Source organism: Telmatherina bonti (genome assembly GCF_933228915.1).
Source record: "Telmatherina bonti genome assembly, chromosome: 3".
NCBI lineage: Eukaryota > Metazoa > Chordata > Actinopteri > Atheriniformes > Telmatherinidae > Telmatherina > Telmatherina bonti.
The window spans coordinates 28,710,977-28,773,143 of record NC_136621.1 but is presented as its reverse complement, the minus strand read 5'-3'; the positions used below and the strand labels follow the sequence as shown (position 1 = coordinate 28,773,143).

The following is a 62,167-nucleotide window of genomic DNA, read 5'->3' as shown; positions in this document are numbered from 1 at the left end:
AAAATAACTGTTAATCTACAGTAAATGGAAGATTTAAGTATTGGGACTATCTTTTTTTAATACTTGCATCCTCATTCTGTCAGTGGCTCATAAGTTGCAGATGCTTTTGCAGGATGTCTGGAGTCCTACTGTGTCTAAATGAACTTATATATATTCTGTATAAGTTCTACCAGTTAACAATCTGTCAGAGCGAGGAAAAACACACACACATACACACATAAGGCCAAAGCAAAGGCAAGCAGAAATGCAAGGTAAGATTATGTCAAGGTTTAGAGCTGATCATGAAAGCATTTAAATAGCATTTAGCTAAAAAATAGCTTGCATTATGAGAAAAGAGGAGAACTTTGGAACCAACAACACATTGGCTGCTCTGCCAAAGTAATCCGGGACAAAGGCTCTTGGTCAGAAAACAAGCCAACAGTCACTATGAATGAGATCCAGCATTCATTTAAAGGAATACAACCTGGAGTGGGGTGCTTCGGTAAAAGCCTTTAGTGCAGCACTCCAGCAATCATACTTTCACTGTGAAGCACAAACTATTCCTGACTAAAAGGCACATGATTGCCTGAAGAGAATTTGTCAAAAGGTTCACACATCAATCCCTGGCAATCCTGTGAACTGATCTAAGTTTGAATTATTTGGCTCATGGTGTTCATGTATGTTGGCCATTTTGTGTTCAGGAAATCCTGGTGGTGGCGACGTATTATATGGGGAGGGGAATACTGGTTTGAGTGAAAATTTTCCCAGAAATCTAAGTCTTATATTTCAATAACACATCACCATCATCACTACAAACACGGCCAAGAAAACAAAAAGTGCCATCAATCCTGCAGGTTTTTAAAGTTTACTTGCTTCAACATACCTGACTTTAAGGAAATGGATTCAAAAACCTTTGAAGTTCTGCACAATGACTCATTCTTTTGAGTCAGGTGTGTTGAAGCAGGGACACATTGAAAACATGCAGGACACCAGCCCAACATGTCTGAATTTGGTGATCCCTGTTTCAGATGTTTCCTGCTCCAGCACATCTGATTCAGATTAGCTGAACCGCTTGTCAAAATCTTTGAATGCTTGCTAATTAGCCATACGGTCAGGTGTGCTTAAGTATGGAAACATCAAAACCATGCAGGGTAAGGGTCCCCAAGGACTAGGAAGGAGAAACACTTCTTCATGACACATAGTACGCCAGTGTTTCTTAATTCCGGTCCTCATGCCCCCCTGCCCTGCATGTTTTATAGGCAACCCTACTTTTAACACACCTGAATGAAATGAAGGGCTCATTACCAGGCTGCAAAGAACTTGATGAGGAAGTTCAATAATCTGACTCAGGCGCTTTGGAGGAGGATGTCTGAAACAGGCAGGGGGGCCTGAGGACTGAAATTGAGAAACGTTGCTGTATGCTAATGAGAAAAAGGTATTAAGTTTAGAAAACTTGAGCAGAAATCTTGAAAACTTTGGTAGACTTTGCAGGCGCCCCATTCATCAGGTCTACTCAGTTTGGTCCTACAAAGGCCAGTCCTGCAGGTTTTTCAATGTGTCTCAGCGTCAGTAAATGTGACTCAGATTAACGAGTCATTGTGCTGTTGGATCCATTTCATTTGAGTCACAGGTGTTGAAGCAGAGAACACTGAAAACCTGCAGGACCACGGCCCTTGTAGGACTAAACCCAGTAGCTCAGATATACCTGATTTGAACTAGTGTTCAGTGTATTCTGTGTAGTGGAGATGATTACAAAAGGAACTCTCAGAGGCCCCCTCAAACACACCAGTACAGATAGGCAAAACAACAATTATCCGTTGTTTTTATTATCTATTCAAATATTAATTTTAGTCTCGTCATTTTCTCTGACCTGTCTCTTTTCCAACACGCTACTGTAAATAACTTCTAAATCAGCACAACACATACATATCTGTTCTTACTGTAGGGAAGGGGAACAGCATCATGAATAATGCAGTACAGCTCAAGTGTAAATTGAGACAAAGCCTCTCTTAAAAATATCTTCAAATATCAAAAGGCACATAAAATCAGTTCATATTCAGAAATGATCCCTGAATGATCAAGCTGGAGAAAATACACACAAATGCTATTCATTGCCAGTTGTTAAATCTGTTCAAATGTGTACTCTGCAAATTAGTTTTCTGTATGTAGAACAAGATAACTGTATGTGCAAGGCTTTGAATATTCTGCGTAAAGAAAATAACTTTATTGAAAATTTGCCATACATCATCTTGATATCTGTGATGGTTTTAGAAATTCCATTTTAGGTCAGATATATACATTTATTGCATGTGATTTGAAACCTATAAAACAACACTGCACACATTAAAGAGATGATAGCTTATGAAGCATAGCTGCATGCAAATCAGACAGTTTGAGCTGTGTTCAGAAGTAAGAAAACAACAAAAACCAATAAACAAATGAGTATTTTATATATGTTAAACTGTAAATGCATTCATTTGCATGTGTGTTGTGTATGAGGCAACATGAGAAACACTCAAATGAGTCAAATATGTGAGCATGTTCTACCTATTTACTTCTGGAAACATTTTTAAATGACCATTTTAAGTTAAATTATATTTAGCTGGATTTATTTATATCTTGTTTTATGGAGAATATAAATGCACCGGTGAGTAGTTGCCACTACATTTTGAAACAGAGGATAGCACAATGCTCAAATCCCTGAAAAGTAAATAAAATAAAATAAAAATAAAAATAATAAAATGAAGACAAAAAAAAAAAAAATCATTCTTTGAACATATAAGACGAAGGAAATTCAAATGTGTGTGCATGTGTGATCTTCGAGTATGTCAGTGCTCTTTTCCCAGGTTATACGCTGTACACAGTATGAGAGCTCAGTAACCTACAGGATCGGTCAACTGCAGTTTCCTGCAGCCCCCCCCCCCCCAGCCCCTCTTTCAGAAGACCAGTCTACTAATGGTATTGAAGCCACCTCCCCCTCCTCCTCCACCAGATGGGCCACAGCTCCCTGGTGGGTTATTGTCATCTGAACCGTTGGGCCTGAAAGAGCACGAGGACGATGGCGGCTGAAGAGCCTGGGTCCGAGCATTTAACTCTTGTTCCTGTTTATTGCAAAGAGGGAAAGACAACATTTCCAAGTTAGATTAAGTGTAACTGGAGAGAAACCTACGTGTAAATGCTGTCCATTAATACTAAATTAAAAAACGATTTTGTTGTTAAGAGTTCATCAGAATCTTGATGTGACCGGAGCGCCCTCTAGAGGAGATTTACTATAGCTACTTGTACAAGTGCAGTGGGGTGTCATCATAACACAGTACAGCTCAGTGACTCGTGAAATTAGACCTGCCATCTTTTAACAGGACAGTTCAGATTTGACTTCCGAGTGCAAAAGAATAAACAAATAAAATAATGATATATTCTGTGGATATTAGCCGTCAATAAAAGTACGGTCTACTTCTCTTCACCACTTCTAACCAAAGTAAATCCCGTTAACAACTTCTCACCTGGCATGGTCAAATGTGTGTAAATCATGAAAAAATAAGCAGTTCTTCAAGAACCTTGAGACAGCTAAACATAGCTGACAATCAGTTTTCACTTACTGGGACCATTTGGAAACCCTGACAGTTGTTATTGGGGGGAGGAGTTTGTTTCATGTGTTACCTGTAGATACAGCTTGTTGTCCTTGATAATAGCATCTAGTAGCTCTTTTTGTAGAGGAGGCTCAGCACTCTGTCTCATCTCATTTGCCATCGGCCCTCCATTCAGGTTTTGCCCCGGTAGCTCCTGTTTCCTGTACATAAGCACGTAAGCTGTGTCCTTCGGGAAGCGATTAGTAATGTTTTGCACCAATTTAAAAGATGTGTATGTCACTCTGCTGTCATTGAACAGCAGCCATTCCCTTGCCTCCTGGCCACTATTAGGTGACGTGTCCCCTTGCTCAGGTGGAGCTGACAGAGCAGAGCAGGTGCAGACGCTACAATCAGCTTTTCCATTCCCCAAATCATCACTGATGGGAGAGTGTTTGGCTGGATGCTGGGTTCCATCTGCTCCATTGATGTTATGGCCATAAGTGTAATAGTGGCCACTCTCGGATGATATCCCAGAATGCATCACCAAACTGCTGAGGACGTAGGGCACGGACTGCACCGGCATCTCTCCTGTGCCGTTTCCCACCTCTGCTTTATCTATCCTTGCCTTCCTGTCTTCTTCTTCGTCATCTCCTTGTGATGGTTTGAGCTTCTTGGCCAGATTTTCACTACTTTCAAGAGAATCCACTTGTAAAGGAGAAGAGGTAGCAGAGGACCACTGTGAAGGCATTGAAGGGGCATGAACAGGAAGTCCCAAGACTGTTGGGATGGTGACATTGTCGAGGATCTTCCTTCGGATGTGGGATTTGGCATCATATGAGAACCGCAGCAGGGTGAGGATCAAGTACTCAGGTGCAGATACAATTTTCATGGTCCTTTCTGCCCGCTGGAGGGAACTACACTTCTCACAGAAGTAGGCATTGTCTTCATCCAGGATCTCTGGAGCCAGGAAATAGTTCACCAGGTCAGGCACAGAAAGAGGCGGCTCATTTGTTACTGGCTCATAATGGACACTGCTTGCTGAAGCGTTGGCCAAAACGTGCTCAGGAGCTTCACTCCCTCCGTTGACAGATCTCTGACAAAGAACTTTTGGCTCCTCTGAGGACCCCTGTGGTTTAGGATTGTTATGAGATGAGGCAGACGGACAAAAGGCCAAAGAGAGGTCTGTAAAAGGCTCTTCTTTCTCAGATATGCAGTTGCACTGCATACAGCGAATGCCAGTGATTAGCTTTCCACCAAACATCCTTTCTATTAAGGTCCTTCCATCATTCCCAGGTTTGGTTTCTGCCTGGGTCAAATCTGAATCCTTGTGTTCCTCGGGGTCTGTTGGGTCTTTGCTGTTCATGTCAGCCAGGGAGACAGCGCTTGGCTTAGCTGATTGCAGGACCTGAAGAGTTTTCTCCTCTTCATGTAACCTGGACATCAGGAGAAAGTTGAAATAGAGATAAAATGCAAGTTTTACTTGGTGTTGATGGTGTACTTTAAGAACACTGTGCCTTTAAGAAAGCACGGCTTAAAATTTACTCACTAAATACTTACAATTATTCAGTTTGTACATTGTCTGGCATACAGTGATGCACATTTGGAAAACAAAACAAGTAAACTGATGCTAGCGTTATTTGTTTGGCATCGTGAAAACAGAAAATATTTCGCTCATTGACAAGCTTATTGTCAGAGTTATTTAGAAGAACAACAGTACCTGTCTAAAAGGAATCTGAGGTACTCTGAACAATCCTGCTGCGAGCCCGTATTGAACCACAGAGGCCGAGATGCTTCTAAGAAGTTTCTGGGAGCATATGCTGCCCTCTGTAGGACACATAAAACACACACACACACCTCAAGAACAGTCATGCTCTGTTATCATTCAGCAGCAACCATATTCAGGGCAACACTGACCTGCGTGTGTGCAAGGAAAGCAAAGAGGAGCTGAAGCTTTTTCATGAGTGTGTTGGAGCCATTTAGATGTAATGATAAGACATGCCTCCTGAAACTGAGAAAAGGACCTGGTGTTTAATTCTTAAGTCTCTCTCAAGGCAAAAACACATCTCTACATGTGTCCACATGACTCACTCTGTAGCCATGAAGAGGGTCTGGATGATGCTGTTCATGTAGCAGGTGTTCCCAAGGTTGACCAAGCCGGTCTTGCCAGTCTCAGACTTCCCAGTTTGCTTCATCAACCCAGAAGCAAATGAATTGGACTGAGATGTCCAGGCACTCTGATTTAGCACCAATTTTATTTTGTCTTCTGCAGGTTTTGGGAGATCCTGAAAAGACAATGGCAGGTAAAAAATCCTGAAATGCTTTAAGCATCGATTAAAGCTCTTGATTGTTAAGAGTAATTTCTAATTATCTGAACAAATCGGAAAAAAAAACGTAACAGGTAAAATATGAACCCAAATTCCTCTCTTACCTTGATGGCTTCCAGTATGTGGTCATAGAGGTCAGGGAAGCCAGAGTACTGGTACATCATGCAGTGTATAAGCTCAGTAAACTGCAGCAAGAAAGCTTTACTGGTGGGGAGTCCGTCTGTTCTTAGGGACCGAACTAATTCCACTACATGTGGAACAACCTGACAAAGATGAGGATAAAGAGAATTTAAAAAAATATAGAGATGTACAGAAAAGCCAATAATTATCATGTAAAAATGTAACACAGTCAGCTAGAAGGTGGAAACACACCAGGACCCCCCCCCCCCAAAAGGAGAGTTCAATCTCATTTGCTGAGCATTTTCGAAACTACTCATGTTTTTCATATTTTAATGAAATCGGCCAACTTCAGGGCCATTGCTCAGCGTTTAAGAGCTTCACACATCATTAGTGAGAGTGGCGCAGAGCCTGGGCTTCTGGGAAAAGCAGTCTGTGTGTCTCTGCAGTAAATTAAGCCAGAAGAGATGAAAATGAGAAAACCAATAAAGGTGACCATATGAGAAGGAAATGAGCTGTGTTGAGATCTCTTACCAAATGGAAGGCCTCAGGAGAGTGCTGGAAGCTCAGCAGCATATGGGAAAGAACAGCCAACGCCCCCTGTCGTACAATGGGGTACCACAGGCGACTGAATACCTGTGAGTAAGTAACAAGAAAACACAAACAGGGCAATGTAAATGCTTCAATAATTCATGTTAATGTTGTACAAGCCAAAGAAGTTAAAGCCCAATTCTTGCTGCATTTTAAATATTCCTGTGCTACTCCATCACCTCTCCCCACACGGTCTCTGCTGAACCAAATTCAAGATTAACATTACAAACCAGTTCAATTTTAAGTAGCGTGACATCAATGAGGATAGTGAACTTCTGAACTGCAGCCAGTCCTTTCAGTAGAGCGATGACCCAAGTATCGACATGCTGAGCCAAAGGCCAAGACAGCCAGTCTATCATCCTGGACAGACAAAACAATTGTGTGTTTAGTGCTGCAGGTCACATATATCTTGAAATATTCCAACAGGTATTTGCATGCTGATGGAAAAGTCAGTCTGTAGCTTATATACTTAATTGATGCAGGAAACATTAACGGAGCATTTTATCTTGATTGACATTACAAACCAATTTAAATGCTCTAAGACTGCCTTTCATTTTAAATGAGAAGTGTGGAAACTAACCTGCAGAGAGCTTTTGTCATGCTTGCATCTTTGACGTTCTGGTCTGTGGTGAGGCTCTTAATGAGCACTGTGATCATCTGGACGGGGATATGCTGGACCAGACTGGCCAGTGCGATTGATGGGTCAAAGGAAGGATCTGTAAATGTAAAAACATTGAGAACTAAAGCTTTTAATTGATGTTTTGGTGCTCAAAGAATGAAAAACAAACATGAATTTTAAGTCAGTCTGCTTGAGGTGTGAAATGTGCACACAGCTGACAAAATGACTTGAAACTTTTTGAAATAAAGTGGAACATTCATTCATTCATTTTCTGAACTGCTTAATCCAATTCAGGGTCGCGGGGAAGCTGGAGCCTATCCCAGCTGGCTTTGGGCGACAGGCAGGGTACACCCTGGACAGCTCGCCAGTCCATCGCAGGGCCACACAGAGAGACGAACAACCACTCACGCTCACACTCATTCCTAGGGGCAATTTAGAGTGACCAATTAACCTAACATGCATGTCTTTGGATGGTGGGAGGAAGCCGGAGTACCCGGAGAGAACCCACGCATACACGGGGAGAGAACATGCAGACTCCACACAGAAAGGCCACTGACCAAACCCCTCCCCAGCCAAGGATCGAACCAGGGACCCTCTTGCTGTGAGGCCGAAGTGGAACATTAAAACTAATAAAGGCAATCAATCAATCAATCAATAAATAAATAAGGCAAAAAAAACATGCATCATTTAGAGCAGTATATACAACAACAAAATGCCTGAAATTCAAATTTGTTTATCTCGAACAAGTTGTCAGGAACTTTTCCAGCTTTCTAAATCTTGTCCTTTGCCAAGGACGAACACCTCCGTCTTCAGCATGAAAAAAAAAAAAGCTTTCTTATTAAGCAGTCTTACCTGTGGAGGAGATGATGGCAAACACCTCCTGCAGTGAGGGCAGCAGCGTGGCCGGGTCAGCTTTCCATATGTTTTGCAACAGTGTGCTAACCTTAGTCACCTGTCCGACATACTCTCTCAGTTCCCGCTCTTGACTGGCAAAACAGTGGAAGTAACTGATGGTCCTCACCAGCTGCTGGCAGAATAAAATTCCCGACTTATCTCTTGGAATGCACTGCATGAAGTCTGACAACAAAGTGCTCAGCCGGGCACACAGAACAGGTTCGGGACGTCCGCACACCATCCTCAAAACTTCCACCTGGATCACGCTGAAGATCTCCAGCACAGACGGGCAGCTGATGAGTAGCCGCAGGCAACAGTGAATGTAGTCTATAATGGCTGGATCTCTGTGGTCCAGCTGCCCATAGCCCTGCTGAAGCAGGCTTAGGACAAAGTCTTTATTAAAGAAATGCTCAAATTCTGGCCGGTGGTAACGTGCGTATGCTTCAAGAACCTGGAAACCGATCTGCTTCGGAAAGGCATCTTCACCGAGTAAGATGAGGCGGGTGGTGAGTGTAAACAGGGCCTGACATTGCTCCGCTGTCACCTCTTTCTCCGCTGCTTCCACTACCTTCTTCACTATGGCTCTCTTCACTGCGACAGAGTGATTGGAGCTGATGAGGCCCTCCAAAATCTTGTCCATGTTGTTGAGCTACGAAAAGCAGTAGAGAAAATAATCAGTTGCTAAAAACCTGTAAAACTTCTACCTTCATATTAATTAAAATAACAATCAAACACCACTTATTGCTTTATCACAGCTTGCCTGTATTGTTTTAGTTAAATGTAACACATAAAATTAGCATTGAGCCATTCTTAAATCATTTACTTTCAAGGAAAACCTTTTAATGTTAAAGAGTATGCAACATATCAACAATAAAAGAAAATTGCTTAATAGGAGATAAGGCAGAATAAGTTTTAGGATCCTGTTATTGTATGTGAAAGCTCATTTTTTGCATTTTCTGGGGACTCTGAAGATAATGAGATCAGCATTTGTGTCATTAGCAACTTTATTTGCTCTCTTGATGAGAACAACTTAAATAATTTTCTTTGAAAATTAAACCCCAATGACACACAAAGCAGAGGCCTTTGTATCTGTATATCAAGTTCTGTACATGGTAACCACCGAGTACACACACTGTCAGCGCTCAAAAGTGGATCATGTGCACTTTCCTTTCATGTTCTGCTGCTGGAATGTAGCGCTGCAATGTGACTGGTGAGGTGAAAATTATGCATTACAAAATGACAAGTGAGCACTTCACCATGACAGAAACATACAATTTAGAGGCAGCTTCTACTGGCAAATATTCAGAACTTAAGCCTGAAAACGTGTGTGCATGTATGCTAAAACAAAGATGCTAAGAAACTGTTTTAAGAACCAGATCAAATTTGGTCAGAAGAAAAATGCATTTGTGGTCTCTCACACCATATTGACAACTCAATAATAATGTAATAAGTAGTAGACTTGAAGAGAATAATCATGAGTAACAAACACTGCCATAATTCTTTGATGTATTTCTAGGCTGACTATTGGGCCCAATTTCCCAAATACACTTAAAAAGCTTTATAGCTTTAGCTGTGATATGATTAACTATATGACAATATGAAGACAAAGAAGAGGAAGAATAGGTTTATATTAGGTGTTGTTAGTGAAAGGAAACAAAATGTAAAAAATTAGATAAATAATAATAAGTCAGCTCCTAATCTAAATTGTATGGGTTTTTCATATATTAAAAAATATAATTTGTAATAAAATAGTCAAGATATCTTTACGAATCAGAAATTATTGTTCTAAAACAAATTACGTCTATGGTTCGGGATATTTCTTCCCACTTAGCCCTAAATTTTGATGATGATGGAAGAAACCTCTCACTGATGTGTGTCTGTGTGTTTATCTATATATCTAACTACAACTTGCTATCTTAGCATGTTCAACATCTTCCGACCAGCTTATTGACTATAAATCTTTTCGTATAATTTAACAGTAATTATTTGTAATCCATACTTTATGTGTCACTTATCAAGCCAGTTCAGGAAGACAATCCAACCGCTGTCTGTTGCTGCTATGTAGATACGATGCTAGCTTGCTAACGCTAGTTGACATTTTAAATCTAAATAAAACCCTCTACGTGAACGACAATGACAGACTAGCTTTCCAGTAGTATAAATATAAAACTCTTTTAGCAGGTCCCCCGTCTTAAAGAGACTCTAACTCGCCATCGCAACAAGAAAAATAAGAACAAAGCAATCAAACGGGCCCAACGTCAACCGAGAAACGTCAGGTCCCACTGACTAGGCATAAATAAATACCACAAGGAATCCGTGAAGTCATGTACTTTACAACGTCTTAACCTTCAGGCTTACCTAAATCAAGCATGTCAACAAAGTCCGACCAGAATATTGTCAGCTGTCATCTGGAGTTAAATGTTTTCTGACAGATAAATCCGTAATATTTTGGTTTATTCGATCGCTCGGAATCAGCTGATTAACCTTCCTCTGACGTCATTCCAACGGACAGCGACGTTGTTAGGACCCTTGTCCGAAGCAGCTTTTACTTTGCCTGTTCTTTTGGTACTCTTTTTGTAGACGTCATAAAATCTTTATTCCCCACCGGGGATACCAATATTTGTTGACATACTAGAAATAAATGTAATTCCATTTATATATATTTTTTCTAATTTAGATACTACGAGTGTTGCATTCAAACACAACTCGTTAGTCTCGGCTTTAGGCGTCAAACGAGGTTTCCAAATTATATTACAGTGCTGGGTTGCTTTATTTTCGTTGACTTGTATTATCTACTAAATACTAGACTATGTATGTAACTATACATTAACAGTACGCATTGATTTCAAGATTACAACAAAGAAATATCACTTTATTACACTGTAACCCCGCCTGTGTGGGAATCGCGCCTCTCCACGCGCGGTTACACAAAAAAAAAAAAACATTTTAAAACAACTGCGCGTATGAGTCAGGAACAAGACAAAACAAATGTTTTAAAAAGTCAAAGATGAAGAATTTCACACAACAAACAAACTAGGAACTGGAAACGCTTGATTATCCTCGAGGTTGAAACACAATGTCCTCCTTTTCTTTTAAGGACACTATCAATAAATTACGACAAATTAATCAATTTAATCATATAATTTCCAAAAACCTATGAAAGCATCTTGATCAAGTCTCGCGATACGCTACGTTTGCCGGGTCGTGGTTCGGCGCGGGTGCGCGAGTAAGATCTTGCTAGCGCGAGCGTGCTGCCTGTCTAACCGGTGTGTCTTTCATCATAAACAACAGGATACTTCTTAAAGTCTGGAAAATCTCTAACCGCTTTACAACGGAATTACTTTAGGCGTCTAGAAACGGACGAGTTATCTGGATAAAAGAGGGAATTTGACCAAAATGTCTGAAAGCGCAAACTGCGAGGAACAGCGGGAAGAACCGACTGAACTTGAAGAAGCCGGAGGAGCGGAGGTAAGATGGTTTTATATGAGCATTGTCTCTAATAAGCGCCTAGAACCTGTCCCATAAGCGCTCTACAAAGGACCACAACATCGAACGCTCATATTCCTTACCTCAGGATATATCGAGTCTGGCTGTGTGTAACTTTTACTTCGTCAATGTTAACGGGTTTTTTCCAGCTAGTTAGCATCAATGGCTAACTAGCTGCGGTAGTGCTAACAGTGGCTAACAGCAGCCGTTCGGTCTCATTCAGCAGCTCCGAAGCTAACGCGGTTCCAGCCTGTCTCATAAGCACCCCCCACACACACACTGAGTTTTCTCTTTGCTTTCATTTTACGCTCAGTCTGGTGCATGGGATTCAGATAGGCTATTAGAAACAAGCGAGGAGCAGCCCTCTCTGCTGCCCATCAGTCTCTTTGTTCCCAGAGGGACAGCGAAGCGCTGGCTGTTGTGTGCGAAGAACCATGCTGCTGTCGCTGGTTATTACTTGACCTCATTAAAATAAAGGTTTGATCCAAACCTTAAAAAGAGAACCGGACGTTTATTCTTAAATAGACTGTGATGTTATGAAACTTTATGATTCTGCAAAGAGTTAAAATAAATAAATAAAAGAAACTACGTCACAGTTACAGCCTCTATGCCTGTGATAGATAAAAAAAAAAAAAGTGTCATATCTCTTTTATTAGAAGTTTAAATGATACGTCTCTCGTAATGCAAACTACTCAGTATGTGCAACTCAAGCTGTGGGGTGACTTTGTGGAACAAGCTGGATGAAGAGTTAAAGTAAAGCATAAACAAATATATTCAAAAAGAGGTACAAAAATTTCATTTTAAAAAAGTACATGGATGAGGGATAAAAATTATATAAGGAATATGATAAGTCGATGGATATGTATGTAATATTTTGTAGATGTGGCTGTAAGTATATGTATGTATGTAGTATATCTGTGTGGATGTGTATATATATGAATGGAGGTATATGGAAATGTGTGTGTAAGTGTAAATATGTTAATGTAGATATAGATAGTAAATTGAATCAGTATGTTGTGACGTGAAACGACAGAATGGAATACCAAATAAGTGTACACTTCTTCCCACTCCTTTTTCGAACTCCTTTTATCTTACAAATTTAATTAATTACCAAATTGATGAAGAATTATTGTTATTCATATTTGTGATTATTATTATTTTCTTAGTGTGTAGATGTATGTATTTACGTGTGTATGTGTATATATAGGTATGTACAGTACATATATTTTTCTTATTTTCTTTCATTTGTTAGAAATAAATTAACTAACTAACTCATTAGCTGTTTGATTATGACTAATTTTTAGCCTGCCGGTTGTTGCTTAATGGCAAAGCAAAGAGGACAAAAGAGTGAAAGCTTTGACCTGGGGGTACCAAAGTCCAGTCCTTGAGAGGTACTACCCTGCAACTTTTAGATGCATCCCCTCTCCAACACATCACATGGCTGAATTCCCTCTTCCAAATGCCAATTAACTCTGCAAGGCCTGGAAACAAGCCATTCATGTGATTTAGGTGGGCTGAAGAGGGGGTTGCAAGTTGCAGGATTGTAACTCTCTGGACTTGGGTACCCCTGCTTAAATATTAACATTTTCATGTCAGGAAAATGATGGTGTAAATCTGTCACAAATCTGTTTTCATCATTGTTAGAAATGAATGTGTTATTTTCTGAATATTTTTTCTAATTACTACATAAGAATTAATGCTTGAGCAACCAGAGATCTTTAACTTACAGTTTGATTTGATTTATTTGTGCATTTCTAGATTTTATTTCTGCTGCATTCTTGCTAATCTGCAGTTACAACCAACTGCATTGTGTTCTCAAAAAGTCCCTTACATGGCTGGTTTAGCAAAAAAAAAACAAAAAACAAAAAAAACCCCACCAACATCTCTCAAGTACATGTTTGTTTTGAAGCTAAACAAATTGTTCAATGTCTGCTAGGAAGCAGTTTGTGAGCTTTCCAGCTAAAGAATGGTGATATAATGCAGCAATATATCATTTCTATAACTAAATCTAACTTTAAATGAACAGATGATAATAGTTGGAAAGTTTATCCGAATGTTTTTGTAATTTTAATGAATCAACTAAAATGTCATGGCTGTCAAGTATTTTGTCTTGATCATTTTTACTTGTAAAAGTTATGTAAATTGCCCAAATCTGAGTTCACACTTCTTGTCAGTTTATTTATTTCTGCTGTAGTAGGAAATAGTAAATTTAACTCTTGCTAATATACTGGTCTTTTTTTACATTTCTCTTTGCACAGGAGAAGTCTGACTCTTCAGATGCTGGAAAAGAGTCTTCATCAGATGCTGGACCCGATGGACAAGATGCATCTTCTTCTTCATCATCCCAAACTAAAGATTTTACTCCAGGTTATGAGGAGAAAGTTGTAAGTAGATTTTTCTGTTGCTTACCTGACTTGCCACTCTGTGACTGGTGAAGGAACTTAACAAGCTTGTTCTTCTGTGTATCACAGCAAACTGATCGAACCAACAGATTTGAATATCTGTTGAAGCAAACAGAGTTGTTTGCTCATTTCATCCAACCAGCTGCACAGAAGACCCCCACTTCTCCCCTGAAGATGAAACCAGGGCGCCCTCGGATCAAGAAAGATGAGAAGCAGAACCTGCTGTCTGCCGGAGAGTAAGAATTTTTTTTCCCACCAAAAACACAGATTTTTGTTTAAAAGGTTTTCTACCGTTTTAATCCTAAAATCTGATATGTCCTTTTGTTCGTTTGACAGTAACCGACATCGACGTACAGAGCAAGAAGAAGATGAGGAGCTTCTTAACGAGAGCACAAAAACCACTAATGTGTGCACTCGTTTTGATGAGTCTCCATCTTGTAAGCAACTAACTGTGTTGTGTACAGTCAAAGAGCACAAGTATATAACAAATACACACTATGAGCAGCTGTGGGGGTTACATTTTTTTCTTGTCTTTTGTCCAGATGTGAAAACAGGAAAAATGAGGGACTATCAAATTCGTGGTCTTAACTGGCTCATTTCTTTATATGAGAATGGAATCAACGGCATCCTTGCAGATGAGATGGTTGGTATTTTCTCACTGTAATCACCTTTACTTTTGGATTTGCAAACCAGAGTGAATTCCTGTGTTTTGTTTTGTGTAATATTTTTTACCTCACAATATGCTCTGTAATGTGTTAACAGGGGCTGGGAAAGACTCTCCAAACTATTGCTCTGCTGGGTTACATGAAGCACTACAGGAATATCCCTGGTCCACACATGGTGCTGGTTCCCAAGTCCACTCTTTACAACTGGATGAATGAGTTCAAGCGATGGGTGCCCTCTCTTCGTGCAGTCTGCCTGATCGGTGATAGAGATGAGCGGGTAGGATTTGTTATTTTAAAAAGAACATTTTACTTTTTAATTTTATTTGATTCTTTTGAGGATAATCTAAAATATTCCTCTGTTTCCATCAAAAAACAACACTTTTAATTGAAATTAAATTGTTTATCAGATGAGTTTTAATAAGCTCGAAATTAATATGTAAGCAAAAGTCTGTGTTTCAAAGTGGATTTTAGAGGCTTTGTTATATGTATGAAAACTGTGTGTGAGTATATGGCATTAGTTTAAAAGCTAAATGTCTTTGCTTCGACTGTAGACGGCTCTGATCAGAGACGTGCTGCTGCCAGGAGAATGGGATGTCTGTGTCACTTCCTATGAAATGCTCATCATTGAAAAGGCTGTGTTCAAAAAGTTCAACTGGAGATACCTGGTCATTGACGAAGCTCACAGGATCAAGAATGAGAAGTCAAAGGTGACGTCTTCTGGCATAGCTGGAAAATTACAGTTACATATGTTTCATATGTTTATGTTGCAGCAGAATCTAATAAAGTTTTCTTTCCTTTTAAATAGCTTTCAGAAATTGTGCGTGAATTTAAAACCACCAATCGACTGCTTTTGACCGGTACACCTCTTCAAAACAACCTCCATGAGTTGTGGGCTCTGCTCAACTTCCTGCTGCCTGATGTCTTCAATTCAGCAGAGGTAAAAACTCACAAGATTTTCAATGGTGTTTTACTATTTGCTGATGTTGAAATAGTTCATTTCTATTATGTTCTCTCATTAAAATATAATGGTTTCCTCTGGTAGCTGATCTCTGTTTGTTTTCTAGGATTTTGATTCGTGGTTTGACACAAACAACTGCTTGGGTGATCAAAAGTTGGTTGAACGTCTTCACACAGTATGTACTGAAAGTTCTTTGACATCAGTTTTAACACAAGCGTTTAGACTTAGAGGCATGTTATTAACGTGAAAGACCTTTTGAAAATGCCTTGTTGTCATGTAGGTGCTGCGTCCTTTCCTGCTGCGTCGTATCAAAGCCGATGTAGAGAAGACTTTGCTCCCCAAAAAGGAGATCAAGATATATGTGGGCCTCAGTAAGATGCAGCGAGAGTGGTAAGCATTAGTTACGCCTTCCTTGCGCGTCTTCAAGCCACAACATCTTCATATAATATGATTAAATTATTTTGTGTCATAACTCACCAGGTACACAAAGATTCTCATGAAGGACATTGATATTCTGAATTCAGCGGGTAAAATGGACAAGATGCGTCTCCTGAACGTTCTTATGCAGCTGAGGAAATGCTGTAACCACCCGTACCTGTTTGACGGGGCAGAGCCTGGCCCTCCTTACACGACCGACCTCCACCTGGTGGTGAACAGTGGCAAGATGGCGGTACTGGACAAGTTGCTGCCCAAGATGAAGGTGCAAGGTATGTTGATTGCTCCTGGAATTGTTGTAACTTTGTGTTTATAAATAAGATGAAATATTAATTTAGCTTTTTTTCCACCCTACCTGCCATATTTTCTGTTGATTAATAATGAAATGGATTTAAACTGATTGCGTTATCTCTTTCACAAAGGTTCGCGTGTGCTCATCTTCAGTCAGATGACCAGGATGCTGGACATCTTGGAGGACTACTGCATGTGGAAGAACTATGAGTATTGTCGCCTGGATGGCCAGACACCACATGAGGAGAGACAGGTGAAATGCTTATATGTTGACATATAAACTGATGTGATTTCTCTCAGGGTAACTTGGAGATAATCTATGATAAAATCATATATGGTAATAAAAGACTTTTTAGTTCAATTGTATCCTCTTGTATTCGCAGATCTCCATCAATGCGTACAATGAACCCAACAGCTCTAAGTTCATCTTCATGCTGAGCACAAGGGCTGGTGGGCTGGGTATTAACCTGGCTACAGCTGATGTCGTAATCCTCTACGACTCTGACTGGAACCCTCAAGTTGACCTGCAGGCTATGGTGAGTACTTTGATGCCATTGATACCAATTTTCCACTTCCATTGTCACTTTAATCAAAATTAAAATTTTTATGGTACTCTCCCCCTCCCAGCCTAAGAAATCATGTTGTATAGCTTTAATATATAAATTATGTTTCAAAAGCTAATCATTTAAGAGTTTTGCTTTTCATTTTAGGACCGAGCTCACAGGATTGGTCAGCAGAAGCAGGTACGTGTTTTCCGTTTTATCGTTGAAAACACAGTGGAGGAGAGGATCGTTGAGAGGGCTGAGATGAAACTGCGTCTGGACTCTATTGTCATCCAACAAGGTATTTCTTCTCCACTGCTGAACTTCACATTTAAATCAGGATTGTAATGACTGACTTTGTTGTAGATGTGGAAAAATGTTAAAATGTATAATAATAACTTCAAATTAGCAGCCAATGATGACATTGCAGCACAAATTGAAAACTGGTGATTGGCTCGAAATATGTGAGATGGTGTTTGGAACACAACAGCAATGATTTTCTTGCTTTTTGTTTAACAGGAAGATTGGTTGATCCAAGTGCGAATAAGCTGGGCAAAGATGAGATGCTGTCCATCATCCGCCACGGTGCCACTCATGTGTTTGCCTCCAAAGAGAGCGAGATCACAGATGATGACATTGATGCAATCCTGGAGCGAGGTGAAAGGAAGGTGAGGCCGGAAGAGAGATTTTAATTGTTTCTCATTTTCCTATTCAAAACATCAACTTCTACTGAATGTTTGTTTGAAATGAATTTGATTTATTTAATTTGCTGTGTGTTAGACTATGGAGATGAAGGAGAAGTTGTCATCACTGGGGGAAAGTTCCCTGAGAAACTTCACCATGGACACAGAGAACAGCAGCGTGTACACGTTTGAAGGAGAGGACTACAGAGAGAAGAAAAAGGTAAGCTGGCCAATATCGCTCATCTGGGATACATCGCCATACTCTGAGGAATTTGAGTCTTTACCTTGTTTTCATTCTCACCCAGGTCATTACTAACTGGATCGAGCCACCCAAGAGAGAGCGAAAAGCCAATTATGCTGTGGATGCCTACTTCAGGGAAGCCCTACGAGTCAGCGAGCCCAAAGCACCCAAGGTAGAGCTGATCACTCCACAAATACTGCAGTCATAGGAAGCTTTGCTGCATCCAAGTATGAAGTGACAGTTTTTATATATTAATACAATGTTTCTTTTTCTTCCAGGCTCCTCGTCCTCCCAAACAGCCAAACGTCCAAGACTTTCAGTTCTTCCCTCCACGTCTTTTTGAGCTTCTAGAAAAGGAGATTCTGTTCTACAGGAAAACAATAGGATACAAGGTGCATAAACCAGAAGTTTCATTAGAAGGTAACTCTCATGAGTTAGTGTCTTCAGTTTTCTCTAAGTTCAACTGTGGGTGGGTGTGTGGGTGGGTGTGTGTGTGTGTGTGTTCAGGTTCCCCGTAACCCAGACCTGCCCAATTCAGCTCAGGTCCAGAAAGAGGAGCAGGCTAAGATCGATGAGGCTGAGGCTCTAACAGAGGAGGAACTGGAGGAGAAGGAGAACCTTCTGCAACAGGTACAGATGATTTCTGCACAATACAGCCAATATGTTGCTTTATTTAGAAGTTTTAGGAATGATATCTGGCCTTTATCTTAATTGTACTCACATAAACTGTTTATTCACCACAGGGATTTACAATTTGGAACAAACGAGACTTTAACCAGTTCATCAAAGCCAATGAGAAGTGGGGAAGAGATGATATTGAGAACATTGCCAGAGAAGTTGAGGGAAAAACTCCTGAAGAAGTCATGGAATATTCTGGTAATATATTTTAGTACTTAGTGCGAAAAGCAAGCCCAAATTTTGTACATATTTAGTAACTTTGTGTGTATTCCTCCAGCTGTATTCTGGGAACGCTGCAATGAATTGCAGGATATTGAGAAGATCATGGCCCAGATTGAGCGAGGAGAAGCAAGGATTCAGAGAAGAATCAGCATTAAGAAAGCACTGGACTCAAAGGTATCACATTTTCAGCTACTTGCTTGAGATGTGCTTCATCTCCTGAAGTTTTCCTGATTGACAGTCTTTCCATGTTTTATTTGTCCTCTTTAACAGATTGGTCGCTACAAGGCCCCTTTCCATCAGCTCAGAATCTCCTATGGCACCAACAAAGGCAAGAACTACACAGAGGAGGAGGACCGTTTCCTCATTTGTATGCTTCACAAGCTGGGCTTCGACAAGGAGAGCGTGTATGATGAGCTTCGGCAGTGCATCCGCAACTCACCTCAGTTCCGCTTTGACTGGTTCCTCAAATCCAGGACTGCTATGGTAAATTTTCTCTTCTTTGCACTTTTTTTTTTTTTTTTTTTTTTTTTTTTTAACTTACTTCACAATTTATAAACTTTTTTCCAACTGAAAACTTGTGGTTTGGTTTTGCAGGAGCTCCAGAGGCGATGCAACACTCTGATCACACTGATTGAGAGAGAGAACATGGAGCTGGAGGAGAGAGAAAAAGCTGAGAAAAAGAAGCGAGGACCAAAGAGTGGCTCGGTTAGTTACAAATTCATTTCATAGGTTTGGCATTATTGGTAATTTGTGCTTTAAAAAAAATCATGTTTTCAAAAATAAGACACTTCTGTGCTTTTTTTCCCCCTTTATTTGAGATCATTTTTAATATCTTTCTCAAAGTTGAACATCAACTGTCTGCGCCAGCACATGTATACATCTGTCTAAATAGTGATATCTGAAGAGCTTCTTGTGTGCACTTCAGAAACATTTCCATTCATACTAAAATATCTAAAACTTTCTTCAAATAGACAAAGAGATATGAAGGCTTTTCTAAACAACACCTCCTCTTTCGTAGGCACAGAAACGAAAGGCAGAGGGAACTCCGGATGGTCGAGGACGCAGAAAAAAGCTCAAGTTGTGAAACTGCTCACAATCTGTAGCGTCAAAATTTGAAAGCGGCAGCCAGCTCCAGCATCATTAGTCCTAGTGTTGATATTTGTTTAGCAGGCTGTGATAATGTTCTGTGTAAAATCCCTAATGGACTGATCTTGGTTATAGTAGGTTTTAGGAGGCTCTCATTTATGAGCCTGCTCTGGTCTTACTTACACTGCAGCTGTGCTGATTTTGTTTTTGTTTTATTTTTTCTATTTTTTTTTTTTTTTTTTAAACTAGTAGTTAATGGAAATAAATGTATTTATGCCTGATGGTTGTACTGCATTCCACTGCTCGAAATTATATGTGCCCTTTTTATTATTGAGAAACTGTTCTTTGATCTTCCTATGTGAAGTAGAAAATTCCTTTTGAGCAAAGAAAAAAAAATTAAAGTTCCCATTTTGTATAAGGGAAAAAAAAACCAAAAATGTTGTCTGGTAAATATTCATTCATTAATAAAATGACGTGTTTTGTTAGAAGATCCATGAGTCTACTCATAGTGGGTACATTAAATATATTACCACCTACAGAAAGGACATTTATTCTTGTGAGGACATGAAGAAGCAGATACACAATATTTTTCAAGTTTTGACCAGGGTGTAGAAATGCCTTCTTTCTCATAGCCCTGCTTTGATATTTACACAGATACATTTGCATCATTTTTCAGCCACACACCAGAAAAACATCAAAGAACGTGAACCTCTATATTCAAGCTAAAATAGCTCTTCTAATCCCTTTTAATGGCACTACAGTAGTGCTGGTAGCAGTGGGCACGGTGTGCTACAGCCTTCTAAAAGCACAACCAAAAAAAAAAAGTGTCATTTAGGTCAGTTTCACATGATATTCAGCCCATTTTTCTCTATTCTCCACAAAACATAATGAATACCATGAATTACATATTTATATATATATATATATATATATATATTTAAAAAAGTACTTTCTTTTTTTTAAGGATAAGCATAGAAAACACCTTTGAAGAAAATAAAATTGACATTCACTTACGAATTAGTTGTATTTACTGCATGCACTTGCAAACAGGATGAATAGCAATATTTTACAACTTTGCAATAAAAGATGTGAATATCATTGTGTGGGGTGGGGCAGGGCTTCTACATACTACCACATCTGAATAGGTTGTAATAAAGACTTAACCCTAAAGTACATTTCTGTAAAAGCTAACCATCCTCTGAAATCTGTAAACCTAAAACTGGCTTGTACTCTCCTTGTAGGCCCCAAGCACTGACGTTATTTTCTGTCCGCAGGGCTCTATCCAGTGCTATGCAAGTTAGGTATCAAAGGCACAGTGGTGAAGAGACTACTATAGTCTTAAATAGGGGACAGATGATGATGTGAACCAGGCTCCACATTTAGACCTCAGAGCTGTCTGAGCTGCTCCACAAACCGCCCGGGCCTTGACTGTAGCCAGTGTAGGCAGAGGAGGAGGAAGTGGTGTATGGAGGATACTTAGTCTTCTTTTGCTTCTTCTTGCGCCGCAGCAGTAAAAGAACAATGGTGGCAATGAGGCAGATGAGGAGGATCAGACCTGCGATGCCTACTAACATGGGTATGTAGAAAGAGTCAGCTGGCTCTCTGCCTGAACTCTCCAGCAAAGGGCGCTCCAGGAAAGGGTCACGGTTAGGGGTCCAGGGCTGCCGCTGGTTAACGACTAAGCGGTCTGTTCGGTCCAGTGCAATGTGCTGGATGTTGGTGCCCCGGTTGTTTTCTATACCAATATCCTGAGACAAAGGTGGACCAGAGAAAGCAGGGGCAGCACGGCGTTGGCGGGGGACCAGATCGGAGGTGTGGGGCTGCTCAACAGAGGAGATGCTGTGATGGAGATACTCCACACTGCGCTTGCCAATGTGGCGGTTGGCATTTTCTCTGGAGCGGACAGTATAGATGGTGTGGATGAACCATTCTCGACCAGCAGCAACCTAAAAAAAAGAAGTCCAAGATGTACTTATTCATGTTCCCTACAGTTTTAATGCAATCTGTGAACACAATGTGTCTGAGAATCATACTGACTTGAAAGAGTGGAGAGGAAGATAGTGTGAAGCCGTCTGAGCCTGGTTGTCTGACCAGAGGCATAGCTCCTGGTGAGTCCTGAGCCAGTATGGCCTTAAAAGCTACATTACCAAATGCTGAAGCTTGAGTCTCTGGCTGGGCCTTATCCTGCAGAAAAGATTCACACCAAAATTAGATTTAACGACCACTTTTCTTCTACAATATCTCAAATTCTCACCCTCTGGCCCCTTACCAATATTTTGAATCTGTAAAGCAGAGATGGAGCATCTGCCAGACAGCCATACTCCTTATTAGTGGGATTATATTTGGGGACATAGCCGTCTGCTCCGGTGCACAGAAAAACCTTCTCAATGCTACAGGAGAATGAGTCACCCAGGTTCTGCACAGGGTCAACCATCACACGGCCGTAAATCATGGCACCTGAAGCAGAGAGAAGTCAGATTTTAAGCGGGATCATGTTGTAATCTCACTTACAACCACTAGGCTGCAGTAGTACACTACCTTCTGAAAAAGCAGCATCAGTTCCTTCTCCAAAACCCATGGAGCCGTCAGACAACCACAGCTCTTTCTTAGACAGCAAGAACATCTGAGTGTTCAGACTGAACTCAGCCGCCACTGGATCACTCACCTAGAGATTGTAGTATATACATCAGACAGATAAAGGTTTGGGGTGCGATTAAAGGTGAAAAGTCAACATGAACCCAAACTGGAAAGTATATCAGGATATGAAGTCTAACCTGCTGGAAGCGAATGTCCATGTCAAAAGTAAGTGGTTCCCTGGGGTGGCAGACAGGAGGGATGCTGAACTCTCCATTAGGCGATGCGATGCAGGGAACCATCTTCACAGTGTAGGTCCCAGAGTAGTCACGTACCTGAATATCATACAAATGCATCAGTGCTTTATGATAAAAGAGAAAGTTGCATGGCTTTCGTGCTTCATGAATGCTTTCATAGAATAACGGCTCACTGCAAAATCTGAGACGAAACTCCACTGCTGCATGGGCTGGTTATACGTTGGCTCCGTCCTGACCAGGGCGAGTGTGAACGTCAGCCCAGGGTGGTCAGCACACATCACCATGGATGACACACTGGTTCCTTAACATAAGCATACAGTCATAAACATTAACAGCTGCGTTTGGCCCAATCTAAGCTAACCGCTACATCCACATTTACAGAAGTATCGCTTGCATTGTTTCATGTCACTTGCCGCCTGACTGTAAATGCTGCAGGGTCATTTTGACATTTGCTTTAATGACCTCTGGCACTTTCACGCAGGAAGACCCCTGAGGCGGAACTCCAGAAATAGATGAAGAGAGGATGTGGGCCACAGCGTAACCCAATATTCGGCTGCGTGTATAAAATGACCCCACAGGATGGGTTTAGGGTATGTATATAAGCATGTCGGCGCCACCCTCATACCTGGATGAGACATAACAAACTGTCCCCTGAAGCGAGCCTCGGACTTGAAGTTGACCACGATCCGGCCCTCCCCATTTATACGCATGCTGGTGGGGTACATGGCTCCTGTGAGTGCAAAGAACAAAGTTTTTATAAATCTTCACAAATATGTAAACATCTATTTACAACCATAAGAACAAGAGGAAAACTATTGAAACATACCCTGTAGTTCAGCTTCAGGTGGACTGCCAATGCCATCCTGCCACAGAATAGCTGTGTCATATACAAAGGTGAGTTTGAGCTCTGACTGCAGATCGAAGTGCTGCCAGCCTCCAACAGCCACAGGAGAGTGGAACACATAAGACACGAACAGAGGAACACGCAGAGTGACATAAGACTGGACCAAGTTCAGCACCTGGATGAGTGGGACAGCAAGGATAATAGTGAGAAGTGTTCAGCAAAATTCATTTAAAAAAATTTGTCTCCAACAAGCTCTGTGATATGGCAACCGCTAGAAGCTTTAGTTGGAAAAGTCCAATATCTATTCCTATACTTATATATTTCTGATTTTAGGTCAGTGTTACAAAATCACAAAGGGTCACAGCTTAACAGCAAGGTTAGAGTTAGGGTTAGAGGTTAAGGGGTTTAAGAGGAGAAAATAGGACCCTAAAAATATGGGTGTACTCAAAGAAAATGAATGCTGTTGGCAAGCCATCTGTTAGGAGTTTCGTCAGGCAGTAGCCTAACTGGAAAAGGTGCCTCATACATCCCTAGTACATTATTTTATTTTGTATTGGCGAGGTAAATGCTTGCCGGGTTGTAAACATGAAGTACAAATTAGCTCGCTGGTTACAAGTTGCTGTTCTCAGACTTTAGTAAGCTCGGAGCAAGAACAGGTTCAAAACCTACTTTGATGGACTGTTTTCTTGGTTTTTAATGCCCATTTTGAATCATAATTGCCTCCCAGTTAGAGAGAAATGTCACATGGTTTTGAACAAATCTATTTTAGAAATGCCAGAAATGGAAGATAAATTTTCTTTTGATAAAAAAAAAAAAAAAATGAAAGCCTGCATTGAAAAGGCAATAATTGCCTCTTTCATTTTTGTTTTTAGAATTGCATGAACTGTTTCACTTTTTATGAATACAAAGAAGAAAACTCTGGCACAGAATGAAAATTACTTCTGGTAACAATAAGAATACAAATAAAACAGTGTTAAAGATTAATTGTACTGTGAGCGATTTAGTGTCTCCAAGGGGAATAATGCATGTCTCTTAAAATAGAGGATTTTAGAAGTTATTAACATTAAAGGAGCTCTTTATAGAAAAGAAATGTTGAAGACATCAACAGTTTAACAAAATTAACTTTCAGAAAATCAATCCAGATATTTAAAAATATGTCAGTGCTCTATGCAGCAAAGATATTTTGGTAATGGACTGCATTTTCCTGCAATACCACATTGTACCACTAGGTGGTACAGTAATCCCTGTAGTGGTTGATCTCCCCCCAAAAAAGAAGATATGACGCACTATTAAAAAAGAAATGATAAAAACCTCCTACCCAGCATACATCCCCCCCACTCATAAATAGTCAAAACAAGAGAAAATACTTGTATTACTTTTCTTCTCTAGTAGTAGTTAAAAAAAAGGCTTAAATCTGAGCTTTCTATTCCTCCAAAGTGGCAAACAAAAAACAGCCTGAGCAGAGGGAGAACCAGACCTCCCTCTCCAAGTTGAATTATTCAAACTTCTCTTTGGAATCCGAAGGCGTTCCCAGGCCAGAATAACCCCTCCAGCATGACCTAGGTCTTCCCTGGGGCCTCCTTCTAGTCACTGGGATGTACCTGGAAACCCTTCCCAGGGAGGTGTCCAGGAGGCATCCTGACCATTTGCCAAGCCACCTCATCTGGCTCCTTTTCATGTGGTGGAGCAGAGGATCTACTCTGAACCACTCCTGTATGACTAAGCCTCTCACCATATCTATTAAGTGAGAGCCCAGCCTCCCTGCAGGGGAAACTCATTGAGGTCTTTCAGTTACTACATACAACTCATGACCACAGTTGAGGGTAGTAACATAAATTGACTGATTGAGGTAGAGCTTCACCTTTTGGTTTCAATCCTTCTTCCCTGTGACAGACTGATGCAGAGTTTGCATCACTACTGATGCTGCACCAAAATGCCTGCCCATCTTTACCTCGACTCTTAAACAAGATCACAAGATATATGTTTCCCCCACTTGGGGTAGGATCTCATTTCCAACCTTGACACCCCATCCTCTTCTGGCTGAGGACCCTGGTCTCAGATTTGTAGATGTTGATCCTCATCCCACCTGCTTCACACTTATTTTTGAATTGCTTCAGAGGGAGTTGAAGCAAACAAGAACCACATCATCTGCAAAAAGCAGAGGTCCAACCCTGAGGCAACCAAACCAGACCCCTCAACACCTCAGCTGTGCCTGTAAATCCTGGTCATTAAAGATATGAACAAAAATTGATGACAAAGGACAGCCATGGCAGAGTCCAACCATCACTGGAAACAAAGTCGTTTTTTAGTGTGTGTAAATTACCAAAGAGGAACAGTGGCAAGTTAAAGTGGTCATCAAGCTGAACCAAAAAGGCAAAACCCATATGTGAAAAGGGAAAAAACATTTTCTACCATATTGAAACTAAAAACTGAGTGAATTATATTATGTAAACTGCATATGTGAAGGTATCTGAGTTGTGACCAGCTGCACACAGTATTGGCAGTAATCTCAAAAAAGGGCATGATTGCCTTGGTTATAGTTATTAGTTAGTTAGTTAGTTGGTCTAGTTTTTCAAATTAAAAGTTGCTTCCTACCTGTCCGTCAGTGCCAATGGAACCTCCACAGTCGTTCAGCAGCTCTGACATGTCATAGTAGCTGGTAAACTCCCAGAGGCAGGCCTCTAAGTTGAGGTTTCTGTAGAAGCGAAGGGAATTGGTCGACCGCATGATGGTGCTATACTGGTAGGGAGAAGTTTCTCCAATGATTTCAGGATTCTTTGTTGCATCTGTGATGAAGCCATGCCCAGTTTGGATCTCGTTGAAGTCCAGCAGGTTGGAACAACGATGGTTGCCCACACGTGTGCCATCTGGACTGAGTGTAAGCTCAAAGTTGGACAAAGGCCTTGTGGAGATCACTGGCAACATTCCTGATGAGAGAAAAGTCTTGTTCTTGTCACACAAGGTAGGAATTTTATTAACCTTATTTAAGAAGAATAAACAAGAAAATGTGCCACCCACCATCCATGTGAGGCATGTTGATGTTCAGTTTGATGAGGTTTGGGAAGTCTGGATCATCTGGACCTGTGTAGCGGATCTTTGCAGAGAAAGGTTCGGCTCCAACAGTTCCTGGGATACGTGGCTGACACATACCTGTAAACATTTAAGGTCAGTTCAAACAAGTGCGACTCCATTTCATCATAAATTTCCACCAGATCCTAAGTCTTCTCTTGTTCCGCTCACCTTCCTCTTTGCTAACAACAACAATGGGACTGGACAGTTCCAGACCAGCATCTCCATTGGCATTAAAGGCTCTTGCTGCACACTGAATCCTAGAACCAGCTTGGAAGTAGATTGAATCCAGGGTGATGGACTTGGTGTTTGTGAAGAAAGTGTTTGTGTCCACCTCCCTCATGGGGCTGGTCACTCCATCTGGTCCAGTAGGAGCACTCACCAGCCAGCGGTACTGGGTGAGTGTGTCATTGATGTTCTCCACAGAGCAGATTGAACCTGTTTTATCAAAGTCATGGTATTTTGGGTTGCAGGCCTGGAAAATAATGTAAACAAGTGGTTGCAGAATATTATTATTATTATATTATCACATCATCTGGTTTCGCTAATGAGCTTTAGAAAAAGAAAGAAAGCAGGATGACACTCACTGTCACACACACGACAGGATACCCATTAGTGGGGTGGGGTCTGTCTTTGGTTTTAGCCGTGTCATCATACATGAGCAGGGAGACCACTTGGGGAACAGCAGGGAAGGTAACATCTGCTACACTGTCCATCTCCTCAATGTACACAATGGCTTTGTTCATCTAGCAAGAGAGAAAAGATTAACCACGATTGAACTTAAAAAACTTAAACATCTTCATTAAACCCTAAAGAGGGGTGTAGAAGCAATGCAGTTAATGCACTGCAACCAGTCTTTATTAAATCATGGTGTTAAAATATTTAAAATAAGCATATGGAAATTATTCATTTTGATCACTGGCTTTACCATTTCATAAAATTTGCCACCAGTACACAGGCTAAACATGAACAGATTCTAAAAACAATGGATCTCTGAGCAGAGAAGAAACAAATCCTGTCTCTTGAGGTCCATTTACTGCGTGTTTTGCCAGTTTTCTTTCTCAGTTTTGTCACTTTGTATCTCATGGGCTGTCCTGTGTTTTTTTTTTTTTAATTCCTCATATTATTATTTGCTTTGACTTTATCAAAACCGTGTATCTTTCATTGTGTACACTTCTTAATTCTGATGTTCTCCCAAACATGTTTGTCTGTGATAGAGACAGTTTTGTTAGGTATGTCCAAATAGGGGTTACAAACATTCCCTGTTATTAGAAAAAGCTGATGCAGAGCACAGAGGTCTCTTTGGGTTTCACAGTTTAATTACAGTATAATGAGGCACAAAACAACTTAGCAGGAGATAACCTATTTCTGTAGCGTGAGTGGTATGCGGCTGATGTAGAGTGTATGGGTAGAATGTCGCAGTTCTGTTTATAGGTTTGTCTTCTCTTTGGCTCTGCGGTGACATTCCCCTCAGCATCTCATTCCAGAGGGAAAAGCTTTTTATAAGACCGTGGTTCGGGTGTGCTGACAGCATTGCCAGCTGCTGCCTGCCTATTTTAACACAGTCTGACATGACATGACGCATGTTCACGTGTGCAGATCTGCAGCACTGTGCTGTGCACACGCTGAACTTGCTGCTGGTTTCTGTTTGTCTTTAAGTGAGCGAGTTTGCTTGCATTTGCAAAGTGGCCTTTAACTCACCTGTACTTCGGCCACCATATTGTCGTCTGGCTTCATGTGCACAGTAAAGGCCTCTCTCATCTCTCTTTCACCGTCATACAGGATGTCAATCTCAACAAAGTGTTCCTTCTCTCCCTCCTTGAACTCCACATCTTAGAGACATACAGTCTAATAAGCCGTGATCAACTTTTCAAACCACTAAGAGAGGTTAAAAAGATATTCTCGTACCCTCTGACAGCGGGTTATAGTCCTCTCCAGACGTTGCAGAGCCATCCTTTGTGTGCACCCTCACCACTGACACCTTTGATGTGTCCCCAAAACGCAGAATCGGAATCTTTACTGTCGACACGTCCCCTTTCACCTGGGGTTCACGAACATTGTACTTTGTCTCCGAAAAACGGATGATAGGCTCTAAAACAGAAAGTAAACCAGACTTACGAAGGATGAATATGTAAATTAGTACATTTTTTCACTGTCAAAAGCCGTTTATCTTAGGGTTTAACGTTAGATTTAACAACAGGAGTCAGTTCTTAAGCTACAGTTGGAGATTTTTCAGTTTCATTGGTTCAGTTTCTTAATTAATCTTTGTCAACTTCTTTGCATAAAGTAAATTCAACATGCTGTTGTGTATTTGTTCTTTTAAAATAGTTCACAATGTATTTTGTAAAGAGATTTTAGCAAGCACATACTGTCTTTCTCATCTGTGATGGTGACCAGTGCTTCCTTCTGCTCCCCGATAGAAGCTCCGTGTGGAGACTTGCTCTTGGGGCTTCCCAACACCAAGCGGAACTCCTCGTCTTCCTCATGGATGAAATCATCTATCAGGCTCACCGTGCAGGGCTTCTCAGACTCACCTGGAGAGTAAATGAAGGGAGCAGCAAGTAAAAAAAAGATTACAAAGAAGGTGATAGGATATTGGAAGAAAGACAGAGGAGTTAAAGGAGGTCTAACCTGGCAGAAAAGTGATGACTGACGCGTCGGTATTTGGTCTCTCGCTGTAGTCCATCATGACCTGAGCAGAACCCTGGCGGGTATAACAGCGCACTGTGGATCTGAGGCTGATGTCTCCACTGCGGTACACCGTGGCTCTCACCTCACCATCTGACTCATCCACGTTGTAGCTCCCTTCTTTAAACTGAACCTTTGGGACTTAAAAAAAAAACAACAACTATTTATTAAATTTAATACTTCAAAAGTTTACAGTAGTGACTGTAATGTGATTTGTTTACTTTATCAGCCTCATTTTTAGTTATACAGCAGATTATAATATTACTTTATCTTCAAGGTGTTGAAGTATAGCTATGAAATATGATTATAACCCTTTAAACAGTAGGGACAATGGAGACAAGGCAAAGAAGCAAAGAAAAAGATTTATTTAGACCTCTGTTTCACAGCAGAAAGTATGAATTCAAGATATTTTTTGTGTTGTGTCAGCATCTTAACTTAGTTTATTAAGATGCATTCAGTTTTGCCTTTCAGGACTGCAGCCCGTTCCAAATACGTTGGGATGAGGATAATTTAGTGCTTTAAAAACAATGTTTCATTCCAACAGGTGTTAAGCCAGAGGATTTCTGTTTTGCCCCCAAAAATTGCAAGAAAATCATACAAGGCTCAAGTTCCCAACAAAAAAGATTTGCACAATTTTCTGTGCACAATGGAAAATATTACATCGGTTAAGCAATCTAAATGTTTGTACAAAATGTTGTCTGTACAAAATGAGGCTACATGACTGGACTGCTGTCTTCACTCAGATGGCATTAACTGATACATTTCCATGGACAAAGGGTCATTGTAAGGAGCCTTGATCAAGCACTACATTATAAAGTTATATAACAACTTAAAATTTTACTTTGCAAAGAAATGTTGCCTTTACTTAAGAACTATTGTCAACATCCCTCTCAGAAGCATCTGGAATGGACCTCAATGAGAGGGTAATAATCACTCGGTAAGAGTTTTTGGTTGCTATGTGCTACATGTTGCCCTGTGATGGACTGACGGTCTGTCCAGGGTGTACCCTGCCTTCCGCCTGATGACTGCTAGGACAAACTCCAGCTTCCTTGTGACGTTAAGCGGTATAGAAGATGAATGCATGAATGAATGCTACATATAAAGGACGAGAAAGACTAATCAGTAGGGGTGGGAAAATTGAATCGAAAAATCGAAAATCGGGATTTTTTTTTTAAACAAATAAAAATAATCCAGTATAAAACTTTTGTCATTTTTATTGTTTTTATTGATCTTTTTACTTGTCTTCTGGGACATTAAAGCAGCAGAATGACGATCTAGCTATTGTGTTGTATTTTTCTAATTGAAATCAAGAGATATTACAAGCAAAAAAATGAGTTTTATACATTTATTTTGTTTTTAATCTACAAAAATCAGCAATATAAAAGAATTGTGAGAATCGCGATTTAAATCGAATCGGCACCCAAAAAATCAATCGGGACAAAAGTGTATTGTCACAGCCCTACTAATCAGGTTGTTGTCAGCTGTCATGGTTTAGTGTTGTTGTGTGGTAAATAGATCTGGTTTCCTGCCTTTTTTTGTAGTTTTTTCCCTTCTGTATTTAGTTTAGCTTCACATTCCTGTTAATTAGTTCATCTGCTTTCACTTAATGCAATCCACCTGTGTGTCGTTGTTTATCCATCTTTAACTGCTTAAACCCTCTGAAATCTAAACTTGGAACAATTGATAATATTACATTATTCAGCTAGAATTAATCCATTACAAACAGGACAATGTCATAGACTTGTTTTCCTAATATTTCTAATGATATATATTTACTGTCAATTTGTAAACAGCACAAAACTGTGGTTAAAGCAACCATTTACATATTTAGAAGTGAAATGAATGAATGACTTTGTAATAATCAAATGTGAAAAAAACTATATTAGATCCATACTTGAACAAGCAATTTTAAACACCTTTACAAAATTTTGTGAATATTTCTTATGAACTAACAATGATAATCATAATAAGCAGTAGATTACTGCATAATTAAACTTTTCCTGCTCTGCGTTTTCCCACAATTACATGATCTGAAAGTAATAATGGATTTTTTTTGTCAGAAGAACACCTTCATTAATTGTGAACTGTTCACTATAGACTCAATTCACTATGAAATAGTCCACACTTACGATCAGTGATAGTATCATTGATGGTGATGATTGTCTTGCTGGGTTCTCCCAACACAGCGTTCATGGGCATCCTCAAGACAAGGTCAAAGGTCTCAGGCCCCTCCAGCTCTGGCTGACCCAGGTCATCTAAGATGGTCACCCTAAAGGTTTGCATCGTCACTCCGGGAGCAAAGTCCAGGTTGCGGCTGATGCCTACATAGTCAAGTCCAGCTGGCAGACAGAGAAAAAGCCAATAACTGAACAAAGCTTGATACAATGACAACATTTCAGAGTTTGAAGAACTGCTAATTTTACCTTCTGCAGAAACAGGTTCACTTTTCCTGGAGCGGACGGTGACAGTAGCAGTTTTGGACAGGTCAGTACCAGTCCTCCAGACCTTTACCTCAACGTAGCCCGAACTCTCATCCACAGCATACTCAGGCTCTCCAAAGTATAGCGAAGGCTCTGAAAAGATTATGAGAAATATTAGCTATTAAGCAAAATATGCAATTAACCAAGCCTGGACATTGGAAGTTAGTTTCTTCCAGTGAGATTTGAGTTGCATGTTTGCAAAAGCTGCACAACGAACAGACTGGCATAGCTGAGAAAAATGCCTACTTTTTGCCTCAGCACAGGAAGAGAGCTGTCATCCATCTCATCTTGCCCTCCTTCAACCTTCCTCCCCCACTTATCTAAATCCAGATGGCTCTGTCTGAACTCAACGCCAAAGGGTTGAAGATACACCTGAAGAATGAGGGGTGTGCTTGAATGTGTGTGCAGTATGATGCAACAGTCAAGGGATGTTCCTGCTTTTTGATGATAGAAAGGCTGATAAGAATCGAGCGGGGGCAGGGGTTGGTGGTGACAGAGAGGCAACCGAGCACTTTGCAAAATGCAGGGAACACACTCAGAGCCCTGGATCACAACGTCAATTCGTCTATCGTCACTTTTGTATAAAGTTGTTTTCATCTCAGTGTCCAGTCTGTGCTCCTAGAGATCAGCTGACAGATGTGCAGATTCAGGTACCTCTCATCAAAAATGGAGAAAAAGGGAGAATAAATACAAGGAGAGATGATTAATCATGTTCATCCTGGACAGAAAACATCTGGGCTGTTGTGAAAAATCACTTTGTTTTTAATAACGTAGTCTTTGATTTCTAACAAAGTGTTGGAGGAAATTCTGTTTGCAGTAATTAGTTCAGATAAATTCTGATCCATTTATCAATAGGTCAGGAGATCAAAGATAAGGATTAGCAAACAGGACGTTTCATGTCTTCACATTGAGCCAGTGATCATATTTACAACCTCTAACTGTTGTAAATATGATGTTTTTACAAATGACGAAACACTAAAAAGACAAAAAACAAACAAATAAACAAAAAAAAAAAAAAAAAAAAAAAAAAAGGAAACCATTCACCACAGGGCCTTCTTTAAAAAATAACACGTCACATACATCTGTGTTACTTCTGGCAAAGCTTCATCCGGACAATAAAATCTGCAGCTGCTCTTGTGCTTTGGAAACAGCCTCTGCCAACACTCTCAGGAGATCAAGAAGCTCATTGTCACCTTTACATATAGAATAGTTTCAAGGGAGACTGAAAGGAAAGTAATGAGCAAATTTTGTGTGTGATTTTCTGTCATGAAACCAGCTTGGAGAGCTTTTCTTGTGCATGCACCACCTAACTATACAACTAGCTTGTGATGGCAAATTTTTGCCTATTTTAGCTACCTAGACTTTTGTGGGATTTATTTAGTTAATTGCATGACATGTGCTCGTGCTGCAAAGCCTTTTGCAGCTAATATATCAGAAGTTATGTAGTTTAGAGTTCATGGTCCTTATAAGGCCTTGAGGTAAACTGTCATTTTTGCACTTGAAAAACTGGAAATTTGAACAGTTACAAAACAAGCACAGTTGTTATTTAGTAAGTAGATTAACAAGACAGTTTTATATGTGGGCAAAATAAATCTGCATTTATTACTTGGCCATCCTCTGTCAACTAACCATCAGACATTGCACAGTACTTATGGTACATAATCATAAATGCAGCTATGTGACAAAAAAAATTTGTATTTGTTTGTTGTGAAAATGTAATTTACTTAATGTTGCTTTATAACCTGCAACACATAGATTTAGTCAGGGGTGTGTGTCAACCCTTGATTCTTGAACAGAAATAACAGATCTGTTCTCAAGCAAACCTAGTAGATGTTTCTGTAACAGTGGAGGATGGATTTCTGGCACATTTTCAGCACTTCTCTGCTTTCATCGTGCTGAAAAATGGGGGTGAAAAGGGGCAATGAGTGTCAACATGGCAACCCCAGGATCAGTGGGAGGAAGAGTCAGACAAATACAGTAACAATAGAGGCTCAGTGTTGGCAAAAGTCCAAACCACAAGTTTACTCAAGCAGGCAGATGGTTTTATACACACACACACACACACACACACACACACACACACGTACAGACACTGAACCAAATTTATGGCATGGTGTTCCTTCAGGACCCACCAAGAAGTAAAACCATAATAGAGGTTTAGGCTGAGGCATCCTGTCTTGTCTTTTCACATGTCTGGAACTGCAAGCTGATTATTTACACAGGGACTTCAATTGTACTTCAGACTAATGTTGTAAATTAGCTCTGCTAAGAGTTGATAGACAGAAAAAAAACCCAAGTCTGGAAATTCTAGTCATGCGAGTCTCATGCCTAGAATGGAAACAGCAAACATATTCCTGAATACCATCAAGGAGAGGGGGACAGAGGAAAAACATGCCAGTCATGTGGACAATAGTCCCCCTTTCTCCCCACCTGCCTTTTGGTCCCTGGAAACAAAAGATGGCTTCTCTATCCCTTTTAGGCCCTGTTTACACTACGATGCTGACAACATATATTTTGCTGAGTTTTGGGCTCTTATTTACAAGATAACAGATTTTTTGTGTAAATCAGCAAAAGTTTCTTTTAATTTAGCAAAAGCACACGGTAAATCCTATCCATATAAATACGAACTGGAATTTTTTTTTTGCAACAATGACGTCTGTCACATCATTTTGCACACTTAGACCAGCAAACAGGTTGAGAAAAAAGGAGAGACATCTGTTATCTGTTTAAGCTACTGATAAAATCTTTTAAATCACAGTGAGATTTGAAGTTATTTTAATGTGCCTGACTACAGTGTAGCATCACATGCACTAAGGCCATTGTTCTCCTCAGTAACCCCTATCCATTCTTTATCCTGTATCCAAAAGACAGACAGAGCTCAGGGTGTAGAGTGTACAGTCTGTGCATATTTTTGTAGATTAGTGGTGAACAGGTTTCAAAATAGAAACTTAGTGCATCAAAAGGATGCTAATGCAACAGGATCAACAACACCTGGAGCAATGAAACTAAAGCACATGATGCCACTCTTCCTTAATTTGTACTTCTGCGCCTATTTCTATTGTCAGGGGTCAGCTGGATGTCTTATTTATGTTTGTGTTCAATGGACTATGTCCACCAGTACTCAAAGCAGAGAAAAAATATTTCCTTTCCAGTGAAAAGTTCACTGCGGCAATGGAATAGAAATGGTTAATTTTAGCAGTTTATCCATCTCGCTTCACAGAATATATGCATATAAATACTATGGCACAATAATTATAATAATAATAGAATGACAGAATTAAAGGATGGGCTGTGAAAAGATTTGAATTACTTGCACGTACTTCGTATATTATGCAATCATTAACATCGGTACCGTAACTTCAATACCTATGTTAGCAACATACACATACATTAATGTTCCAGCATGCAGAAGTAAGACAGTAAAAGCAGAGAAATGTGGAAGGGGGAGCTTTTTATGATGTAGTCTAGAGTTCATGACTTAATTGTTCTTTTATGATGAGATAACAATATAAACATCCTTGTTTTCTTGCGATGACTTGATAGTCATCTCAAAGTGATAAACTTAAACAAAACTGTTTTAGCATGGCCACTCTCAGCTTCTACTCATCTATAGTCACAGATGTAGGGTGAGAGAAGCGCTGTCACTTACCATCATCACTGTCTGCCAAAATGGTGACTTTAGCAGATGGGAAGTTGGCGCCCACCTGACCGCCCATTGGCATACTGAGGCTGACGTTAAAGGTCTCGTCTTCCTCATACAGGGAGTCATCAATGATAATAATGCGGCAGACCTTTTCTCTCTCGTCCTTATCGAAACGCAACACACTGGTGTGGTCCTCAGGCCGGGTTATGTAGTCAGAGTAGGACAGAACAGTGCTGGGTATTGTGCCAGTGGCTGTGCCTGAGGAGTAAAGTGATCAGTGAGAATACTTAAAATAAACCCTTTTGGAAGGACAGGTGTCTAATATAATTTATAAACAGATTAAACTCACCTTGCTGGGTATAACAAACTACCATCAGCTCCTGGCTGGCATCTCCTGAACGCCTCACTGGCACTAACAACTCTCCAGTATCTTCCTCTATCTTGAATTCTGCTTGAGGAATGAAAACGGTCGATTCTGGGCCGGAAGAAGAGCACAACAAAGTGATTGATTAGTGCATTCACTATAAAAAAAAACAACAAAAAACTCATGAAGTCAAATGTATTGTGGTAAAACTTTCAGAACAGTGGACTCTTACCATCTCCAGGGTCAACAATCTCAACAGTCGTGGAGTCGGGAAACTCCAGTACTGCCATGACTGGGTCTGATAGTTGTATCTCAAAGGTTTCAGATGCCTCAAACTCCTGATCTGTAAATATCTTCACCCTCCAGGTGGCTGTGGTCTGCCCAGGGTTGAACTGGACCTGCTTCTGGGCCTTACCACGGAAGTCCTTGTCCTTCTCGGCCGTGCCATCCTTAGTTGCAATACCTGCAGAGGAGGGACACACATGGTTTAAGCAGTAACCAAGAGGAGATATTAAAACTGAGATAACTGTGTGTATGTGCTGTAGATTTATTTTGTGAATTCTCCATGACATGACATTATCTATTATTGTGTTTGTTCTTTTTTTTGCTTCTTGCATCATGTTACCCTGAATCTATGTCACACACAAATGGATGATGTGATCAGATACATCATCAGGCTGTGATTTCATTGTTGGGTGGAAGAAAATAAAGTTATGTGTAGTTTTAGTTGGACTACTTTCAAAGAGAAGGAATAGGGCAACAGCTAAAATAAGAAAAGTTTTATGCATTTAGGTAACTGTTAAGTCTTCTTTGGTAATATTACCAAACATCCAGCAGTCTTAAATGAAACCTGGAAAGGAAGTTTGCATTTTGTGTTGGGTGCAGAAACTTTAGTCAAGCTGTTAATATAGCAAATGTGTCAATGAATCTGAATAAAACACATCACCATATTACACTGACTCAACACTTACTGACAAAAGAGGTTTCTCCCAGGTAACCTCTACGTTTCAGTGTCACTTCCAAGAATTTCGCATCTTCGTCCACCAAGTAGTATTCCCTTTCCAGAGATATCCAGGCCCAGTTGAGTCGAAATGGCTGAGGCTTGAGTTTATTCCCACCTAGACAGAGAGAAAGTCGCCTCATTTAAAGCTCCTTTCTACTGTGCCAGCATCTGCTTTGTTCATATTAGGAGTCAGTGAAGTTTGTGTCTGCAATCTGATGTAGACTCAGGGATAAAAACAAGAAAAAAGAGAACATTATAGTTTTAAGAAAGGCAAAAATTTACAGTTTATTTTTTTTTATGTAACTTCATTGTACCTTAGGAAGAGTTGTAATTCTCATTTTTTGTTCATTTTTAGGTTTGATTCTTATCTTATTCATAACTCTGTATGGTAGTAAATATAACCCTCTGTATGCTGTATGTATGTAAAGCAGGTCGTTTTTCTTTGCACTAAAACCTGATTGCACAGCGTTGTTTAAATATGTATTATCACACCTTTTACCACAGTATTATCTGCATTGTCCAAACTGCAACTGACAAGAAATATCTAAAGCTTCGACTCATGTAGCTCTGATCCACAACCATACATCCACTTCTTAACCCGCAGAATCTCATGACTTGTATAATCCCTCTACCTGTCAGCTCAGTTTAGATCATTGAGTCAATGCTTACTACTTCAGAGATTGTTAAGGTAATAGGTTCTCTTGCATAATCTGAGTATTTTTTAATACCGCCTCAAAACAGCCTGTCTTATCCTTCAGTGAGACGAGCCTGGTGACCTGTGACGTTTGATGTGAAACTGCTCAGGCTCAATGGATTCTCTTGAGTCTGGATTAGGGAGGTGTCTCTCGTTAGTTTTGCACGGCTCAACACACCGACAGCAGCCTCGCTGATCTAACTCTGATCAAGCTGCATTGAGGAGAAAATCTATAAGTCTTTTGAAGTTCATAAAGATTTTTAGGAACAGGTGACTTTCATTCAGTGAGATGCAAAATGAGTTTCAGCTTTGAAAGAGACATGAAAGATAAAAGCAACCATTACCTGTAGAACAACAGAAGGAGTCGGACAATAAAACAGCACTGAGCTCAGTTTTGCTTCAGTGATGAAGAAAAAGGCAGCGGTCTTTATGCTATGTGACTGGGGAGAATGAAAGCACAAGGAGGCTGAGTTGGGGTACTGGTGATGGGAAGGGGGATACTTCCTAAAAACCACATGAACACTGAAGCCAAAACAGGTCACAACAGAGGCAAACCACACTCACTGAAAGGCTACAGCGAGCTTAGATCATAACAACAAATGAAGAAAATGCTGATTTTTGACTGGATATCCAGTGGAATCTAATAACTTGTAAAACCATGAAAATCATATATCCTTTCACAGTAAAGTTCAACAGATTGGAGTTCAGTGTGTTCATTTTCTCTGCCATCCACCACTCAGCTGGATATGTTAATGCTTTGGTGAAGCTAGGCGACAGAGTGGCAGAGACCTCAATCATGCTCCACGCTCAGGTTTCCTGCAGTCACAGCTAAAAATACAGGAAACATGTATCATGTCTGTTTAGGTCCAACCCAAATTCTTCAAGTATAGATGCACGGCATGCACAAAATGATAAGAAAAAATGTACTTGCCTTGTTTTCTATGAGGCAACTAGGCATTGCCAAACAGGTAAACCTCTGACTGAAAAGATTTGGGTTCAATTTGCACTGAAGAAAGAATAAAATCTTTGTTCCACCAAAAAAAAAAGCCATCATTTCTAGCCTGATTAACTGTACCAACCAAAATGAAGGGAAAGGGTAAAAGAATCATGAAAGGCAGATAGAAAATCTTAGACAAACTTCAATTACTACATTGTCTTAGTGCTTGAGAGAAGGGGAGCCCTGGCAGCTGGCCCTATTTGGAGCTGATATGAGGAGAAGCTTAGTCAGTGGCTATCATCAAGGATTATCAAATGAACATAGCCAAGACAAAAAGCTGCTTCAGTTTTGGGATAATGCGATCATGCAGCTTTAGGTTTGTGTAATAAGAAAAAGAGAAAAGTACAACAATGAAGTTTTATGAATGAGTCCAGAAATGAGAGAGTTTCTATTTACCACTATACCTTGTGCGAAGCTTTTTGTCTAAAATGTCTTAACTTTCCCTGTCACATTGCTTTCTTATAATGTGTGTATGGTATGAGCCTTGAGGCTTGATATGGCCTAATGTGGACATGTCAACTTGTTCAAGGACTTTTTATTATAGCTTGCAACGTATTTAAACGTCCAATCACATAATGTGGTGACAGCTCACAGGTTGCCGATCTCGCACTGAAACTGTTAAAGCACCATTTTAAAGGTCAGTAATGAACCATCTATCTATAGGAGGATGACATTTCATTTCTCATCAGAGGCAATTAACTCAAAGAACTCAAGAAACTCCATATGTGTTTCAAACAAGAGGACTAAGGGAAGGAGCTGAAGGTGAGTTAATGGAGCACTTACATATTTCTGTTTTGTTTGAGAGCACAGGTGGGCAGGAAGGAAACACATAACTGATCTAGGTAGTGTTTAGCTATGTGGACTCATTTCTTCAAAGTTAGTGTTAATTGCTGAATTTTTATAATGAATTAATTATTTCATACGAGTTAAATGCAGTCCGATTCCTGTGTGTGTGTTTTCTGTGAATACTGACAAAGAAAGCTTCTTCTAAAGATACATCCAACAAAAGTCCAAATAATTTAAAAAAAAAACAAAAAAAAACAATGAAAAAAAAATCAGAGGAAAAAAACATGCAATCAGTAATCATGAGGAAAACATAAAATCTTACGATGAAAAGCTGAAACTGCAAATACAGTAGAGATGGTGAAAGAGGGGGAACAGGTAAACTTGTGAGAAAGCTTAACAAAAAAAAATAAAAGCAAAAGGTTAAAAAAAAAAAAGAGGAAAACTTTAAATGATCAGCAGGAAAAGAACAGAAAATTAGGTTCAAGTAAAGAGTCGTTGGTGATGAGGTTGTTTGGAAGGTGCTAAAGTCAAAGATGTACAAGGAACTACAAAGGATGAATTATTTTAGGTGACACACTTTGCCGGTTGCTTTTTAGTGGCTTTGGGTCAAAAAGCAAAGTAATCCTGCAGGGCTGTACAAAAGCAAAATGCCACTCATCCACCCATCTTCTCAGTCATGCTTACACACAAAGTCACATCATAGCAAGGGTCTCCCTCAGTTTCCGTCTCTATGACTGTCTCTCCCTGTTTTGCAAACCTTTCTTTCCCGCCAGACTCTGTGAGGAGCAGAGGGACAGCTGTACTCCACCAACCTCCTCCCCCTCCGTGTTGCCCTTCTTCCCTGTGCCGGCTTTGTTCACTTGGTGGCCGAACAACTGAGAAGGACAGCAGGCCACAGTCTGGGTGGGCCAGATCTACCACCATGGCGAGTCTCCCCGCCTGCCTCCGCATTGTTCGCAACAGCGTAGGAGTGGGGAATCTCCCTTCTCTGACTTCTTTTGTACATGCTGTCAGACAGTGAGCTTGAAGCTGGCATTCGCCTTAACAAATCAAGAATTAATCAGGATGCCAGACTTCCCACGGTTACATGGACATAGTTCTTCAGAAAGAGACTAAATTGTTTTTAATTAGCTATGAAGAGAAAATAAAGATCGTATGGAGAAAAGTAGCTGAAAACACGGTGGCAAAGAGAGCACCTGCGATGTGATTTCAGATACCACCAATGGTTTGATTTATTACAATCTTTATGACACTCATACTATATTAGACCAGCAATCAAATCCAATACTCACAGTAGCTTCTGGGCACAGCTCACATTTCCATTAGCTTTCAAACTGGCAATCATCATAATTTCTGCTTGGATGAAAAGTTTTATTGGTTGCATGTGTTTCCAAATGTCACAATCAACAGCTATTCAATAAATTAGCTGCAGTGGGATTCATTGCCTGCATAGAAAGGCAAAGGATACGACAAATAGTTAGATTTTTCTGAGCAACGCCACCTCCAGACCTCCAGTAAGAATATCATTATATTTCAATTCAGTTCCACTGATTATTTTTTTAGGATGGTACAAAATTCAGGAAATTTCACCATTACCACACTAATTCGGTGCAGCATATGAAGTGATTCTGTAAATCAGATAACCACTTTAACCACCAATAACCACCAATTTTCCCTTTACCGTCGTGTTCCACATGAGCTCGTGATTACATGGCACTGCTATTGGTACCATACATAGATGCAGTGGGATTGTGGGTCAGGCCGGGAATAACACTGGAGAGGAAGCTCAGCATGAGGCTTTGACGTCCACCAGTGTGATGCAAGAAAGAGCAACATACTAAGAATATCCTCATCAAATGACAAGCATCACATTAATGCATTTCCTTATCAGTCATACTGTACATATAAATACTGGGGAAGTTCCAGTCAGCTATGCTCAGTATTTAAGTGTCACAGGTTTTAAAGGGACCCGTCTGACCAAAGAGATGTCCGAATGTTGGAAACAGAGAAGTAATAACCTGTAAAAGGGTTGGTTCGTCTTGCTCTCTGCTCTTCCAGGAATTTATAGTGGGAAGCATATCAAAATGTCTGCCTTGCTGCTTCTGTTTAGGACACGCGGATGATTTATGGGTGCAAACAATTCACTATAGTCTGAGAGCCACATCGTCTGACCCCTGCTTGACGCCGTAACACAGACGCTCACCATCTTTGTAGAAATCTGATATTATAACAAACATGATACTGAGAGTTATTATCTTTAAACCAAAATATGAAACAAGCAAATTTTAAATGAAGGAAAATGACTTAAAGTCTATGCTAAATGTCAGCATGCAGTGCGAACTACGACGCAGTCAGGAATTTGACTGGTATTTTGTTCTACTGTTTTGGTTCTGTGTGTCCTTTGCACATTAAAACAAGTTTTTCCAGATGCAACTATTTGATCATAAACCAAAGAAGTGGGACAGAAAAAGGCAAATGGGACACAAACGTTTATCTGACCTTTGAGCTGAAAATACAAGTATCGGCTTCACAGTTGTGTTAAGACATTTCACTCTGGACCAGAATGATGGATGCATGAAAAGACTCAGACCAAGAAACTAAGGTTTCCATGTCACTGGTGTGGCCCAAAAGGAAATCAGAAGAAACTCAGTGACAGCTTGACTAGGCATTGCAACAGCTTTGCCATATGAGAGCAGATAAGAATAACCGCTGTAGCCATACATCATTACTCCCCTCCCTTGCAGCCCTGCAAGCACCATAAATCAAGGCTGAAGGAAAAGGACAAAAAGAGACCCAAAGAAGGAGGGGATAGTTTATTGACATGGAAAGGGGAATCCCCAAGAGGACAGAAATGGAGACGTGGTTAAATGATGAACGCATCAAAGAAATGAAAAGGTAATGCCCTGAAGAGCTCTTTGAGGATGGATGGAGGGAAAGTGAGAACAGAATGGGGTGTGGTGGAGAAGGACTGATAGGCCTCAGCTTCTCCAAGTCACAGGGGGGCCCGACTGTGGCACCATTAGCCAGTAAATCTCTTGTGACTGTTGACACAAGTGACATGTAAGATCCCCAAACACAGTTAGGAAGTGGGAGTATAGCGTCGTCATGTCAGTCAGCAGGCAGTCCTGGACCACATGAGTGCATGTAACGTATAAAGACAAATTATAAAAGTCTGCCTTTTTAAGATATTTTTTTTTTTCTATTTGTAGCTTCCCCCTTCCATCTTCCCCTTCACCTGGAGAGGTGCCCCTCCAGGACATGCACCTCCATGGTGGAAATCCAGGAGTTATCAGGCTATCTGAAATTGGGTTGGATTTCTGTGGAGCTGGGAGTGGGGTGACCACAGACTGTGAAAGGGGATCCCCTGCAGTCTTTCTCACATATTCACCTGTCTACTTAGGAGACCACTTCACTTTAAGCTCCTGCTCTGTCTGTGCCGCTGGAGTCTGGAGTCTCTGAGGAAGTGCATTCCTCTCCTTGACTCTAAATGATCACATAACACTCAACCCACCAGGGTTTTATGATCCCTCTGGGGGGCAGGGAAACTATATTGTTGCCTTTGGGAAAAATAAGGCCAGTTCAACCTATCTATATGCAAAGACTTATTCTCTTTTTTTTTTGTCTGTTCATCAGACAGGGTGGTAAGAAGTGGAAGCAAAAAACATGAACAACAAAAATCCTCACAGTGTCAGTGATTTCTAGTGGCTTACTGAAGCCCTGCTGGGTAGACAAGGGTATATACTAGTAGTATATCCACTTGTAAAAACAAGTATTTATTGCTTCAGTATCCCACTGACTGAAAGGCTTCAGGGAGTTTCTGACCTGGTCACTTGCATGCAGATTATTGCTTTTCTACCTGAAATCCCCAGCAAAGGGAGAGACCAAACTGACATGGACCACAGTTTTGTCTATAAGAAGAATGCTATCAAAACTAAAGACATCAGTTGGGTTTTCAAGGCAGGCTGTGAGAATTGGTCAATATTCAATATAGCAAAAAAAAAAAAAAAAAAAAACATATATACACGAGTAGTCTACTTCAAACATGGTTGCAATATTAACCAAAAAAGGTGTCAAATTTCACAGCGAAAGAAAAAAAAGTCCTCTTTCTCTCAAGCACCATTTATCACTTCACTTCTCTCTGCAGCTTTCTCACCAAAGCAGTTGGATTTCTGAGATAAGGGTCTTGCAGGTCACAGGGAGCAACATGTGCAAACCTCGCATGAAACTGAACTGTTAAATTGACCTACCACCGTGATTTAACTATAAACCAGTCTCTGAAAAGTTTGGACTCTATTTGAAAGAAAAATTATGGTAGTAATGAATGATGTAAAAGTAATTTACTGTTAGGAATAGTAACATATCCGCAAAATATGAGGAGGCAAAATAGTTATCCATCAGTTGGTAGATTGATCTTTCCTACTCCTTTCTGAAATGTCCTTGGGCAAGATCCTGAACTCCACTTTGCTTTCAGTATGTTCTGCACTTGCAAGTTACTTTGGATAAAAGTTTGTGTTAAATGAAGGCAACGTCCGTTCACTTTGTACTTCTTATCTCAATTCGGTTTGTGGGGGTACCTTCTTTTTAAATACATAAATAACAATTTTTAAGTTGATTCCAGTAACATGTTGCAACGTAAATCTTCTCTTCTGGTCCCTGAGCTGTTTTTTGATTGATAAATTTACCCTTTTAGGCACAAATAATTGATTTTTTCTGTTCTTCTGATAATTAACTCAGCATTGAGGAGAGAGAACAGCGTTGGAGCAGGATTGTAGGATGGATGATAAAGGACTAGGTAGACAATTGGAAATTGGTTTATTATTTTTTTTTTTTTTCTGATAAAATGTACAACACTTTTCCATGAGAAAACCCTTGAAGAAAGTATTCCTGACCTTCTTGTGAAGAAGCATGGCTACAGCACATGTAGAGACAAGTATCTTTTCAAAGCTGCCAAGTCCCTTAAGCAGCTCCCCTCATCACTACAACAGAGGGGTATTTTAGGTCAGAGGCCACACTCAAATTGAATATATCATTGACACATACCAAGTTAAATCTTTCAGGAAACGATACAAAGTTTAATTACTACTGATAATTACTACCAATCCTTATAAAGCAGCATATTTGTCTGTACCTCATGGTCAGCACATTGTATGTGTCCATGAAATACCATACACAATCAGCCACCACTTGAAACAAAACTAAAAGATTTTCTACTTTATAATCAGTTTTTTGTTGTTAAAGTATTTTCAAATGAGCTCTTACAATTAATAATAATTCCTGCTTTTTCATTAATTGAATTAGCGATGTGAGATTTTTCTCACTTGCAAAGATTGTTACCAAATGCCAGAATGAGTGGATTATCTTGGGTGCAAATCTCTCCTGACCTAAAGTTTTACCTTCAACACAAACAGTTCACCTGCTTAGATTTATTAGCAGATAGCCTGACCATTAGCATGCTCTACAGCTACATGTTCCTGCTTGTCCAGGATAATGCCACCTTCTCCAGAAGTCACCACTTTGGCTGGCTCATGTTGCTTTTCTAAAATCTGGCAGTAAGTAAGCTTAAGCTAATCACTATAGCAACTATAGAGCAGAAAATACAGTCTTAATCACATTAGTTTTAGAATTTGCCTCACTGTGTGAACCATGATGTAACAGAAACACAGTTTATATGCCTGGTTTTGTTGTGATGGCTTGAACAAAGCCAACAGAAAAAGGAGTGTTTCGCTAATTGAAGCCCTTGTTCTCCTTTCCTGTTGTTTAAACCCACACTTAAAGATAGAAAAGCTCTCCTTTAGTACCTTATTAAGACACAAAGAAGTATTACTGAAAATACTGGTGTGCAGTGTAGGTTACATAATAATAGTAATTGCACTGTTTCGGTTAATCTCAGAGCTAATTCTCTTCTTAATAAAAATACATGAAATATATTGAAATTAAACCAGTCACAAAAAGGGTGGAGAGATGCAGTTAGCATGCTTCAGTCCATACCAACCTGAATCTTGATAAATTGGTGCTCTTATCAATCATATAATTTCTCTTCTGTTATATTATCACTGAGATGAACTACAGAACAGCATAAAAGTGAGGTTAATTGATCTGCCAAATAGCTGTAGAAATATTACTATCTATCTATCTATCTATCTATCTATCTATCTATCTATATATATATATATATATATATATATATATATATATATATATATATATATATATATATATATATATATATATATATATATATATATATATATATATATATATATATATATATATATGTATATACATAAATATTTCTCTTTATCCTTACTTTTATGCCACTCTGAATTGATTGCCACATTGCTATGTGATATCTGTTGAAGAAGGTTTTCTAAATTTTAGAAGTTAGAAAATCCTGACTTTTACACTTACCACTAATAATAGATAGTTAAAAAGACAAAAAGGAAACATGATTTTAAAAACCAAAATATGATTTTGATATATTGTTATGCGACCTGTTCAGGGTGTAACCCGCCTCCTGCCCAAAGAGTGCTGGGATAGGCTCCAGCTCACCTGTGACCCTTAATCATACTAAGCGGTTTGGATAATGAATGAATGAATATTGTTATGCATGACTGTACTCGTTCACTTCATTCAGTCACTCCAAGCAGATGATAAAAAGTGACATTTGAAAGCTTGGAGAAGGACCCTAAAGAAAGCATCCTTTTGTTCATTAACAATAAAGTTTCAAGCTTGTGACACTCTTTCACTTTTACAAACTCACAGTCAGTGTTTGGCTTAACTCTCCTTTGACCCCTGCCTTTTAAAGCCCCTACCCTTTCCACTGGCCTGAACAGAGGCGGCACCTCTGTACTGGGTGTCAGTCATGGCCAACTGCCCTAAGTCTTTGTGATGCAAACACTTGAGTGATTGACAGAGAGCAGGAAGTTTAGGTTTTTTTCTTTAGTAGCCTTTAGAAGACAGATGTACTCTGAGAAAAACTTCCCTCAAACGTTTCCTCAGTAATGAGGCCCAGTTTGGTTTTGTGGTATGGTGGTTTGGAGTATTAATAATGCAGGGCTCCTACCGTTGTCTTCGACTGTGAAAAAGAAGATATCACTTGTGGCGTTGCTTCCATCCAGCAGCACATAACAGATCTTCATGTCATTGATGTCAGCTGTTGGTGTGACAAATATAGAGAGATATAGCATCAGCTGATCCATTACGATAACTGTGACGACAAAGACACTTTTACAAGGTTTTAGTTACAGACATTAGACAGCAGTTAATGCCATTTTAACTGCAGGATGAATGTTATGGATGTTTACTTTTAATTGTGGTAATCTAATAAGTGTCTTTACTTTTAGGGTGCTCTTTAGTACACTCTCAGATAGATAATCCAGCATCGGCTTTATGGTACAACTATCCCACCCAACCTTCATCCAAGTCTTTTGACCTATTCTACTTCAGAGAAATTGAATGTTTGAGCTTATGTGTGCACACTTTTGGTCAAAGTAGGATATAACGCAGAAAAATCAAGACTGTCACTAGTTTTCACCATTTTGAAAGACCTGGTTGTTGATGCATTCACTATATGAAAAGAGTTAGGATTGATGTGGAGTTGTTATCTGATGTGCAATATTTTTGTACATATGTACAGTATCCACTCATGTTTTATTTCAGTTTCCGTCCTGAAATGTCAGGCTTTTCAAGATTATTCCATACAACAAAGACACAGTAATAAGAACTATATTGAAAGATATAATATTATGCCACCTTACCTTGTGTGAAAGTCTTGATGCTCTCATTTCCCAGTGCAGTGTTCATGATGAATCCATGCAGTGGAGGCTCAGACACAATGTACTTCAAGATTTTCTGAGGACTGTCTCTGTCCTCTGACCGAAGGACCTTGCTGGTGATCACGAAGCCCAGGTGTCCTGTTTGGAGGACTTTCAGTGATGCAGCTGCTTTGTTAACCAAAATCTGGGGTACACCGTTGTCTACTGTATTAATGTGAATGGTCATCATCTGAGGCTTGCGAGTCTCATACACAGTGTCAGGAAAGACATAAAAATCTGTATGAGTGCCGTCTGTAACAGTAAAAGAGAAGCTGTCTTCATTGGTTTCAGTGCCATCGTGTTTATAGCTGATAAGATTCTCATTCAGGTCCTGCTTGGTGAAGGTTGTGATTGGTTTGGTGTTATTAAAAAGCAGCTGACCATGCACCGGCACCTGAGTGACTATAAAGCGCAGCAGGTTGTCAGGCGTGTCCCGATCCTCAGCTGTTAGCTCAAATGGTGTGATGAGCTTGGTTTCTCCCTCGTCAACAACCAGTTTGTTAACAGTCAGTACAGGTTTCTTATTATCTACATCAGTTATGGAAACTCTGAAGGTTCGGAAAACGGGATTGTAGCCATCTGTCACCTCAAACTCAAAGCTGTCCATTTTCATCTCATCATCTGAGGTGTGGATGTAGTAGATCTTGTTGCCAGCTAGCTGCAGTTGAGTGAAAGTAGAAATGGGAACACCTGGATGATCTGTACACTCCAAGTGTCCTCTGCTAGGTGCTCTCGTGATGCTAAAGCTGAGGTACTCATCAGGACTGTTGATGTCAGTGGTACTGAGGAGATCTGTAGTAAGAGTTACTTTTCCTCCTTCTTTGAGTGTCACACCTTTATTGACAACGTCTGGGAAAACCATGTCAATGCTCCCAATGTTAATGTAAAAGTAGCGGTCAATAAGTGGATTGATGCCATCTGTGACATCAAATTTCAGCAGATCCCGGATGCCCTCCTGGCCTGTATGCACATATTGAATGAGTTTTTTGTCAATTTCATCCTGTGTGAAATTCATTCCCAGAGTTATGTTTCCTAAAACATCACCGAATTTGCCAATACGCTGAAGGAAGCCCTGGCCAGGTCCGTACCGCACAACATATGTTAGTTTTTTGTCTTCTGAGTCGAGATCTGTCGCCTTTAAAACTCTGTTACTGATGAGTTTCGTCTCTCCAATCTCCACATCAAGACCATCATTGATAGCCATTCTTGGTGTCTCATCATCTACAGGAATAACCATGATGAGAACAGTTTTTTCCACTTTGTGTTTGCCATCTGACAATCTGAGCTCAAAGCTATCTTCTTTGGTCTCAGAGTCATCATGTTCATAAACAATGTTGGATGCTTCTTTTATTTGTTCCAAGTTGAACTTCTCCACTGGGATTGTACCAGTGCTGAGCTGCTGAACTATTGCACCATGCTTAGGATTTTTGATGATCTCAAAATGCAGTTCGTCTCCAGGGATGTCAGCATCAGCTGCATTCAGAATTGGCGTGTCAATAACAAGACTCATGCCTTCCATGACCACAAACTCGCGTATGAAAATCTCAGGCTTCTCATCGTTTGCTGGAATGATGACAATGGGGAGGAAATGGCGCTCAGAGAAGTTAATACCATCAGAGCAGCGGAAAGTGAAGCGATCCTCCAATGGTTCAACTCCTTTGTGGATACTTTGGACGTAGTAGATATGACCAAGCGTGACATCCTTAATCGTAAAAGCAGTAATAGCAGTTCCAGCTCTTGATTTCTCAGAACCAGTAGCCGGAGAGATGTTCTCCACATAGCCAGATGTTGGCTGGACAATGATGGTGCAAAGGATATCGTCATTGTTGGTGTCAACATCCTCAGCGTGAATATGATGTAAGGTAATGACATTCTTCTCCCCTTCTACCACAACAAACTGCCCGCCAACACTGACAATGGGTGGAATGCTGTCAACAGGAAGGATGGTTACCTGAACAGTCACACTTTGGACCTTGTTGCCTCCCACCACCCACTGATCAGACATATCAGACAAAGTTAAGTTGAAGGAGTCATGTTTTTTGACTGGACCAATTTCTCCAGATGTGTGAGCATACACCACCATCCCATTGATGATGTCTTCCTGGGTGAACCTTTCAGCGGGAGCACCACCAACAAGGATTTCACCCAGCCTGGGATGTTCTTCAACAATAAAAGTGAGCATTAGGTCATCTGTGTCTTCATCACGACCCTGAATGACATTACTTGTTATCTCTGTTGCTCCGTTTTCTAGCACATCAATGGAGGCTCCCAGCAGGCCCTCTGGTAGCATGATTGTTGGGCTCTCATCATCAACCGGCTCGATGGTGATCTTAACAATAATGGGTACCTCATGGAAACCATCACTAACTGCAAGTTTGATAACGTCACTAAGGGATTCTTCTCCACCATGAATGTAAGCTAGACGGTCATTTGCAATGTCGTCAAGCACAAACGTTTCACCGTTTGACATGTCAATCCCTAAATACTGGAGATGCCCATTTTGAGGAATCTGGGTCACAGTGAAGATGATATTTTCATCATCTGTATCCGCATCAGTGGCATGTAGCTCCTTCCTGGTAATAACATAAGTGTTTCTTTCCATAACAGTGAAACCTGTGTTGGTGATAATTGGTGGTTTATTGTCAACTGGCTGTAGAAAAATGGTGAACTGTCCATCTGCTGTGTTACCAGCTGTGTCTTCCACGATGAATGAGAATTGAGCCACTTTCGGGGTGATGCCCAGTTCCTGGTCTGGAGGTTTGTAAGCTACTTTGTGGTGATTAACCTGTGCTTGTGTGAACTCTGCGATGACAGTATCAGGGCTCTCAGTGAGTACAATTTCACCCAGAAAGCCTGGATTGTTCTCATCCGTGTCAGTTGGTGGTTTTGTGATGGTGTACTTCAGGTCTCTGTCATCTGAATCTAGATCAGTATAACACAAGAGGTTCTTTCTGAAGAATGTCAGCTCATATTCCTGGACTGTCATGTGAAGGGTTGTGCCTGGAACAAGCTCAGGGGCAAGATCATCAACAGGATGGATTTTAATGGTAAACTTGTGCTCCCCTGACTGATTAGGAGGGTCATTGTCATCCTGGACTCGGAACACAAACTGATCAATCACAGTGGTGGTGCTATGGGGTCCAATGTGACGATAGAACAGCTTTCCATCAAGAATATCCTGCTGAAACCATTCAGTTACCACCTGCTCAAATGTCTCATCTGTCTCACTGAACTTCCACTGAGACGAGTCAATGGGTGGCTCTACTTGCCTAAGCACGAGCTCCCCTACAGTGGAGTATGGCACTTCCAAGATAAACTTAATGGTGGAGTCCTCTGAGTCAATATCTGTTGCACTCAGGATGAAGGGAGAAATCTGCATAACTTGATTCTTGAACAGCACCAGGCCAGTGTTAGCATTAATAATAGGGGTCTCATCATCAGTGGGAGCAATAGTGATGGGGAACAAAAACTCCACTTCATTACTTCCATCAGTCATTCTAAAAATAATATTGTCACTATAGGTGTCGCTGCCATCATGCTGGTACACAACAATGCCAGCGTCTAGATCGGCAGGGGTGAAGAATTTCCTGCGTGAGCCCAGCACGGTCAGGTCTCCATGCTTTAAACCATCAACAACTGTGATTCTCACATCTTCCAGGTTATCCTCATCACTAATCTCAAGATTCTGTGAGCTCGAGAGGGCTCGAGATTGCCCTTCAAACAATAGTTGTCCTGTATTTTTGGTTGCAACAGGAGCCAAGGTATTCATAGGCTTCACCACAATCATAAAAGCAAAAGGATCAGACACTGCACCGTCCATATCTACAATTTCAAACTCAAGCTGGAAAATTCTCTCTTGTTCTGAGTCATCTGAGGGCGGCTTGTAGGCTATTTTCAGATCTTTGACATCTCTCTGGTAGAAGGAGGTGATAGGGAGATTCTGATCGTCTGTACTGATGATATAACCATTCTGAGGGCTCAGTGTGGAAGTAATGTTGAAGATCAGATCATCTGGGTCAGATTCAACATCTTCAGCAGCCAGCATGTCACTCGTAATAGCTGTCATCACAAACTGGTCAATCTCCATCATCATCATGGCTACAAAGCTGGGTTTCGGAGCTGTGTTCTCTGCACCCTCTTTGATTCTAACCATCATTTGGAAATGCTCTTGCATTATTGTGTTGCCCTCATTATCCTGCAGCTCTACCATCATTGGAATATAATCTCTGTTTGGTGAATTGGTTTTAGCGGTGTGTTTGTAGCGAATGCCCAATTTTATGAACTCATCACAATCAATCATTTGGCCATTGGCTGGGCTATTCAAAAGTGTGCCATACCTGGGAAGACCTCCAGCACCGACCAGAGCGGTGATCTTACACTGTGTGACGCCATCCTCAAAGGAAAACTCCAGAGCCTTTTTGTCAATGGGGCTGCTGTCACCATTCAGCTTTTCAACACTGAGGGGCATATTCCTGGTGAGGATCTCAAGCTGCTGGAAAACCACTTCTATTTCCAACATGAATGGGATGACGACTGTGTCTGTCTGCGAGTCATAACGAAGCTGAAGCTTTACACGATCCTTACTGGGACTCCGAGATCCAAAATGAGTGTATTTCACTTCTTCTGCTCCAAAAGAACAGGGAAACTTTTTTGGGGTCAACATCCCAGGTTTCTGGGCCAGTGGGTCATTGTCTAGAACTGTAATGTGGCAGCGGTCACTGGGCTGCACTTCTGTTACCAGGTCATTCACAGGATCAACAAACACCGACCTCCCAAAAGGCACCCTAATTCCATTATTAGCAATGATGATATTGTCTTCATTAGGTCTGGATCTGTGGTAAAAGAGGTTAGCTGGATCAAACTGCTGTGACGATACTGCAGCAAAACAGGAGCTTAGAGAAAAAATAAGCAGCAGGCGACTAAAAAATGCCACCTTTTTACAAAGTTGGGAATTTTGCAGACAACCAGCCATGTCCACTGCTAGTTGCCTTGCAATTTCTCTCACAAATCAGCAGAAGCAGGTGGATTCCTCTGCAAAGAAAAGAAAAAGCATAAAAATTAATCTCTCTGATGGTTTAGGCTTTTGAATCTGTCCTCCGTGTCTCTGTGTTTCAGTGTGGCCACACAGAGACACAAGTGTGGTGAAGGCTGCAGGGCTGTGCAGGTAATAATGAAACAGTAGACAGTGACAAGCACAGGCTCCTCCTTCTGTCAGCACAGGGAGGAAGCCTCCAACCCCCATTGCTAATTTAAGAAAAACCATTGGACAGGACTGAAAAAGTGCAGCCTTACCCCTCTCCTCTTCTCTCCCTCAAAAACGATGAAGACTGTTCAAAAGGACCAAATCAATTCAAAAAGCAAGATAATAAATTGTAGTAAAATTTGTATTTCCAAAAACTGGAACTATGCTGAAACAATTTAAACAAATCAGCAAATTGTGTCCACATGATAAGAAATTAGTAAACTCCTACACTTAAAACTATACTCCACCATGTGGAATTCTTAAGATAAATCAGCTGAACAAAATCTTTCAAAGTCAAGTTTACTGTTATTAAAAGGTTCATACCCAATAACTCATTTAAAAGGAACCTTATTATGGTAGTGTAAGACACCAGTGCCCTCTAATGGGTTAAAGTTGTGCATTCAAACTGGATTAGTAAAGCTGTTAATGGTATAATCTTGCTTGTATACGCTGTATTAAACAGATCTACATCAAATCATTTCACAAACAGTTTCAAAGTTACTTTGCAGTCAGCTTTTAAAATGTTTTTTTTAATATTACTGACCTCTGTGATTTGTAGAAACCTTCCCCTTCTAAGAGGGATAATGATTTATTGTTATGAAAACACAGGTCAGATGTGTTGAACTGCAACTACTTTAACTTTCTTAACAAGTCATACTGTTGTGAATATTTTAGCTGAAACAAACTTCAACTTCAAACTTTTTTTTATAAAGCACTTTTTATACAGACAAATAGACATAAATTCAATAGTTACTGTCTCTTAATTGAATGTTGATAGAAAATTGTGAATAGGAATCAACCAACATCTGGCTTACAAGGACAGATTGTAAATATATCATAAACCAACCTCAACAATTTCAACTCAGCAGTTAATGAACTAAAACTCAGCGTGTACTGCCAGCACAATCAGTGGCCTGAAGATGTGGGAGGACATTTGTATTCTGGTCTCAAGATAGAAAATTTCTGAGGTCATCACACCTGGGCACTGTAGTGACCAGTGGGTCCCACCCTGAGGAACAGTAAAATGGCATCACCTGGGAGGGCAGCTGTGAATGCACAGTTTCATCACACACAGAGAAAACACATTGCATCTCAAAATGTTTTCAAGAATTTCAACTGGATTACACAAAAATCAACATAAGTAATAACAAGAATTGACACAAATTTCTTGTTGATATAAACACATTTCTTCATCATCCTCATGTGATGTCTGCTATTAATGTTGCTCTGTCCACATGCACTGTATTTTTTGTATTTTGAATTGCTTCTTTGTATCAGCTCACATTGATATAAGACACGGTCTGACATATTTAGTGAAATTCTGTGATTGTTTCTCTGACAAGCAGTAGTTTTTTCATAATAAAACTCACAGGATTACTATTTCTTACCTATCTGATTTATATCAGGGAAAATCCCTTGTCTATTTTAACAGGATCTAGATATTTGAAGCAGGCGAGTCACTATGTTTGGTGGTTAATATGGTGTATACGAGCAGGAGTACAAGTTAAAAATAAAAAAGTAAGTGATACAGATACATTTGACAAGTTTTTTTCTTTAAAGATGCAGAGAAAACACAGTTGAGAAAAAGTGAGAATGCTCACTCCGTATCCTGCACAAGGTCATGTTGAGATAAAAATACTTACTTACCTTTTATGGACCATCTACACATGATGAAGTGAACCACTGGCATTGCTCAAAGATTTTCCCACTAATTTTTAAAAATATGCTGCACAATTTCTGTTTATAGTGGCTATAAATAAATAATCAGCTTTAAATCGTAAAATCTGATTGATAATTAATCTTGCTTTATTAGAAATTTTTTGTGTGCACAGCCTTTAGCAATTTCAATGATTTTCAGTGTAAAGGGGCCTCATTTATTGGTTAGGGAAATGCTTTCAGGTCCACACCGTGAAACACTCAGAAACCTTCCTCTGTGTGAGCCAAATAGCAGAGATGCCATGGGCAAACAAGTATTCTTTATCACACATTTCATTGCATCCTCTAAATAAATCTTGCCCTCCTCACTTGCCCATCCAAAAATAAAAGTGGGACAGAAATCAAACGGTGTGACTCTGGAAACAAACACAGCAAGCTTTTTATACAATTCAACTCCTGGCTTTTACTCACATAAAAATGAAGTTTAAAAAAAGAAAAGTCTAAGTGAAGAAGCTCCCTGTATCTTTTTCCGTGCATGAAACATGACAAATAAAAATATCTCAGTACAAATTAGTGTAGAGCTACTACTAAATGTGTCTGTTGTCAGGTTGCAGCACAGCATCCACTAAGTCATTAAGTTTTCTTTCTCCAATTTAGAAGTTAAAGACATGACATGTCTTTAATGAGGATCCAAGGTAAACAGACAGAGAAGCTGGGTCGAGGCCAGGCTTTGCTGCCCAGGATCAACTCTTCATCCAGGGGGAAGCTCATGATGACAGCAGGCACTAATGGCCTCATGATAGATGGAACAAAAGCCCAAGTGGATCCATCCCTTTATCTTCAACAGCCCTGCAGACTGAAGACGGGATTTACTTTCTGTCTTCTCGGAGCAGGTGTTGTCAGTGTGAAGCTGTGAACAGATGCTGATATTCATAATTTCATGCGTAATAGAAAATGCAAAACAGTTTTTGCTAAAGTGACATTTAATTTTCTTTTTAATCAGTTATTTGTGGCAGTTGTGTAAGCACATACTCACTGAAACGATATGTGTGGGTTTGTTTCAGTGCTTTACTTTGACATTCATACCACCTGTGTTCAAACAAATCTCAGTAAAATATCGTACATATAAAAACTTGTTATTTTGGGCCTTTCAGAAAGAACTGGTGCATCTGGAGCTTCAGATAATTGTGATGATTTTGGCAACTTCATTTATTTATACACAAACAGACCAAGCCTATATTAACACTGCGTATCTGTCTTTGTTACGTACAAATGATCATAGTAATCTCAGCAATAATGATTATAGCATTAATAACATTATTTACAAAATATAGCTTGGAATCAACTTACTTTTATTCACCGAGTCAAACAGGAGACCATCGGATCACACGCTAACAGCAGGTGTAACAAATGTATGATGATTATTCTTGACATTTTGATGATTTCTGGAACACGTATCACTCATAAAAACCTTCAACATTTGTTTACCCTGCAGTTTGGAATCACATGATTTGCTAATGCATTACTGCCTGTGTGGTTGTTTGTGTTTTGTAACATGTGTAAGAAGGTTTACAGATTGACAAGTCTAAACTTCAATGTGTCAGATCAGAAATATTTGATCTATTCTTAAATGTACAAATTGAAAATAAGGAACTCAGATTATATTTTGGTTTGCTTTCATCTCTAAACAGACATAAAGTATTTAAATAGAATAAAATATGTCAATATGACAGATATGAACACAGTTTATTGGCATGACAAATACAATGTTTATATAAACATAAATCTATGTAAAACAGAAAACATGTTAAAAAATATATAATGTAGTAAGTGATAAGTATATTTGAACCACATCCTCTTGCGTTGATATCGCTCATGTTATGTTTACAAATTTTTGTCTTGAGCTCAGTCATGCATGTCATGTGCATAAATGTGATCATACCCCCACCTTTTGTTTACTTCACTGCCAATTCACATTGTTAATTTACTTTGTCACAATTCTCCATGATGTAGATTCAGAAATGTATTGGAAACATCCCTCATAGTTTTTGATCCATATTGACAGGACTGCCTCACACAGTTTCTGCAGATTTATTCACAGCACATCCATGATGAGAATCTTCCATTCCAGCACATCCCAAAGGTGGTTGAGATGTGGTGACTGGCCAAGGCCAACAGTAAAGTCATCGTCATATTTAAGAGACCAATTTGAAATTATTGGGGCTTTGCTACAAGCTGCGTTATCCTTCAGGCAGGTTGTAGAAGATATGTCAGATATAGTGGTGTCAGACCAAGGACACGAAACCAGTGATAGAGGCGCTGCGCATGTTGAAAGAACCAACCCATGGATGTGTTAAGATCACAATGGCAAGTGTGGGGTGCTTTTGTGCAAAGCAAATAGCAAAGTAATAAAGATTGTCTAGTTTATTGACAGCAGTATTTGATGCCATTTTGTAGATGATGGAGTATTGAATCAGGAGTATTGTCTTCTTGACAAGGATTGTGAGGCAGAGTGAATAAAGCTTTATTGTGGAAAAGAAAAGCTGATCTAGCTTTGACTTTTGTCTGAAGATTATCAATGTGTTTGGAAAATGACATAGATGAATCCAACCAGATTCCTAGATATTTGTCACTTTTGACACAATCTCGGACCAATCTATCAGTGCAGCAGGTGTTGGAAAGCTGACTCAACCATGTCCACATGCCTGAATGCTTTCACTTACTGCCACATCATTGTCTGATTAGTTATTTATGTTAGTAAGTGTATAATGATGCATAAAGAATGTTTGAAAATTTAATCTAATGAGGATCTGAAGTCTAAGTGCAGCTAGATACAGAAATGGTCCTGCTGCTGCTCATAAATCCATTTTATTGGTGACCAGGTGTTTTCTTTTATTCATTAAAATCTTTTGCAGCAAGACCATTCACCTAACCAAAGTTATCTGATTCAAAGTGGCAATGAGGAAAAAGCACTGTAAAGGGTAAAGTGCAGGGGATGATGAGGAGCTTGGACAAGAGTCTTTGAAAAAAAGCTTTGACCTAAGAGAAGAGGTTCAACCCTGATAAACTCCTTGTCTCCTTAGAATAGCCAAAGAAATTCCCCTTCAACATTCTTTTTGCACTTCTAGCTAGCATCCAAATCATTCAGTCTGTTGTAAATATACACAGCGTATAAATAGAGGCTACTGAGACCTCTGGATCCAGTTCCGAGGAAGAAGAGGTTTGCATTATGCTGCACCGGAGGGGTTTGCTGGAGGGTGCCCATGACTGTGGTTGGGCTTTAGGGGCACACATACAAACTTCAGAAGCTGTCCTGCTATCACTGCTGCACCGCAGGCTTGGTGCAATGTTTCACCTGCTTCATGGTGGATTAAAGCATTCTGTGGGCAAACTGATATATGCCATCTCTCGTATTTAAAGGGAAGCAGAAGCCCCTGGAAACAAGCTGGATATAGCAGCTGGACCAGTTCCAGACACCAAGGAACTCATCCCTGCACAGGGAAATTGTAAAAATACAATATGCCTCATAAAACTGAACAGGAAATACATATACTTATGCACTTTATAATAATTAACATTGCAAACTGGTATATTTAATAAAAGTAACGTCTGTGACAAATCGTCAAAATTTTTACTTTGTAATCAGTAGGAAAGTGTGTCCAAACTTTTGACTGGTACTGTATAATATCCTTCATGTTTTAGTTTTAATTTGTACCAGCAATGACAAGATCACATGTCTACTAAAAGAACAGCTGTGTCTAAAAGGAGAGGCCGTGTTACTGATGTACAAATGTGTGTAGCACGGTGTTGGCAGATTCTTGTCTTTTAACATTGCTACTTTGAAGTAAATTTGTTTGCACCTGGAGCTCGTGTTAACACTTATGAAATGAAATTATACACCAAAAATAGCTGCCTTTAAATGGTCAATGATGGTAAAAACATGTAGGATAAGGAGAGTTTACTTTTTATTGACATGCATTCTTTGATATTCACGTCACAGCAATCCGCATAAAAGAAACAAAAAAACTACTGAATGAAAAGAGCAGAAAAAGCAAAAAAAATACAAATGAAACCTAACAAAAACAAAAAACAATATATGAAAATATTCCCCTGTGATGGACTGGCGAGCTGTCCATGGTGTACCCTGCCTGTCGCCCAAAGCCAGCTGGGATAGGCTCCAGCTTCCCCGCAACCCTGAATTGGATTAAGCGGTTCAGAAAATGAATGAATGAATGAATGAAAATATTCCAAGTTTATTTAAAGCTAAGTTTATATTGTTGTAGTAGACATTAATATCTTTGCTTTGTATGCTAATGTTGCTGATGATTTAACAAATGATTCCTAAATGTATTCTGCAGCAAATTTAGAAAATGAGCTGTCTAAAAGGTCATAAGTTATATTGAAAAAAAGAAATAATCACTAATTACAAACATAAAAATAAAAAAGGACACATTGTGCTTTGTCATGTGTTTTACAAAACTTGAATCTGTTTATAATGTCATTGAGCCAAAAGCGCAGGTTGACTCATTTCTGCTCACCACTGCTACATCATGCATACAAAGACCAAGTAGTACAACCAAAGATTGTATTAAAAATATGAGTGAAGCCATTGCAATGCTTCATGTTTAGCGACCTGATTGTATTTGTGAATAAGTTCAATTCTTTGTGTGAAATGCGAATCATTCCAAAGTAGTCTCTGCAGACTGCAGTCTCCAGCTGAAACACAGATGTAGACATGAGCATAATATGCCTGTTTTTACAGTTAGATCATAAGTAAAATACTTATTTATGCAATTGCAGATTTATTATTTATCATGACTTTTAAATTCATAAAAATAGTCCAAAAAGCATTCATAAAAGGCTGAGTATATCTCATATTCAATTTTCCAAAACATGCTGTGTTACAAGCAATTAGCTCCATTCGTATCCATCGTTGAACCGGATTTTCCACTGCGTGAAAAGAAGTGTTTTAATCCTCAGTGATCACTTACGTTTCTTCAGCATTCTGAAAGAAAAAGAGGAAAAAGGCAAAACTGTGAAAGCTCTGTATGCTGTCCCACAGTCATGTGACCTGCAATCACCAGCTTTTCCGCTTGTAACTTCTGCTTTAGCCAAGTTTATGTGGTCTTTGCCATGACCTCTGACCCCTACAGAGCAACATCTGTTTGAGGGGAAAGACGACTGACATAATCCTACATGTCACACCCACTGATGTGATTTACACTTAACTTTAATGTGTATCCAAAAACTAGTGTAGTCCCTGGGGGTGAAGTGACTGGGATTTATCCAGGCATTTGCCCCAATCTGTTCATTTCTGTGGATGGTCCGGCGATCTGGATCTTCAACAGGATACAAGGATGTTTTTAGGTTTCAAAATAACTGAGAACTAGTTTTATCTTTCAGAGAGTCAATCTCCAGCTTTAAATGTGCCCTGACTTTATCCATTAAAATCCAGTATGAAGGACTTTTAGTTTTACACCAGAAATGTGACTATGAAGGCGCAGGTTCCAGAGCAGACTGCACAAGGATCTTAGTTTATATAGTGGTGCTGAGTTGCCCCTCAAGGTAAGATCTGTGCAAGGCCAGTTTGTCACAGTTGTGAAATCTGGCTGCTGAAAGACTTGGCATTCCATGCAGGATTTAGCTGCTTGGAGGAAAATGCTCAGCTGAGCTGAATGCAAGGATGATCATCTTTTACTCATTCCCAAGCATGACTTCTTTTAAATACTACTTTTAGACTTTTATTTGCAATAGAGAAACATGAAGAATCAATATATATTTGCATTTGGAAGAACTGGACTGACAAAATGATTTAAGCCTGATAGACTGATTACACCAATGTTACGTTCTTCATGGAAAACCAATATCAGGATTTATGGTTTTGCCATAAATAATCTCACTCAGAGTTCAAAGACCTCCATTTAAAATGTCCAGCAAGTAATAAGTTAAACTCTAGATTTATTCACTCATTGCAATATTTTTTCCCAGCTGCTCTCCTTTAAACTCATCTTAAATACGTAAATTGAAATTCTCTTGAAGGTAATTCTTTTTTAAAGCAACACAAGAGAAGTTTGAACTGTAAAACTATGTTCCTCTGATTCATTTGAATCACATCAAACCTTTTAATGTACATTCCCCGAACTGAAACTGCAGTTCATAGCTTTGGTTTCCAGCCTGGCAATGGCTGGAATGACTGGTTTGCTTTACAGAATCATGTCACACACCAGCAACTAGAAATCAAGACTTATGCCATTTTCACTGAGGGAAAAAAATTACCACAGCTTCCTATAGTTCATTCCAGCTGCCACAATAAAGTATAAATTAGGAAAAAGAAATAATTCTCGTCCTGTGATGGACTTGTTTCCTGTCCAGGTGTACCCTGCTTCTTGTTATGATAGGCACACATCCTCTACAAGTCTAACCGGGAAAAGTCTGGTGAAGAAAATTGATTAAATCATTCTGCACCCTTTGAGGTTAGTTTGTGCCAGATTATATAGAATTTACAAACCAACCAGTGAACTATCACCACCACTGTGGCAGTGTCCGCAAATGGTCTTAGGTGCTTGGATAAGCTCTGTACTATCTACCTCCATCAAGGTCAGCTGATGTAAGTAGAGCATGATGTTTTCTTCACCTTTAGATACATCCACCATGGTTTATCAGATGAGACTCGTAAAAAACCTATAAATCATTTACAGATATCTCAAAAGTATATTTCATTTAGCTATAAAAGTCCTGTTACACTGACAAAACACGATGTTTTGTGTTGTATGATATAACATAATAAACATATTGATGTGAGTTAGTCTTACACTTGAACTTTAGCTAAACACTTTGAATGAGAGATTTAATTATGCTGCTTAAATGTGAAAACAGATAGTTTCTCATTTGTTTTCACATTTCACAAGTTTCAAAATCAAAGACATCCAAATATTAATTCACCTCACAATAAAAAGGAAATAAATGCTAAACAGTTCCAGCTTTGAGTCTAATCTAAAACTCCCCCTAAGATCAGTTTAAAGTGTGTGTGAATGATCAGAGACAGAGATGTAATAAAGCCACGGTGTGAACCTGACAGTTTGACACTGCCTGAGGAATGTGGAGCTGATGCTGGAGCCGATACCAGAGGGGTATGAATGTCCGTCTTTCAGCAGGCCTCCTGATCACAGTAGCACTGCCAACTGCTCAGAGCCAGACCAGGAATGCTGAAAACAGCCAGGAGAGGACAAAGGGGGAAGAAGCTGTCAATGCAACAACAAGACCCTATGTTTAATGTGCCGGGAAGTCGTAGGTCCCTGAAAGTGTCAGCTGCATTGAGAACTGGGAATTGGGGATAAACATTGACATGCTAGCATTAGCATTGTGGCCATGCTAACATACAAAATCAAGGTCAACAAACTGCTTTGTGTAAGCTTAGACCCACAAAGCCTCTTGCATGGTTTCAGTCTCTTATGTCCATATGCTGCCAGACTAATGATGAAATGTCATTTTTCTATTCAAATAGTTTTAAATAGGTTACATAAACTTGCAGACATTCATCAGCATGTTCTTAAAGGGAGACATACTACTAGGAGAGCTAAATCTGTAACTTCCCACAGTCCAAAAGACACTCACAAAAATAAGCAGTCTCCATGCCATGCCTCCATGACTCTCTCCCTCTCTCTCTCACACACACAAAACAAAAGCAAAAAACGCACAAAGCAAAAACTAACCCTAAACAGTAAAATAAAGACACACATATATATACTGCAACATTCTGGAAGTCATCAGACACTTATTGTCATTGCTTTGAATAAATGTTAGCTGAAAGATGTGCAAAAGTCACATTTTGGTATGTTTGCACTACAAGCAAAGAGCTAACTTAGCAGTTTAATAATACTGCAGAGAGAAATGGCTTTGCATCCATACTGTTCCATAAGTCTACTTGTGTCTTTCCTCTGGAGCGATCCCTTTCCTGCTTTCTCCTTCTGGCATCCTCAGACACCATTCTCACCTTCTTACTTCATTTAGCCATTACAAACAAAAAACAGCAAGCAGAGCTGTCTGTGTTTATAGAGAAAGCAATAAAGCAAAGTGCTCCAGGTCACATGATCACACCAGAAATGAATGTACCCCTGTAAAGTTACAATGTCTGGTTTCTGAAGAGGCCAGCTCCGTAGGAACACTAACAAGCACTGTATATTGACTCAAAAAAATCAATCATTTCTATTTAAATTAGGCTAATACTTGGGCCACAGGTTACATGGTATCAATTTAAGCAGTGCAGAATATTAA

General features: G+C 39.8%; 3 protein-coding genes across 3 annotated transcripts; 1 reads left to right on the top strand and 2 right to left on the bottom strand.

The window, feature by feature from the left end:
* Positions 1–2,915: 2,915 nt before the first annotated feature.
* usp38 (ubiquitin specific peptidase 38) lies at positions 2,916–10,584 on the bottom strand (the record flags this gene model as incomplete). Its single annotated transcript, XM_079264867.1, has 11 exons — positions 10,452–10,584; positions 8,052–8,742; positions 7,161–7,296; positions 6,811–6,940; positions 6,524–6,625; positions 5,977–6,135; positions 5,637–5,830; positions 5,463–5,556; positions 5,266–5,372; positions 3,640–4,981; positions 2,916–3,080 (listed from the first exon to the last, which is right to left on the bottom strand). Exons 2-11 carry the CDS (start codon positions 8,731–8,733, stop codon positions 2,916–2,918), a joined length of 3,111 nt encoding a protein of 1,036 aa, XP_079120993.1. The 5' UTR covers positions 8,734–8,742; positions 10,452–10,584.
* Positions 10,585–11,329: 745 nt separating this feature from the next.
* On the top strand, positions 11,330–19,853 carry smarca5 (SNF2 related chromatin remodeling ATPase 5). The gene is made up of 24 exons (XM_079264868.1): positions 11,330–11,561; positions 13,838–13,963; positions 14,051–14,217; positions 14,318–14,418; positions 14,524–14,624; positions 14,744–14,923; positions 15,198–15,353; positions 15,452–15,583; positions 15,711–15,779; positions 15,885–15,994; positions 16,085–16,311; positions 16,462–16,583; positions 16,714–16,866; positions 17,041–17,173; positions 17,392–17,540; positions 17,653–17,775; positions 17,861–17,968; positions 18,075–18,188; positions 18,304–18,426; positions 18,540–18,672; positions 18,752–18,870; positions 18,967–19,179; positions 19,291–19,401; positions 19,715–19,853. The coding sequence occupies exons 1-24, from the start codon at positions 11,490–11,492 to the stop codon at positions 19,778–19,780; spliced, it is 3,108 nt and encodes a 1,035-aa protein (XP_079120994.1). The 5' UTR covers positions 11,330–11,489; the 3' UTR covers positions 19,781–19,853.
* frem3 (Fras1 related extracellular matrix 3) lies at positions 19,419–52,110 on the bottom strand. The gene is made up of 24 exons (XM_079264866.1): positions 46,939–52,110; positions 46,245–46,334; positions 36,673–36,819; positions 35,934–36,164; positions 35,687–35,812; positions 35,344–35,595; positions 31,638–31,787; positions 31,344–31,553; positions 29,158–29,355; positions 28,896–29,060; positions 28,435–28,617; positions 28,228–28,358; positions 27,114–27,272; positions 26,698–27,001; positions 26,476–26,607; positions 26,053–26,384; positions 23,440–23,632; positions 23,239–23,343; positions 22,787–22,914; positions 22,557–22,691; positions 22,321–22,447; positions 22,052–22,239; positions 21,820–21,966; positions 19,419–21,728 (listed from the first exon to the last, which is right to left on the bottom strand). Exons 1-24 carry the CDS (start codon positions 51,965–51,967, stop codon positions 21,162–21,164), a joined length of 9,429 nt encoding a protein of 3,142 aa, XP_079120992.1. The 5' UTR covers positions 51,968–52,110; the 3' UTR covers positions 19,419–21,161.
* Positions 52,111–62,167: the final 10,057 nt, after the last annotated feature.

What these genes read in the sequence shown, in the direction of transcription:
- smarca5 (XM_079264868.1), top strand. Translation starts at nt 11,490, where the DNA reads ATGTCTGAAAGCGCAAACTGCGAGGAACAGCGGGAAGAACCGACTGAA. An exon ending in AAGAAGCCGGAGGAGCGGAG is followed by an intron (nt 11,562 to 13,837) that starts GTAAGATGGTTT and finishes CTCTTTGCACAG; the next exon opens with GAGAAGTCTGACTCTTCAGA. An exon ending in ATGTCTTCAATTCAGCAGAG is followed by an intron (nt 15,584 to 15,710) that starts GTAAAAACTCAC and finishes TTTGTTTTCTAG; the next exon opens with GATTTTGATTCGTGGTTTGA.
- frem3 (XM_079264866.1), bottom strand. Translation starts at nt 51,967, where the DNA reads ATGGCTGGTTGTCTGCAAAATTCCCAACTTTGTAAAAAGGTGGCATTT. An exon ending in CATCACAGATGAGAAAGACA is followed by an intron (nt 28,618 to 28,895) that starts GTATGTGCTTGC and finishes TTTCTGTTTTAG; the next exon opens with AGCCTATCATCCGTTTTTCG. An exon ending in TTTACAGATTCAAAATATTG is followed by an intron (nt 21,967 to 22,051) that starts GTAAGGGGCCAG and finishes TCTTTTCTGCAG; the next exon opens with GATAAGGCCCAGCCAGAGAC.